Here is a 65,942-nt window from a genome sequence, read left to right as displayed (position 1 = left end):
ATTCTGTGCAATACCTTATCTATCCTGCACCTGCTAGGAAATAGAGGAAAGGGCACGGTTTGCAATTGTTCTCTTGCATTCCAAGAGAGACCATCTACAGTATATGGGTGGAAGGCCAATGCAGGTCAGATCTTGAACTCAGTTATGCAGCTGAGTCAATACAGGAAATTGTACCCCCACCCCCACCCCACCCCTCGAAAGCAGCCTTGATGCTGAACAAAGTTTTAAAAGCTTTCTATTTTAGGTATACCTGCCAGGCAGCGAAACTTAAACTCGACAAGCTTTCAGTTCGACGATTCAATTTAGCCATTAAAAAAAAAAAATCTAATGGAATGCTTTGGTTTTCTCCTAAAATGCCAAAAACCAGTTTCGTTCCAGTCAGCTTGTTTGAGTTTTCATTAAAAAAAAAAAATGAGCGGACACACAGGCTTTACACAAACAAACAAACAGAAACTGAGACATTTTTTTTAAAAAAGATGCACATGCTTTAACAAAGACAAGCTACATTTAGCTGGAGAAAAAGAATGAAATGAAGGGAACATGCTGGGGGTGTGAAAAATTACTGGATTGATTTCCCAGCAATTAGGGAATAATTTTCCAAAAAATGTTTTATTAAAAGGGGGACATCAATATAATTTTACCTGTATTTGGAAGCCATCAATTAATAAGCAGCAGTCTGATACGGAAGTGACTTTATTGTCCAGTCCAGTGGCATGGTTACTAAATTTCCGTATTGATCCTCAATATTTGTCCTGTTCAGAACCAGTCCCTGCAGTTGCACCCTTCAGCGGAGAGCAGGATTGAGCCCCGGGAGCTAACATGCCTACCCCGAGGGTGCTTCCAGGTGTATGTTATTATGGAATTGGTTCTTCTACTGCAGCGGTCTCCAACTTCCAAAAGACTGCGATCTACTGCCGCTATAAATAAGCTGGCAGTGATCTACCCATTGGATTGACCAGAGTTGCTGAGCTTTTGGGGGAAATAATGACCAAAGTTGTTGAGCTTTTCTTAGGGGGGGGGGAGACCACAGTGCTTGAGCTGTTTTCTTTTTTGTGTGTGTTGATCAATGCAGATCACGGGGTCAAACAGGATCAACCAGGGACAGCCTGTGATCGACCGGTTGGGCAGGCCTGTTCTACTGCATGTAACCACTGACCCTTATAATACAAAGCCCTATGTGGTTCAAGACTCCCAGACCTCAAGGGCTGCTCCTCGTCCTCTGAGCCTCCCCGGACCCTGGTGTCATCATCCAATAGCAACCTCCATGCTCCGTCTCCATAAGAAGTCCAGAAGGTGGCACTGACAAAATTGGCCTTTTCTGTGGTGGCCTCCTAATGAATGAAATGCTCTTCCCAGGGAAGTTTGCTGGGCACTGCCTTTCCCACCCCCTGCCAGGTAAAGACATATTTATTTCCCCAGGGATTTGGGCAAGCAGCCTGGTTTTGGGTGCCTGTTCTGGTTCTCATTCCTTGTGTTGGGCAGGGATAGATGTCTTATGTTTTTAGATGTGGGTTTTTTGCTGAGGGGTCGGGGATGAACGCTTTTGTATATGTGCTTTGTTTCAATGGATATCGTATTGGATACTGTAGTCTTGCATTTTCGACATTGGCATCAAAATTCCAGCGCATATCGCCCCCCCTACTTTTAATCCATATTTACTCTTTCCTAGAGTAAGTCTCTTGAAACCTGCCTTGCACTAACATTATATCACATTGACCGATTCACATCTAAGGCTGCAGTCAAAACCACCACCACCCCTCCATTTACATGACAGCAAGCCCCATTGAATTCAATCAGACATATTTAGGGTTGTGCTGTAAGCCGCACAATCTCGCCATGAATGGATGCCGAGTTCCCAAACTCGGTTCTGCTTACATGCCATTCCCAGATTTCAGAAAGTCTCAAACCTTCCAACTTTCTAGGGGGAAACACACAGGGAGGGAGGGAGATAAAGGTCACATTGTAGCCTTTGTATATGTTTAGGCTATCTTCCCAGGTTGATGAGCCCCAGCTGCCCCTCACTTCCCTCTACAGTACAGTATGTGCAGAAAGCGCCTTCCCGGCGCTGAACCCACAATTGGTCTTGTCCATTCAGTCAGTTGGAGCCTGTTTTGGGATGGAGGGGAAGTTCCTAACTCACAGAGGGTTTGAGCGGCTACTCTCACCTGGTTTAGCCAGCCAGCTGAAGCCCCATTTCAGGCAAGTTGCATGTAGTTCCAGACCTAGCTATCAAAACTTTTGATACGCGTGGTTAAATAAGGCAGGCTCCATTAGTTAAAACATCTAACAGCCAGAGATTAAAGGCTACGGAGTGCTGTGATATCTCTGGGGTCCCACCCAAGGCCCTGGCACTTATGGGTAACCAGAGTAACTAGAAATCTAGTAGCCCAATGAGTCCACTGGGTCTAGACACAAACCTGTCTGAAGCAAGCCACTGTCAGCACCATTTACTGAGCTGTGGACTCTCCTTAAACATGCTTGACTGTGCAGATAAAGGCAAGAACATGGGGCGAGATTCATTAGCCTGGAAGCCCAACAGACCTGAGTGCAGAAAATATTTGAACCAGCTGTCATACTTCCTCAAGGAACGCAACAACCAGGGACATGCAGACATTCAATAAAGAGTAATAAATGTCTCCAGCTAATGAACAGACTCTCCTTTTGGGAAATATCTTGGTCCCCAGCCCTTTTGTTAGTCATTGGAACATAGGAAGCTTATTATTGAAGAACAGTCTAGATTGGCATTGACTACAATGACTGACACCAGTTCTCCAGAGTTCCAGGAATGGGACATTCTCTGTCCTTCCTGGAGATACCAGAGACTGAACCAACTCTTCTGTAACTCTCAGCTGAAACTCTTGTCTGCACTCACCCTGACCCCACCCACCGTCCCATCTTACTGGCCAGTATAACCTATAAGCCTAGTATCATTTCCTCTGGCAAGCAGTGGGACTCCAAGGTCTCAGGCACAGTCCTTCCCAACCTGGAAGTGGAGGTGCCGGCCACTGAATCAGGATCCTGTGCGTCCAAGTCTTCCACCCCTGAGCTAAACCTTTTCCCCTCATCCAAGCTTCTAGTTTCCTTCACATCGTGCAGCACAATGATAATTCTTCTTCTCTTCTTTGGCGATCACTCGTAGTCTTCCGCAAACATGGTTTTAACAGTGAATCTGTAAGTGACCATGGAGGCCAATTCTGGATCCACACCTTTCCACAGTGGGGACGTAGGTTTCCGGGCAGGAGCCGATCATGGTGAGGGTTTGCCAAGCATGCCTTCCTCTTAATGCGTGCCTCCCTTTTGTCTTGAGTTTGATAATAATAATATTATAATAATTTATTATTTATACCCCGCCCATCTGGCTGGGTTTCCCCAGCCACTCTGGGCGGCTTCCCACAGAAAAATGACACAGAATTGACCTGTGCCTCCATGGACAGCTGTGAGTCCAAAATGACTCCGAGGCTGTACACCTGGTCCTTCAGGGTCACAGTTACCCCATTCAAGACCAGGGAGTCCTCCACACCTGCCTGCCTCCTGTCCCCCACAAACAGTACTTCTGTCTTGTCAGGATTAATTCTCAATCTGTTAGCTGCCATCCATCCTCCAACCGCCTCCAGACACTCACACATGTCAAAACCCATGGCACCTTTGGTAAAGGCTGTTCTCCAATTGGAGCGCTCGCAGGCCAGTGTTTCCCAATTGTTGGTGTTTATACTACATTTTAAAAAAAGATTTGCCTTGAGAGAGTCTTTGAACCTCTTTTGTTGACCACCAGCAAGCTTTCCATTTTTAAGTTTGGAATAGAGCAGTTGCTTTGGAAGATGATAATCAGGCATCCGTACAACATGACCAGTCCAACAAAGTTGATGTTGAAGAAACATTGCTTAGAGACACTGGTGATCTTTGCTTTTTCCAGACAATGATAATATCCTTCACGTTGTAGGGGTCAGGCCTTGGGAGCATGCATGCACCATAATTTTCTGCTTCATGCAAGGCGCAAGGCATATGCCATGCTTCCAGATAGGGGTTTAATTTGTACCCATCCCATCGAAAGGGTGTTTTTTTAAAAAAATTCTTAGATTTCCCCTGGAAAGAGTAAATATGTTACTCTCTTACTTTGTGAGATATCTTCGGAAGAAGAAAAGGTGGCAGTTCGAATCCCCACGATGCGGTGAGCTCCCGTTGCTCGGTCCCTGCTCCTGCCAACCTAGCAGTTCGAAAGTACGTCAAAGTGCAAGTAGATAAATAGGTACCGCTACAGCGGGAAGGTAAACGGTGTTTCCGTGTGCTGCTATGGTTCGCCAGAAGCGGCTTAGTCATGCTGGCCACATGACCCGGAAGCTGTACGCCGGCTCCCTTGGCCAATAAAGCAAGATGAGCGCCGCAACCCCAGAGTCGTCTGCGACTGGGCCTAATGGTCAGGGGTCCCTTTAAACCCTATGCAAATCCAGAGTGGAGTCCCTAAGACAGTTGGATGGCATCTTGTATGTCTCCTTCAGGCAACTCCTACAGCCAAGCTGGTGCCAAAAGTATTGCTCTGTTTTCCTTTGGATGCCATCAGCAAGGCTGAGAGGGGAGGTCTTACCGTCTGGGTAGGCCTGGACCTCCAGACTCCCTGCCCAGGCTTGTGCTCTGGGGAGGTCACTTCAGTGCTGCTAATGCAGCAGTTTGACTTCGCCTCTGGAAGAACATTGTTTTTCAATACAGAACCATACCTGCCAAGTTGCTGTCAGAGAAATAAGGGACTGGGCGGAAGTAGCAGACCATAAGTAGCGCTGCCGCCATCTTGGAACTGGGCGGAGCATGCTCAGAAGTGACTTTTGATGCTGCTTTGCCCAGTTCCAAAATGGCCACCGCGCCAGAAGTCGCACTGCAGCCATTTTGGAACTGGGCAGAGCAGCATCAAAAGTCGCTTCTGAGCATGCGCCGCCCAGTTCCAAAATGGCCGCCACGCCAGAATAAACCGGAGAAAAACAAAAAAAATCCATTTTTTCAGCTAGGAACAGCTGGAAAAACGGGGATTTCCCGGGGAATATGGGAGACTTGGCAGCTATGTACAGAACATGCATATCTACACACATATAGTGAAATCTTCAATGAATGAGACCATCTGCTTAACGAACAAGACAAATTTTTGTGTTTCCAATTTTATATCGTGCTATATCAGCACTGAGTGACCCTAGGCAAGCCATTCTCTCTCTCTCTCTCTCTTTCTCTCTCTCTCTCTCTCTCTCTCTCTCTCTCTCTCTCTCTCTCTCTCTCTCTCATACGGACATTATATAATCTGTAATACGGACATAATAATATTTGCCTCGCTTTATGTGTACTGCTAAATAAACTAGCTTTAGAAGTTAGGAGAAGCACAACATAGTATTTACCATCAATATTACGAGCTTGTATAGCATAGTGCAGGCACCCTCAAACTTCGGCCCTCCAGGTGTTTTGGACTACAATTCCCATCTTCCCCGACCACTGGTCCTGTTGACTAGGGATCATGGGAGTTGTAGGCCAAAACATCTGGAGGGCCGCAGTTTGGGGGTGCCTGGCATAGTGCCTAAAACTTAGCACAGTGACAATTTGCACACTGCTAAGAAGAATTGTACCGCAAGAAGTGTAGGAGGTGGGGCTGCCGCAATCGAGTGTCATGATGAAGGATGTGTTTCAGGTTCAGAAAGTCATGCCCCCCCCTCCACTCTGAAATTCTGTGTAGGTGAAAACCACGAGCACAAGCTGCTTTTCCCTAAGTTGTGATGAAAGCAATGGAAAATGAAGTGAAAGTCTCAGAGACACCCAGACAAGCTCTAACTCTGAGTCACCTATTCTAGGTGGTTTCTTCTGTGTCATGTGCCGTAACTGGAATAGAGAGGAAGGATAACTCATGTTTGAATACCCAGGTCAGTGGTGTGGTGTGTGGCAGACACACCCTCAGGAGCTACAGCTTTCATTTGTACGGCTAGAGTAATTTATACGTATGCCCTGGTTTCACCTCCTTTCAGCTTGTACATTTCTCGCATTCCAAGAGGAAACTGCGTGATTAACAAGATCTTAATTTTCTTTTCTTTTTTTCTTTTTTCCCAAATAATATTTATTCATTTTAAAACAATACAAAATGCAAAAAATCTATTTTCTATGCAGAACATTAGAAAGCTTTGACAGCAAAGCTATACCAGCCTTAAAATGCTAGTATCGTAGCATAGATATCTATAAAAACAGAAAAATGATTTTTTTTAAAAAAAAAACCCATCTTTTAAAATCAGTTTTACACCATATATTTCAATTCAAACATTAATCATAATCATCAGCATTTAGGATTCCCTCAATTCTTATGCTCCCCCCCAATGGTTTTCATTATCAAACTTTTTTCTACTGCACCATATATTTTCTCTATTTTCTTAAAATAATCCATTTTTACCTTAGTTTTTATTACAAGCGTTATTCAAATCCTGCCAGTTTTTAGTTGTTTACAGTGTCCTCTCAAGTAAATTGTAATTTTATCCATTCCTTATTAAAGTTTCTATCTTCCTGCTTTCTGATTTCCCTGGTCATTTTCGCCATTTTGGCATAGTCCATCATCTTCATCAGCCATTCGTCTCTGGTCAGGACTTTATCTTCTTTCCATCTCTGGGCCAGTAGTATCCACGCTGCTGTCGTTGCATACATAATCATTTCTGCTCCTGAAAAATGAAATGTATTATGTGATAGTACTATCCCGAGGACCCATAGCTAACACAAACTTCACCAATTCCATTCCCCCATCCTTAAAAATTAGCTGTTATTTTCGACAATAGTTTTTATGTCTCCAGCCATCATGTCAGTCATCCTTTGCTGTCCACTGACTGAATTCATCTGAGCATCTTTCATCTTTCATCCATTATTTGAAAAAAAAGAAAGCCAATGCAATTCTGGGCTGCATCAATAGGAGTATAGCATCTAGATCTAGGGAAGTAATAGTACCACTGTATTCTGCTCTGGTCAGACCTCATCTGGAGTACTGTGTCCAGTTCTGGGCACCACAGTTCAAGAAGGATACTGACAAGCTGGAACGTGTCCAGAAGAGGGCAACCAAAATGGTCAAAGGCCTGGAAACGATGCCTTATGAGGAACGGCTTAGGGAGCTGGGTATGTTTAGCCTGGAGAAGAGAAGGTTAAGGGGTGATATGATAGCCATGTTCAAATATATGAAAGGATGTCATATGGAGGAGGGAGAAAGATTGTTTTCTGCTGCTCCAGAGAAGCGGACACGGAGCAATGGATTCAAACTTCAAGAAAGAAGATTCCACCTAAACATTAGGAAGAACTTCCTGACAGTAAGAGCTGTTCGGCAGTGGAATTTGCTACCAAGGAGTGTGGTGGAGTCTCCTTCTTTGGAGGTCTTTAAGCAGAGGCTTGACAGGCATATGTCAAGAATGCTTTGATGGTGTTTCCTGCTCGGCAGGGGGTTGGACTGGATGGCCCTTGTGGTCTCTTCCAACTCTATGATTCTATGATTCATTCTTCCTGTTGCCTCTTATGACGTCTCTGTAAACTGCAACAATTTCCGCCCTCCCTTCCCAGCAGGTGGGCGGGGTTTGCGACACCAGGTGGGCTCACCTACTCTGGTGCCTCCCACCTGCGTAGGATGGCCTTCGTCCCACCCCTCCCAGCTAGGACAATGGTCAGCCGGCTTGGGAGGGTGAAGGCCAAAGGGAAGAAGAAGAAGAAGAAGAAGAAGAAGAAGAAGAAGAAGAAGAAGAAGAAGAAGAAGAAGAAGAAGAAGAAGAGGAGGAGGAGGAGGAGGAGGAGTAGTTTGGATTTGATATCCTGCTTTATCACTACCCGAAGGAGTCTCAAAGCGGCTAACATTCTCCTTTTTCCTTCCTCCTCCACAACAAACAGGGCCGTCTCAAGCCGGTCGGGTGCCGTGGCGCAGAGATCGCTCCGGCGCCCCCGCCCTGGTGGGCAGCCGCAGCGTGTAGCACGGCTTCCGCACCCCGCGCCACCGAGACTACCCCTAGAGCCGGACCTGACAACAAATGCTCAGTGAGGTGAGTGAAGCTGAGAGACTTCGAAGAAGTGTGACTAGCCCAAGGTCACCCAGCAGCTGCATGTGGAGGAGCGGAGACGGGAGACGGGTTCCCCAGATTACGAGTCTACCGCTCTTAACCACTACACCACACTCAGCCTAATCCTCACTTCGTTTCCTCCTTCTGCAGGTTCACCCACCCAAAATGAACAATATTTTCTTGCAGCTTAGTATCTTAGGTCAGCGGGCATTGCTATGGTCGCAAGATGGTTGCTGTATTCAGAGTCGGGAAGGAATTTCCCCTGCGGTGGCAGGTTTTGCCTTCCCTGTAGCATTTCGTCACCACTTGGGCAGTTTTTAGGCCTTGGCAAGGTATCCTTTAGTCTATCTACAAGTTGGAGGGGGAGGCATTTCATGCACCCCCACGCGGCAGCGTTTGCAGGGCCTGTTAAAGGGTTGGTTGTGGGAGTCCCTGGCCCGAGAGCGGCAGCATGTCGGCCAAACTTCTGGCTGAGGTAAGGCAGGAGGAGGGCACGCTGTGTAAGCTTGTGCTTTACAGTCCCTTACCACTGTACCCCACTGCCCTGCACATCCTCAGACCCGGACGGGCTGAGAGGGTTACATGCCAAGGCCTATGCCAAGTTCCCACATTCTGAAGCTTAATAAAGTTGTGGCCAGTTTGAACCCATAATCTGGTCTTTGGTCTCATTCTTGGGGGGGGGGGGAGGGCAGGCTCCACGAGGCAGGATTCAGCGTGTGTTCTTGCAATCAGTTCACTTTACTTGCCACTCTCTATTGCAAAAGTCTTCTCATATATCTTTGTGCTTGCTTCGTAATTCCGCATTTCATCCAGATTTGTGGCACTGAAGTTGCCAAGAGTGCTTTAATGCACCTTAACTGCATGAGCCTAATGTTACGGTGTCCGTCTGGATCCCTTCTGCAAAATAGCGACAGTCTGGAGGTGCTGTGGTTGGTTCAGCGGCAATCCAATCCAAGCAGGTTTGTGAATCCAAGCCCTTGCCTGCACATTGTACCAAGCAGCCTGGTTTTTATGACCAACCTTATTCTTGGGACTGTAATTTGTTCTAATATCCTTTTAAAATTGCGTTTTAAATGGTTGCAGCCTGCCTTGGGGTCCTTATAGTGAAGGGTGGGCAATGAATTGAAACAACAATAATAAATGCCATGGGGGGGGAATCTCCATTCCCCACCCCACCCCGGAGTTGATAAGAAAGGTGACATCCCCTTGGCACACACTCTAGGGCTATGATCTTGGAATTCTCGCCTCTGTCGATGGTGCACTTCCATTTATGGGAGCTTGTGTGAACAAGGATGCAGGTCAACAATGTGGAATGGTGCTATTGTTAAAGATGAGCTTTGGGCCATTTCCCCTCACTTGGGAGCAAGTTACTCTATGCCAGGGGAGACTGCGATCTACTCAGAGTTAAAAACTGGGAGTGATCTACCCCCCTTTTTGGAGGGTTCAGGTCAAAGTTGTTGTGCTTTTTTTTAGGAAGGAGGAAGGCCCATGTTGGGGGGGGTTCATGTAAAAGTTGTTGGAAGGAAAGCCCTGTTTTTGGTGGTTCAGTTCATTTTAGGGGTGCAGGGCAAAGATGTTGAGCTTTTTTAGGGGAGCCAAAGTTTTTTAGCTTCTTTGGGGGGGAGCCACTGATCTACCGGTGATCTACCACAGACGTCCAGTGATCTACCGGTAGATCACGATCTACCTGTTGGACATGCCTGCTCTATGCCATGGGTAGGCAAATTAAGGCCCGGGGGCTGGATCCGGCCCAATCGCCTTCTAAATCCAGCCCACGGACGGTCCGGGAATCAGCGTGTTTTTACATGAGTAGAATGTGTCCTTTTATTTAAAATGCATCTTTGGGTTATTTGTGGGGCATAGGAATTTGTTCATTTCTCCCCCCCCCCCAAAAAAATATAGTCTGCCCCCCCCCCAAGGTCTGAAGGACAGTGGACTGGCCCCCTGCTGAAAAAGTTTGCTGACCCCTGCTCTATGCTTTATGGTGATGGTTAATAATCAGCAGTTTCTACTGTTCAATTTCTGAAGGGGAATGAGGCAGGGAGTCACTTCCCAGCCAAAGGAATGCACATGGCAGAGAGTTAACGCTTTATTGTCAAAGATCATACTGACAGTTGCTTCTCCACACCAATCTAACAGCTAGGCAGCTGGTCCCATCTCCGCACTCTATGGAGCAGTTGAAGCAACAGGAGACACACCCCTTCCACCAGTTTATGTACCTTCTTCTGCCGGGCTGTGTGCATGCAGCCAAAGTCTAGGTAAAAGGTAAAGGTAAAGGACCCCTGGATGGTTAAGTCTAGTCAAAGGCGACTATGGGGTTGTGGCGCTCATCTCGCTTTCAGGCCAAGGGAGCCAGCGTTTCTCCACAGACAGCTTTCCGGGTCATGTGGCCAGCAGGACTAAACCGCTTCTGGCACAACGGAACACCATGACGGAAACCGGAGCGCACGGAAACGGTGTTTGCCTTCCGGCTGCAGCAATACCTATTTGTCTACTTGCAATGGCGTGCTTTCGAACTGCTAGGTTGGCAGGAGCTGGGATAGAGCAACGGGAGCTCACCCTGCTACAGGGATTCGAACTGCCGACCTTCCAATCGGCAAGCCCAAGAGGCTCAGTGGTTTAGACCACAGCACCACCTGTGTCCTGCCTGCGTGGCAACATCCTCTGCTCCTCCCTTTTCACTCCCCTCCTTGTACTGCGAGATAGTGATGGAGAAGAGAGTGGAAACCCCTGGCCATAGCTGCCAAGTTATCCCTTATTTTAAGGGATTTCCCCTTATGCTGAATAGGCTTCCTCGCGAGAAAAGGGAAAACTTGGCAGCTATGCCCCTGGCCCTTCCCGTCCCTGACCTGCCTCTTCCTCCTCTTCTTCCGACCATAGCTGCCAAGTTATCTCTTTTTTAAAGGGATTTCCCCTTATGCTGAATAGGCTTCCTCACGAGAAAAGGGAAAACTTGGCAGCTATGCTTCCGACTCATCCTGCTCCACCCTCCAGCTCTGAAGCTTACCCTGCCTTCGATTCTTGCCTCCTGGCTGGCATGAAGGTGAAGGGACCCCTGACCATTAGGTCCAGTCGTGACCGACTCTGGGGTTGCGCGCTCATCTCGCATTATTGGCCGAGGGAGCCGGCGTATAGCTTCCAGGTCATGTGGCCAGCATGACAAAGCCGCTTCTGGCAAACCAGAGCAGCACATGGAAACGCCATTTACCTTCCCGCTGTAGCGGTTCCTATTTATCTACTTGCATTTTGACGTGCTTTCGAACTGCTAGGTGGGCAGGAGCTGGGACCGAGCAACGGGAGCTCACCCCGTCACAGGGATTCGAACCGCCGACCTTCTGATCAGCAAGCCCTAGGCTCAGTGGTTTAACCACAGCGCCACCTGCCTGGCTGGCATAGGTCCCCACAAACCACTGCCCCCTATCCCGAGTCCGATTCCAGCGTCCTGCCAGTCCCCGACACAGGGGGCCCCCACCACCCTTATTGTTTGCCCTGGTGACTGCCTTTGACGATAGCGCCTAGAAATAACACTGACATCAAAGGATTCCATGCTGGAGATACTAAAATTAAGTAAACTACATGTTTACTTTACATGATGTGGTGCTTTATGTCACTTACCCAAGCATGACCCTTTGAGAGCTAATACGCGCACTGAAAACTTTTCGATATGCCTTGAGGCAACAAATCCAAAATCATGCACATTACTATATGCATTAGCTGTGGGAAAAAAATTCAGGACATATTTTCTCCTATCTGGCCAACCGACCAACTCTTTAAGTTGTACACAATTTTCACAGTTAATTGGTTACATGGGAAATTTCCTTGAATCTTCCTATGGACAATCAAGCCTTTGGTATCATCATTTTTTTTTGTGAGCTTACAATGTATTGTTAGATTTTTCAGGTTTCTAGCACATTCATAAACAAATGTTAGCTTTGCTTTACATAATATTTATGATGATGATTATGCTGCACTGTGCTAGTGACCATTGATGTTTTCTTCCTTTCAGTAAAAGGAGCATTTTCTTTCAAAGAGAGGTTTCATTTTGAAGCTTCCCATCCTTCTTGCACAAAGCCATGCAGCTTTTTTCGCCCTTCCTCCTCGCATAGCTGCCAAGTTTTCCCTTTTCTCGCGAGGAAGCCTATTCAGCATAAGGGAAAATCCCTTTAAAAAGGGGATAACTTGGCAGCTATGCCTCCTCGCCTTCATCCTCACCTCGGATGCTTCAAGTGCCTGAGTCGTGTAAAATGTCGTAATTTCTAATGTGGTTATTGCATTAAAGTGATTTTTTTTTTGGCTGAGAGGAGGGGTGCCAATACAGCTCCTTGCCAAGGGCACAAGGGGTCCTAGTTACGCCTCTATCTTCACACAGGGTCTGTATAGTTAAAGCTATGGTTCTCCCAGTAGTGATGTATGGAAGTGAGAGCTGGACCATAAAGAAAGCTGATCGCCGAAGAATTGGTGGTTTTGAATTATGGTGCTGGAGGAGACACTTGACAGTCCCATGGACTGCAAGAAGATCAAGCCTATCCATTCTGAAGAAAATCAGCCCTGAGTGCTCACTGGAAGGACAGATCCTGAAGCTGAGGCTCCAATACTTTGGCCACCTCATGAGAAGAGAAGACTCCCTGGAAAAGACCCTAATGTTGGGGAAGATTGAGGGCACTAGGAGAAGGAGACAACAGAGGACGAGATGGTTGGACAGTGTTCTCGAAGCTACCAACATGAGTCTGACCAAACTGCGGGAGGGAGTGCAAGTCAGGAGTGCCTGGCGTGCTCTGGTCCATGGGGTCACGAAGAGTCGGACACGACTAAATGACTAAACAACAACAACAATAATAATTTATTATTTATACCCTGCCCATCTGGCTGGGTTTCCCCAGCCACTCTGGGCGGCTTCCAACAGAAAAATAAAACAATACATTAAACATTAAAAGCCTCCCTAATAAACAGGGCTGCCTTCAGATGTCTTCTAAAAATCTGGTAGTTGTTTTTCTCTTTGACATTTGATGAGAGGGCATTCCACAGGTCGGGCACCACTACCGAGAAGGCCCTCTGCCTGGTTCCCTGCAACTTGGCTTCTCGCAACGAGGGAACCGGCAGAAGGCCCTCGGTACTGGACCTCAGTGTCCGGGCTGAACGATGGGGGTGGAGACGCTCCTTCAGGTATATTGGACCGAGGTCATTACCAAGACGAAGGTCTACCAGGCTTGAGTGTTGAGGATGCTGCCTTATGGTAGCGAGTCAAAGGGAACTTATACCCACCAGGAGCAACGCCATATGTGCTGTGTCAGAAAGATTTGGGGCGTCACATGGCAGGACACAATTCCATAGACATCGCTCCCAAGCCCACATTCCCAGCATGCCTGCACTCCTGTCTCAGTGACGGTCTACGCTGGCTTGGTCATCTCCACAGAGTGGAAGGTGGCAGGATCCCCAACGGAGCTGGCTTCAGGCCAGTTGGCAGACCAACTCCGCATAGCAAAGATGCCTGCAGACATGACATGAAGGCTGGCAACATTAACCGCGCCCTGTGGAAATCCCTAGCGGATTATCACAGTGCCTGGAGACAGCAGTGACCAGAGGAGGAATGGCCACTGGGACAAAAGCAGAGACAAGAAACAGCATGGCGCACCTGAATCAGTACAACCAGATGCCCCGCCTGCAGTAAAACATATCTCTCCCATATCGGTTTCTACAGCCACAGCAGGCGCTGTAACTCCCCAGCGGTTTAACGTCGCCTCCAATGGCACACTCTTCCGTTGCCTCTCAAAACAGATGCCAACAGCCAGGGGCGGACTTGGGTCTTTCGCATTTCAGTGGCACCCCGTGCGAGGCCAAAATTTGGCACCCTTGCCAAATTTTGCCACCTTCTGTCCTGCCTGTGCACTACGTCATAGTTGCAACACCCTGTGGCAACCGCCTCTGCCAACAACAGAATATATTTTCTGTTGTTATTATTTTTCAAAATTAGCGATGGTACCTAATATTTCCATATGCCACTTTGAGACTTTGAAATATTGAACAGTTTGGGAATGGATGTCATTTTGGGGAAGCACTGGGATATTCTCACTTTTTTCCTTTGGCAATGTGTAAGCGGCCCACAAGGCGCATTACAGTATTTAAGTGTGGCTTACAGACCCTCAGAAGCTCCCTCGACATGACCCCAAAGTCTTCGGAAGGATTGAGGAGAAGCCGAGCAGGTGTATAGCACTTTCGGTGGCACTTCGGCCTGAGAGCAACACGGAGTTTCCGAATGCCAGAGCAGGTGCGCAGGAGAGTGTCCCCGGGGGACCCCGCGCCCTTCTTTCTGCCCCCCCGGTGACCGGTCGGAGCTCCCTCTCTCCGGGCTCGTGGGGCAGCCGGGAGCAGCTCGTGAGCCCCGGCTGAATCACCTCTTGGCCCGCCTCGCCGCCTCTCCGCGCCCGCTCCGCCTCCGCGCCCTGCTCGCTCTTTGCGCCGCGCGCACCTGGGTGGCGTCTCCGGAGGCGCTCCTGTACCTTTTTCCCCACCCGGCTGACGTCGAGCTGCGTCCGACCGGCCTGCCTGCCTGCCTCCACCGCATATATATCTCTCGGCAGGGATGGAGCAGGGTTGCCGTACGGCGCTCGCAGCTCGCCAGGCGCCCGTCGAGTCCCTCTGAGCCGGAGCCGCCTTTGCGCGCCTGCCTAGACGTCCGCCCCCCGACGACGCGCCCGTGCCCTCCATGCGCGCCACGCTCGCCCTCCTCCGGCTGCTGCTCTGGAGCTTAGGTGAGCGGCAGGGCGGGAAGAGGGGTGGCTGGGTGGGCGGACAATGAGACCCTGGGGTTGGGGTTGGGGGTCGGGGTTAACTTCGGGTGACAGACCCAACAAGACGGTGCGCTTTGGAGAGAGGCACACAGAGAGAGGCGTTTCTGGTACAGCGATGGGAACTTGCTACATTTTCTCTCTCTTCTCACGGCTTGGGTCCAATACCCGACGGCTTCCTGATTCCAGGAGGTTGGACTGGAACAGCACCATTGTTTTGAAACAGGAGGCACCTGAAAGGCTGCAAGGGGGGCGGTTCTCTCCTTTTCCCACGCCCTACACTTTTGATCTGGCCTCGCTAACCCTACTAGATACTTGTTCTTCCCTGTTTCTGTGGCATCTTAATTAAAGCTTCCTTTATTTTTAACTTTATTTTTAAACTGCTGTTCTCTCCAAGGAGCTCGCCCCATGCATCTCTCATGCATTCCTGTGTCCTTCCTTCTGTGCTTCATAGTTCATAGAATTGTAAAGCTGGAAGAAGGTACCAACGAGGGTCATCTAAGTCCAACCTCTCAACACACAACGATCCTCCATCCAATTTGAAACCAGACCAGACCCTGCTTAGCTTTGCAAAAGTGATGGCAGTTTTATTGCTGCACCATTTGGAGGATGACAAGGATGGGCTAACCTGTTGGTCTCCAAATGTTGTTGGACTCCAGCTCCCATCAGGCCCAGCCAGGGTGGTTTGGTGCTCAGGGATGGCAGGGATTGGGGCCTGACAATGTCTGGAAGACTGCAGGTTGCCCACCTCACCCACAGGTGGGACAGTTGGTCCAAAGTCACCCGGTCTACTGACCTTCTTGGCAGAAGGTGCCTTCAGACTGCCGCTGTTTTGTAGACAGAAACTGGAAAACATGCCAGAAATTTAGGTTTCTGTAATTCAGGTGGATTAAGGTGCTCTGTTGCCCTAGTGCTACAATTCCCTTTTTGAAAGGACTTTTAGGAAAGTGATGGGGAGGTACACTAGAAAGTGTGGAATGAACGGACAATTAATGGAAAGACGTGCATATCCCCGCAAGTGAATCTGGGTGAACGCTTATTGTCATATAAGCACCCCATAAACAATTTGGAATGAATGTTCAAAAAAAGACTGGCCATAGTCGTAACCCCTGTGCGAACTTTGTGCAAGCAGATCAGGATGAATGCTGAATTGAACCAGTTGTCTGAAGAAGCTCGGGGGGGGGGGATTTGAACCCAGCTCTTTCCAGTCTGAGTCAGGGGCTAACCATTGCACCTTGAGCTTAGAATTCATATAGCACCTCTTATATCCCTGTCTTGTTCAACAACTCTGCAAGATAGACCAGTATTCCTGTTTCTTGTATTGTAGATGGGGGTGGTTCGAATAACAAAGGGGTTAGAGAATGATGTGGCTTATGGTCTTTATAACATACTTACAACTGAGTAAGTCCCACTATGTTCGGCTGGGCTTCCTTTGAGGAAAGTGCTTATAAGCTTGCAGCCACAATGTACACTTACTAACCCCCTCCCTTCTAGAAAGGTACATTCACTCTCAACTGTAATTTCTGTCTGACCTGGAAGCAGGGGGCAGGCAACTTTGTATATACTCCAGATGTTGTGGACTACAGCTTCCATCAGCCCCAATGACGGGGTCAGGAACGATGGGGTTGCAGTCCAGCAAAATCTGGAGGGTCCCATGTTGGTTATCACTGGAAGGGATAATGAGTAGGTAATATAGGATGAGACCGAATGGGAGTTCCTCCTACAGCAGTTGCCTGCACAGGCGTTTTGGTCCAAACCCACTGTGTTAGTCTAAGATGTGGCTAATGCCAGCAACTGTCACTGCTCTGCGCAGTGGCGGCTTGTTTGTCTTGGTCCTTGAGAATCTTCATCTCAGGATGCACTGGATAGCTCAGTTGCTTAGAGCATGGTGTTGATAGAGCCGAGGTTACAGGTTTGATTCCCCATATGGGACAGCTGCAAAATCCTGCATTGCAGGGGGTGGGACTACAGGATCCTAAGGGTCCCTCCCAACTCTACAATTCTATGATTCTTGGACATTAACACCCAATGTGCTATCCTTAGAATGATCAGAGAAATCTACGGGTTAGATGCAAAGGCAATCATGTTTGTGCTCCATCCCCCAAACCAGATATTCTCAGAAGTAAGTCGTTTTGAATCGAGTAAGTCCTTTTAATAGGAAGTGGGTATCCCTCCAAGTTAAGAGTGCTGAGAGTTGTAGCCATGGACTTGTGCCTATAGCGGAGAATCTGTTTTTCTTAAGCGGCGTACTCGCTGTGATTTTGTCGAACAGAGCATAGCATCCCAGAACTTGGGAGGCATTTTTAAAATACCGGGGAAGCATAAATGCATTCGCTCATTAGAAAAGGCAAGAGCTGTTTCTCGGGTGACTCACCGCTGCATAAGACTACATAAGTAATAGCTGCCTAATGTAACTTTCAGGTAAACACCTCTCTGCTGGTTTTGGCTGACTAGTAAGAATGGCATCCTGATTTGTCTCATTTCTCTGTTGCAGTGTGCCAGCATGCCGCTGGATCAGGGCTAAATGTGACAGAACAAGAGCAAAACATGCCCATCCTGAGGACTCTTAATACACCTGCAGCTGGGGTGTTTTCCTCGGGAGTTGACTATGAAGAGACTGAAGAGGAAGAAGTGGCAATGGCACCTCAATTCCTTGCAGGTGATTCAGCTACAGGTATGTCAAAGTTGAGCTTTTGCCTGGGGAGAGAGCTCTATCGTCCTTGGCTGTGGGCCACGTGGAAACGAGCCTGCTGTCCGGATGTGGTGGGTTTTGTGCAAAAAAGGTTGCCGCCGTGTTCTTCTACAAGGAAATACAGGAGAGAGTTTTCAGTTGGCCAACTTTGATCACAACAGCATGCAAGCTTTGGGGTCCCACAAATGCTCTGCATCTTTCCTTGTTCTTCTTCCTATGATCCAAGCACTTGCAGCTGGGCTCAACTACCGGTATATATCAGCGAGATGTTGGGAGAGGTCCTAGGGACATGGGTGGTGCTGTGGTCTAAACCACTGAGCCTCTTAGGCTTGCTGGTCGGAAGGTCGGCGGTTCAAATCCCCGTTGCTCGGTCCCAGCTCCTGCCCACCTAGCAGTTCAAAATCACATCAAACTGCAAGTAGATAAATAGGTACCCCCGCGGCGGGAAGGTAAATCATGTTTCCATGCACTGCTCTGGTTCCGCCAGAAGCGGCTTAGTCATGCTGGCCACATGACCTGGGAAAACTGTCTGCGGACCAACACCGGCTCCCTCGGCCAGTAAAGCAAGATGAGCGCCACAACCCCAGAGTCATCTGCGACTGGACTTAATGGTCAGGGGTCCCTTTACCTAGGAGAGGTCCTGTGTCTGGAATCTGCACCTTCCCACCCCCTACCCCATTCAAAACAATGATCAAAATAAGAGTGGTCTGGATAGTTGCTGATGTAGTAGTGTGCTGTTCAGAGTTAACAGAAGCAAGTATTAGCCTTGATCACACATACTGGCTTAGCACAGGGGTGGGAAATGTGGGTTCTTGGGCACACAGAGCTGAACCGTACCAAGTCTCCAGCTATTTTTGGACTACAACTCCCATCATCCCTAGCTGGCAGGACCAGCGGTGGTGGATGATGGGAATTATAGTCTTAAAAACAGCTGGAGAGCCAGGTTTGGGAAACCCTGGTCAATACATTTTCATACAATGACCCGGTTCACATTTAACGCTAGACTAGTGTTCCATGCAAACGTGATGGTTGCCTGAAAATTCTGGACTTGACCTGCTTCTGTGTCAATGGGAAAAGTGCAACTCTGGTAAGGAGGAAATACATAATTATATGCAAAAATAGGTTTCCTATTAAAGAACGCCAACCACCAAAATTATTGCTTGGTATCTACAGAACAGCCTTACCACAAGCCAGTGCAATAGCCTTTCCCTTTCCCATGGGTCACAGAACTACAGTTTATAGGACACTCTTGGAGAAAAACTCTTCTAGCTTAAACTGGTATAAAGCCAATGGGTTTTTTTTTTAGCATACTTCTGCTTTAAGATTATTTGTCTTTCCTGTCTGGAACGCATTATTAACCAAAATTTTCAGGACAGGGAGAAATGAATGGATTTCAATTTCTCCCTCCTTTGAAATCAAGTTTTTCATTGTCTGAATAATAACACTCAAATTCCAGTGCTTTTTTTTTCTTTTTAAAAAAAATATGTTTAGGGGTACTCTCATTTTGACTCAAAAGATCGCCATTTTATAGTTCAAATCAGGGAAAATAAAGACAGTAAATGGACAAAAGTACAAAGATTCACAAAACGTTTAGGGGTATGTGTACCCCTACATCCCCACAGAAAAGGTAAAGGTAAAGGGACCCCTGACCATTAGGTCCAGTCGTGACCGACTCTGGGGTTGCGCACTCATCTTGCATTATTGGCTGAGGGAGCCGGCGTATAGCTTCCAGGTCATGTGGCCAGCATGACAAAGCCGCTTCTGGCAAACCAGAGCAGCACATGGAAACACTGTTTACCTTCCCGCTGTAGCGGTTCCTATTTATCTACTTGCATTTTGACGTGCTTTCGAACTGCTAGGTTGGCAGGAGCTGGGACCGAGCAACGGGAGCTCACCCCGTCGCGGGGATTCGAACCCCCGACCTTCTGATCAGCAAGCCCTAGGCTCAGTGGTTTAACCACAGCGCCACCTGGGTCCCCACAGAAAAAAGCACTGTTAAACTCAATAATTCTCCTTTTCACTCGCCAGTTGGCATTGATTTACCTTGTTGTAAGTTAATTACCCTATAACGTAGCAACAATGGGCCTTAGACATATTTTCCCATAAGTCACACAAAGGGAGTATGAGGCTAAGTAGAAACTTGCCCTGCACTACCACAGTCCAGTAGGATTTGCTTCCTTTAATATTACTAAATATTTTAAATATGGGTTTTTCAAACTCTGAACTATGTGAGCATATCTTGGGTTGCAGTTCTTCTGCCACAGCTGCAAGCAAGAGTTATTTGGAATATTATTTAATTAGTGAAACCTGGGTGTCGATCTGATAAGCTTTCCCAGTGCATAGTTGCAATGAAGTTTTGGAACTGGGTTCACTTCCAAAAGGATGGCAGCAGAATGTGTTGCTTTTAAATAGAGCTTTAAATTTCTGGCAAACCCAAAGCATAAGGTATTTATTCTACTATATGGTAGGTGATCTGGGCAGCTTCTGGTTCATACTACTTTTGCATCTGCTTGGCCACAAGTCCAATAAAAATAATAATCTATTTCAAAACACATTTCCTAGCCAAATGCATACTCTTCAAATGTATTTTTATTCTTTTTTGAGCCAAGAACTGGGCTGCAACACTCATGAACTTCAGCAGATAGTAGCTAACAAAATTCCCATCTGTACATTATTATTCTGGGAAGTGCAGATCTGTTTGAACTGGAATTCACCAAGAGTGAATTTTTTTGCAGTGCACTGCCCCCAATATGTTCGCATTCTGCTGCTGAGCCAATGCATTTAAACCAGGCACCCCCAAACTCAGCCCTCCAGATGTTTTGGGACTACAATTCCCACCATCCCTGACCACTGGTCCTGTTAGCTAGGGGTGATGGGACTTGTAGTCCCAAAACATCTGGAGGGCCAAGTTTGGAGATGCCTGATTTAAACCCTTCAGCCTTTGGTTCAGAAGCAGCTTCATTTTTTGGCTCACAATTGACCCTTTAACCCCGAGAGCTGGCTGCGTTGCTTCGTTTGAGTTTCAAGGAAACGTTGGTTTAGGAACAGTATTTTGCCTTCCTAACACTCAGGCCATTTCTAAGACTCTTGAGGTAAGGAGCAATACTCTGTTGGCACTTTTTTGAACTGGACTGTTGTTGGTTCCAGAAAATAAAGGAGCATAGCTACGCTGCAAACTTATAGTGGTTGCACAAGTCTTGGCTGTCTCCAAAGAATCCTGGGAATTGCTGGCTCCATTGTGGAGTCAAGGGACAGGATAACACTATTTAAGCAAGAGACACTTGGAGGGCTGTTGAGAATTTTGCAAGCCATCATAGGAACATCTGAAGCTGCCTTGTACTAAATCAGGCCGTTGGTCCACCTAGCTTAGTTTGTTGAATTCCTTGAAATCCTTTGGCCCCTTCATGGCAGAATAAAGGTACTATAGGAGCCAAACCTCAAGGCCGAAGTCTCTTCGGCCGTCCCCAAAAATATTTGAGGAGGCCAAGCCCAGATAGATAGATTTATTTCAGCTTTAAGCTCATATACACATAAAAATAGACACAACGAGACATACTTGCTTTACAATCAGTAAAAATAAATATAGGGCTAAAAATATAATAATTACAGATAATATAAAATTAGGAAAAACAATATGGTAAAAGCTGGCCAAGCCCAAATTGTGTACATGCACAGCATCACATGGTCAATTATGTGGGGTGGGGCTTACCTCCTCCCCCCCACACTATCTTATTCAAGTTGGCACCCCTGAAAGGTACAGTCAACAAATTAAGTTCTTACTCTGGTATGTGTCCATGAATAGCAGCTTGAGGAGGGTATGGACTACAAATTTCCACACTCTCCAAAGGGAACCATAAAGTGGGCCAACAAGACTCTCAGCAATTTTCAAGTAGTCCAGGTTGGGGGTAAGGAACCACCAAGATAGAACATACGAGGTTGGTGATCATGGAGCCTAGTTGGCAGAAGACTTTTGACAGCCACCCGCAATACGGCTCAAATTGTCATTCATGATGCTAATGGCAACTATGGTTGCCAGACTCAATAGAGGACAGGACTTCTGTGCCTTTAATTGCCCTGCTCTCTTTTGAGTCTGGAAACCTTAAAGAGAAACCAGCAGACCCTTTGCTTGGAAGTTAAACAAAGGGTCTGCTGGTTTCTCTTTAAGGTTTCCAGACTCAAAAAGAGAGCAGGGCAATTAAAGGCACAGAAGTCCTGTCCTCTATTGAGTCTGGCAACCCTAATTGCAACATAGCCGTCATGTGCTGAGCAATGTGTGCAGAAAGGATGCTACGGTGTCAGTTTGTGTGCCTGACAGGGAGTTGCACTCAGTCCTGTTTCTCTGATGAGTGTTTCTGTATGATGTCTTCTAAACAAGTTTGTCATTCATATGGTACGTTTTTAGAGGTACAACCTAGGTGTTTTTTCCCCCCACCTTAGGCTGAGAGAAAATGACTGACCCAACGTACTTCAGAGTTGCTGTTAAGGGGGGGAGGGAGGGGAGAACTATGTACATTGCTTAAGTTTCTTGGAGGAAGAGCATGATTAAAATGCAATAAACACACCTACAACATGAAGTCTAGCAAGTCTTGCCGATCGTGACCTAAAAAAACAGAAAAGGCCATCTTGTTATGTTTTGCGTTCTTAGTACCAGCGGAATGGAAAATTCAGGAGGTGTTTCTGAAACTCATTTGTGTGTTAACTGATGTTTTTGCACATGCATGTATCGGAGGGTTGGATGGGAATGATTTAAGAATGTCTTTCTTTCCATTAATGGCACATGTTCATTAGCGCACCGCAGCACAATTCCACAAGCACGCATTTTTAAACTGGGAGCTGGCTGCGAAATCCTCTTTAAAAATTCCTCCTTGGCTGTTTGCTGAGTCCTTTGAACCCCTCTGAAATGCAAATACCTTTGGGGTTAACCATATTAACACACACTTCATTAGACTTGCTAAGCATAATTAGTCAACACTACTTAATTTGCCCTTGATGCTGAGCAGTAATGTTTATGATAAAAAAATTAGTCAACAACAGTTATTACCAGCTCGGACTTTATTGCATTATGGAATCAAACTCGAAGCTATATTAAAAGGGCTTTTGCACATTGACTTTCTAAAATGTGTGTCACATCAACATAAAAAGCAGAGGCAGAAATCGCTTCAGATCTGTGTCAGCTTCTTTCCTGGTCATATGTTACTTCTGGAGTGTGGGGTATGTATTAGGTCTAAAAATCGAAAAGGAAGCACTTCCCGGACACCAAGGGTTAAATATCTGGATCAAGCCCCTTGGCCTTAGTGTATAAAATCATAACAATCATGGTTTCATAGACTCTGTTCCTTGGGTTTCTGCTGGCACAAAGTTGTTAATCTTCTTTTGTTGCTGTTGCTGCTGCTGCTTTTAAAAAAAAATGAACCTAAAACCTCTTCCACATGAGAATATTTGTAGGGCCGTCTTCAATTTAAAGCAGGATGCATTGCTATCTTGTTAGAATATTGTGCATTATAGGCAAGGTCTCTAGCATGAAGGCCCTTTGTTGATCTCTGGACTTGCAGACAAAGTGGTGTACTAGTTTGAATGGGAAACTGAGGCTGAAATCCCTCCCTCTCTCCCCCTTCCCTCTCACTATGATCTACTCTGCAGTTAAAATACCACCCTGAGCTTATTGAAGCAAGGGCAGATAACTCAACGATGCAAATAAACACCTCTTTTTTTCCCCTTTCCAGTTGCATTTGAACTTAAAAAGCCAGCAAAATCAGAGAGCGGGAAAAAGAACTCAAACAAACCCAAAAGAAAGGGAAACAACAAGGGGAGGAAAAACAAGAAGAAAACTCCATGTGAAGCAGAGTTTAAAAACTTCTGTGTACACGGTGATTGCAAATATTATGAACATCTTCGAAAAGCCACATGCAAGTAAGTTAACCTACTGCCTTTGAGGGCTGTCCTTCTGAATCCTGGACTTTTGCACAGAATTTATTTATTTATTTATTTATTTGTTATTTTTATTATTTATTAGATTTATATACTGCCCACCATCATAAGATCTCAGGGCGGTTCGCAGAATAAAATACAGGATAAAAACAAAAACAGAAGGCATTTATAGGCACACCCCTGAGCACAGAGCTATTAGTTGGGCAGCAAAACAACTAATAGAAAACACAGATCTGTTGATAAATAGTTGACCGTATTTTTTTTTAAAAAAAAAGTGGGTGGGAGAATATTGAGAAAGTTTGAGAACAAAGCTCTTATCAACCCACAATCAACCTGCCAGGCATGAAACAAAATAAGCACGTGTTTAGGGCATCAAGGGAAGGGGGGGTGCAAATACAGAAATTTCCCATTGCTGGTTTTTTTAACATTAATGATCACAAATTGCTCAGCTGAGCATTTGTTTTCTCAGCTGAAGTATATTAAAAATCACAACAAAAAACCATGCCACAAGACAGACTGGGTTAAGCGTAGAAGCAGATGTGTTGTGTTAAGATTAGTTTCGAGGATCCGATCAAAGGCTTTGCAATTAGGGAAAAAAGCAGGAGAAAATAAAGTGGCAGTATACAAAAATAAACATTATTTCCCATCTTACCATAGGTTTTGTTTCATTTCGGAAAAATAAAATGGTATTTCACGGTTTATCATTGTTTTATATTTTAAATTGGATATATATGTGGCCTGGGTTTGCCAGACTCAATAGAGGACAGGACTTCTGTGCCTTTAATTGCCCTGCTCTCTTTTGAGTCTGGAAACCTTAAAGAGAAACCAGCAGACCCTTTGCTTGGAAATTAAACAAAGCGTCTGCTGGTTTCTCTTTAAGGTTTCCAGACTCAAAAGAGAGCAGGGCAATTAAAGGCACAGAAGTCCTGTCCTCTATTGAGTCCGGCAACCCTCATGTGGGGGAACCGAAATCTTTTTAAGTGCTTGGGGCTTCTAAAGGTCTTGATTCAACCTTACCTTCCTGGACAAAGGTGTCGCAGAAACCTGGATATGGGTGCTGCTTCCTGGTCTCTGCATTTATTGGAATGAGCCCAATGCCATTGTTAGAATAACTGTGGTTTTTATACATGTATTTTAAAGGAAGAATAGAAACGGATGGGTTCCTTTCTGAGAAATCTTTTGAGGGCCAAAGGTTGTGGAGGGGAAGCAGGACTAATGGCAAAAATGGGTGGGGCAAAAATTGTACAGAAGTCTGGTTTCTGCTTACGGCAACAGCTGCCTCTCGTATCTTCCATTCAGGCAGGCGAAAGGTATTGCTGGAATTCGAGAGCCGAAGCGAATGCATCTGGGGTGCAAAGTCAGGCTGGTGAGGGGTGTGTCCTTGGGGAAATTCCAAGGGCTGGATAGAGACATCTAGAACAATAATGAGTGGTGTAGTTGCCCAATGGCAGGAGAGGGTTCCCAGGGGCAAAGGTACCCAAACATTGGTGGGCTTTGCTCACTGTCTTGTTCCCCAAATGTTAGCACTTCTGATTAATTCACTGTGTCACCCGCAACTCCTCTTTGCCATGTCAGTTTTAAAGGATTGTGGCATTCGTAAGCTGGATAATGGGCCGCTGAACTTGTAATTTGCTCATGTGTTAAAAGAAAGAATGAAGTACGCTTTTCCTGGAATGTCCCAGCCAAACTAATTGCTGCTTAGACTACAGCTGGCAAACTCCTCACTAGCGCTGTTGGATCTGACAACATTACATGGTGAGATCCTGGTTCTCGGGCACCAGCATCTTACAATGCAGTGCTGAGGAGCTGGAGCGGTCTTATCCGAATGGCTTGCCTTTGTGTAAACTTTGAAGCGAGCGCTCGGAAAACCGTGTGGCTCAATTTTTTGTGTGGTTAATTTTCAGGTGCCACTCGGATTACTTTGGCGAACGTTGCGTCGAGCAGTTCTTGAAGACGCACAGTGCCGATGGCAACGATGTAGAAAGTTCCACATCCACAATACTTGCGTCGACGGCTGGTTTGCTCACCTTTGCTGCCATTGGGATCATTGTAACACTGTTGTAAGTAGTATAATTTCGGTCCTCCGGTTTGTTGAAAAGACATAGTAAATTGGTGGCAGAAGCACACACAATATTTCACCTACGCACACATTCTCCTGTAGTCCTTTTTTGAGTGTGTTATAGGAATGGGGTGTTGGTTTGCACTACAAGTTTGTCCTAAAGTATCCCATATGAATGCAATCCAAGTCAATGGTCTAAGCCAGGCTTCCTTAAACTCGGCCCTCCAGATGTTTTGAGACTACATTTCCCTTCATCCCTGACTACTGGTCCTGCTAGCCAGGGATCATGGGAGTTGTAGGCCAAAAACATCTGGAGGGCCAAGGTTGAGGAAGCAAACAACCTGGTGAACACTCGTGTAAGTTCAACATTTCAGAAACTTTTGGACTGAAATGCAGTCTGCAGACGGTGTCCTTCAGGTCTCCAGGAAGTGCTCAAAGAATACGTCCTCCTAACCTTTAAGATGTAAAGCTCTGGAACAAGCTTAATTTAATAGTGGGTGGGTGTACATGATGGTCACCAAATAGTTGGAGGCAGGTAATGGGTTCAATGTGGGGCGGTGTCATGAGCTAGCATTGCATTTGTAAACCATGGGCCCTTGTGTTTCGGTGATGTCATGAGGGGCGGCCCACACTCCTGTTCCGCAGAATCTGAGGAGGACGGATGGGATTCAGGCAATATCATTCAATCACACCATGCCAGCCAATGCCTGGCTAAGTGTGGCATTCACGTAGGTTTGCTGCATGCATGGAGCAGCGTCCCACTCATGGGGAAAACGGGGTTTAGTGGCAATCACACTGCTGCACTTTGTATCGTTCATAGTAAGAATTCACCTTAGGTGCTGCTTCACCCAGTTTAATCTACAAATAGTAAGGCAGGGCATTCCGGCTCGTTCAAAACCATGAAAATGCACAGCTCAGCACTAATAATTTAGGACAAATCGACAGCTTGTAGCCAGTTTCCATAGAGGGCAGCAAATGATACCATTTGCAGATACTCGTTAATGCTTTTTTACTAGGCAAGCAAAGCATGCACATGGATCTGTCCATGGTATCTGTTGCTGGCAACGATGTTGCAAACTAGCCGAATGTTCTTCAACTAAGAACAGACGTGCAAAGCCAATTCACTCCCTCCCGAAGTCTCGCTTCTATATACTGTACATCAGGCATCCCCCAACTGCGGCCCTCCAGATGTTTTGGCCTACAACTCCCATGATTCCTAGCTAAGAGGACCAGTGGTCAGGGATGATGGGAATTGTAGTCCAAAACATCTGGAGGGCCGACGTCTGGGGATATCTGCTGTACATCATATTCCTCCAAGGGACTCAAGATGGCCGACATGATTCTCTGCCTCCCCATTTTACCTTCACAACAGCCTCCTGAGGGTAAGCTGGGAGCAGCTGGCCAGCCCGCCGGAAGCCGCACCTGTTTTTGGAGGTGCTTTGAAGCGTCAGCCTGGATGGTGGTTAGCTGAGATAAATGGATCAGGGACTCATCATTGACACGAAGTGAAACCTCAGGGGCCCAGTCCACCTTCTGCTGATTCCATGATCGAGGATCCTTGGGGCGCATATAGAACGTGATGTTATCTAGACGGAGGCCATGGATTTGGCCTTCTGCTTCTAGAAGACTCCTTCCTTACCCTATCCCAACGGGGAGGGTTGCACAAACCTCAGTACACCTCCTCTGAAGGGCCCTCTCATTATTTTCCCAACCCTTGCAGCAGATTTGGCCCAAGCATCGGGACGGAGATATAGAACTATGCAGGCAAGAACGAGCCGTCTCAGGAACAGTTTCTTCTCTAGAGCGATTTTGGCCTTAAATGGAAAGCCTGGACTTTGAAGTCATCTTATTTTACTTGTTATTTGTATTATATTTGCTGTTTTTAATTAGGTTTTGTAATTTTGGGTTATGCGGAATGCTTTATCTGAGTGGATGTAGTAATTTCGTTGTTCCCGCAAGGGGACAATGACAATAAAGATATCTCAAATCTTAAAGCAGTAGGACATTTCGCAGGAATTAATGTTTGGCCTCTGTTAGTCCCTTCTCCACCCCTACCCTGAATTCCTTGAAAGGGTTTGTATAAAGTGGTACCTTACTTTACAACCATAATCCATTCCAGAGGTCCGTTCGTAAACCAAAACAGGTTGTAACCCAAGGCATGCTTTCACCAATGGGGCTGCCAGAAAAATTGTTTGTAATCCCCCCCCCCAAAAAAGGGTTGTAATCCAAAAAAAAGTACCACTGTATCCTTAATGAACAGTAAACTGAAAGTACACATTCTGTTTCCTAATGGCCTCCTCAGAATTATACCATGCACGAGGCAAGTTGCTTTGTCTCCAGATATAATAGGCAACACTACGCTTGGATTTCAGATCAGCGGAGTTTGTGAAAGGGGCGTTTTGCATACTTTTGTAGGGCGCTATCTCGGTTTTTGTGACAGATTCCAATGTTGTTACTTTACAGGGTAAGGAAAAGGTGTTCTGTGTGTGATGAAAAGGAAGAACGGAAAAGGCTCCGGCAAGAAAACGGAAGTTCCAGCAATGACGTTTAAAGGTAACTGAAGGTAACTATTGCCTCTCAATATGCTTTCTTCTCCAAAGGTTCTAATTCTAGAAATTCCTAGAAACAAACAAACAAACAAACAAAAATCCCTCTTTGTAGAACTGACTGGGGATAGCATCGCTTTGGGATAATAGTGCCTTTAGGAGAAGAGGAACCACACCCCAAATATAGTACAAATCTGGCTCTTCGTCATATTTGCGAAAGTTGCCTTAGCTTGGTGGTAGAGCAGCTGCCCAGTATGTCCCCTGAACCAGATGAGCCAATGGCTTTCTATATATCCCTATCTTCTGTATCAGAACTTCTATGGTGTAAGTGACTGAGCAACCTCTTGCCACAGCTGTATGTTCACTAGGTGGGTTAAAGGAAAACACTGTATCTTAGCCCATTTCCACCCATACCCTATTAATACCAGCCACCAACTTCACAGGGCGGCTGTTATAAGAATTACAGCAGAGTAAACGGCGTTTCCATGTGCTGCTCTGGTTTGCCAGAAGCGGCTTTGTCATGCTGGCCACATGACCTGGAAGCTATACGCCGGCTCCCTCGGCCAATAATGCGAGATGAGCGCGCAACCCCAGAGTCGGTCACGACTGGACCTAATGGTCAGGGGTCCCTTTACCTTTACCTTATAGTATGCCAAGAAAATTCTGAAATTCTACATTCCCCGAAATTATCACATTTTGTCTGTTTTCAAACTTCGGGCAAGTGCTAAATTGTGCGTGGTGCATTAATTGGCTCTGTAGGTGTGAACCGATGATGCTTCCATTTCGAGCCGTCCTGTTCTCCCTCTTTGGCTGCAATCCTGTTCACATCTACCGGGGAGTAGCCCGCAGTAAACACAGTGGGACTCGCTTCCAAAGCGAAATGTATGAGGTTGCCCTGTTTGGTTTGGGGAAGTGAGTAGAGGCAGACTATTTTCCAGTTCCACTGTCCATCGTTCCAGGGTAGCGTTTCCTTGAAAGTATGGACCCTGCAAGAGATGGGAATGGGGCTCTCCGGTTGCAGGCATTCTCTAGGGAGCCATCAGATACAGAGCTGTTATTGTCAGGTCAATATGAAGGCTCTGTCTAATTACGCAATCTATTCAGGAGCTGTCTTACACTGGCTGGCATTGGACACAGTCTTCTCTTGGCCGGAGATTGATCCTGGGACCTTTTGGCACCCAAAGCATGGGCTCCATCACTGAGCCGCAGCACCCCTCTAAATGTTTCTGGGAACCACAGTGGGGCAAGGTGCTGTTGTGCTCATGTCCAGCTTGCAGGCTTCCTTCGGGCATCTAGTCCGACACTTTGAGAACAGGGTACTGGACTAAATGGGCCCATTAGCCTGATTCCACAGGCCCTTCTTGTGTCCAGATGGCCCACTGAATCCTGCTTTTTAACTCTTTGGAAACACTTTCGGTAGCTCCCAGCTTGGCACGATGATGTTCCCTGTCGAAGCTGTGACCCAGTTCTTGCCTCTTCTAGGAGATGCCTCTGAAAAGGCTATTGCTGAAGCACACGCCCTTCCGTGGAGGCACGTCGGAAAAGGTCAAACTGAGAACCTCAGAGGAGCACGTTGAGAGCCTGAGACCATGTCTGCCCAACATGGAAGATGCCCCAAGGAGGGGCTTTGCACTCCCTTTGCCTCTCCGCAGCTGCCAGAGGATGTCAAGCATGCCGCCACACTTGCAGGAATTAACACCTGTAGTTTCCACAGCTGCTGGAGAGCTGCCCCGCCCTGTTCAGTACTGGAAGACGACCCAAAGATGGTTACCGTGTGTGCATCAATCTGCACTGGAGAACTATCGGCAGGTAGTTTACAGAGACTTCTGTGTGCAAGGGAGAGAATTTAGGAGATGTTCGTGCAAAGGGTTTTCTTCTTCTTCTTCTTCTTTGTGTTGTGACTGACTTCCACACACACACACACCCCTCAAGGTGAAAGGGGGCGAGGGAAACAGAGCAGGCTTTGAAATAAGTCTCACGTTGCTTAAAGAGCTCTGTGACTCCCAGCCTGGGATAAACGGCACAGGGTGTGCCTCCCTTCTCCTACACCTCCACCTGTTGTCACCTTGAGGGCTCCTGCTTGCCACCTGAAAAGGTGGCAGACCAGAAATGTCACTGCTGTCTGCTTTCTGTTCTAGATGTCTTACCGTGGAGGTGCACGAGCTGTTTCCAAGTTTGCTGCTGCTATAGTTCTTTCTTTCTTTCTTTCTTTCTTTCTTTCTTTCTTTCTTTCTTTCTTTCTTTCTTGATAAATGTACGTTTTTAAAGACCAACATCTCATGGCAAAACTCTCATGTAAGAGTTGCTTGTTGCTGCTGTCTTGGGGTTTGTCTAATCCCAGCAGTGGCATAGCATGGGCGAGGCAACAGGGGCACAAAATTTCAAAAGGGAAACAAAATGGAAGTAGTAATCATAAATATAAAATAGTGTGCCCTCCCCATCGCACAGAAGATCTCCTAAGGTTTGTGTGGGCAGACTGAGGAGTGGATTTGGGCAATGGCCAATTGCTAGGGTGCCCTCTGCACGGGCTTTAGAAAGATACCCATTCCTAACCAATCCCCTGTCCCACCCCTGCCATGCTTGACACTCGCAGGGCACCACTGCTGCCACTTGGGTAGGTCACTGAGCTACTGCCCCTTCATTCCAGCCTATTGGCGGGTGGTGCTGAGGATACTTGATTTGCCCTGGGCTCTAGCAATGCATGCTATGCCACTGAATCCCAGTCAGCTGCAGTGTGCCAAAACGAGAGTATCGCTGAACTGTCCCTTTAGCATTCAGAAGCCCAGGGCTGCTGTTTTCGCAACCTGTGCTGTGTAACAACCGAGACGGCTGAGATGTGGAAATAACACTAAAGGCCACCTACTGAAGTTCTCCACAAAGCACAGATTGTTCTGGATTTAAGTAGGCTGGGAAGTGAATTCTAAATCAGCAGTCTGATAGTTCCCGTAATCCTTGGAGAGCTTGCCGCAAGAGAGGTCGTAAAATGAGACTGTTTTGCCAGTCCTGTTGTCTTGCTGCTTCTCCCTTGCAGCCTGGATGAGGCCTGGGGGTCCTGTGGCTCTACCGAGGTTTCTGGAGCTCATCAGCTCTAGCCAACTTGGCCCAAGGTCAGGAATGATGCAAGTTATTTTCCATCAACATCCGGAGGAAAACAGGTTCCCCACCGCTGCCCTAGATCCTTCTCCCACCTCAAGAAAAGAATAAATACTTGTGCCAGTGCAGTAACAGCGTCCCCTTCTCAGTACCCTTTGGAATACGGGGGCAAAGGCATGCTAGGATATGCCCATTTATGGCAAAAGTGAATGATGAGCAATCATATAAGGCAACTTATAATATTTTGATACAACAATTATGGGGGGAATGGATTGCTTTGGCACACAAACTTATCAACACTCACCACCTTCAGTGGAGTTCTTTGTTTTGTTTGTAGAAATGTAAATCTTCCTGCATTGAACAGTGGCATGGCATATCTTAAGCAGTCTAATTGTGTGTAAACTTGCAACCACATGCTATTACTTTATGCTTCCTGTAAAGTTATGTAGGACTTCCTGCAAAGCTGCGTCTTAATTAACTCAAGCTACAGTCCTATATACTATTTCCTGTGAGCCCCACTGAACACTGTGGGATTTGCTTCTACAAGGGACTGTACCCTTAAGTTACTCTGGCTTGTATATAAGATTGTTTTGACTGAAAAGGAGAACTTGAGCGACACAGTTTGATTTTACATTAGTGTAAATATGTATTCGTGCAGAAGTTTTGGTTTTTTTTAATATTGTAAATAATGTGTTCCTGTATTTAATATGTTTGCACAACTTGACATGACCTATTTATTTTATTAAACTTTTTTACATAAATAGAAAATAAGCAAGTTGAGTCATAACAAATTTGCATACTACTTGGCACTAGATTCTGAATGATTACAATTGCCTAAATTACTGGCTGGCACAATAACAATCAGGTAATATGCTCTACAAATCTTCATTGGTTTCATATCGGTTCATTTCTTCATGGTTTTCCCCAGAGAATTTTAGAGACTCTGATTTGGTGAGAGTGTTAGATGCCTAAAGGTCCAGTCGCGGATGACTCTGGGGTTGCGACGCTCATCTCGCTTTACTGGCCGAGGGAGCCGGCGTACAGCTTCCGGGTCATGTGGCCAGCATGACAAAGCTGCTTCTGGCAAACCGGAGCAGTGCACGGAAACGCCATTTACCTTCCCGCCATCTACTTGCACTTTGACGTGCTTTCAAACTGCTAGGTGGGCAGGAGCAGGGACCAAGCAACAGGAGCTCACTCCATCACAGGGATTTGAACCACTGACCTTCCGATCAACAAGCCCTAGGCTCTGTGGTTTAGACCACAGCACCACCCGCGCCCCATGTTAGATGCCTATTGCTCCTCTTGTTCCTTGCCTTCCCCGGTTTCCTGGCGCAAGAGAGGGAACTACCCACACCTTCCATTTAAAGCACATAGCTTCCTCCAAGAATCCTGAGAACTGTGGCTTAAGGGTGCTGGGAATTGTTACTGTGTGGTACCCACAGTTCCCAAGGTCCTTGGGGAGGGGGGGGGAGCCATGCCTCTTAAAGTGGTATGAATGTATGGTGTAGATCTCAGAGTCAATACACCGGATTGAGCTGTACAGATATGCCCTTAATTCAGTGTGCCCGAGGAAGAGTGGAAGCCCTGACGTGGGAGCCATGGAGAGACTTCCCAACTTGTTCAGGCTTTAGCAAACCCTAAAGCTATTGAACAGATGCAGAAATAAACGATAAATTGCAAGAACTCAGGCCAAAAGAAGATGGATTTCAAATAAATCTTCACAAGGTTTTATTGATGTGATGATGTGATATTTGAAGAAGGCAAACACATTTGGTGCACTTTGACCTGTGAATCTTTGCAGACGAAAAATAGTCAAAACAGGGCCTTGTCCTGATTTTTACTGGAATTTACCTATATTTGCCTTCAACATTGGGATTGATTCCCATTTAAACTCTGCATCACATCAATAAAACCTTGTGAAGATTTATTTGAAATCCATCTTCTTTTGGCCTGAGTTCTTGCAATTTATCGTTTATTTCTGGACTTTCCCAAGAACTCCCATTTTTACTGCAATTGAACAGATGCAAGCAAATCACCGCAACGTTTCCGCTTCCTTAAAGATCCCACCAGTTTGCCAATTTCTGTGCAATTAGATTGCCTCTCCTGATCACCAAGCTGATTCCACTCCGGGGGAGGAGCTCTAGGTTTGCGAATCATGTAAATCTGCCTCAAATCAGAATTCACCCGAGAGAGAGGTTCTGATTTCCCACCCCGAAAGAAATGAGTGGGGGGCGGGGTCTGCAGAAGCATTGTTTGTGCCCTTGCAAAGCTCAGGTTCGTTTTGGTGGTGCTTGTGCAAGAGAGAGAACGTCCACTATAAACTCAAGAACACGACTGGCAGCCAGTCTGCCGTTGCAAAGCAATTTAGGGAGGAGGCATTGCACCTAACCCATCTCTCGATTTTGAGTTTTATCGTTGCGGAGCGAAACTTCCCCAGAGCCATTCTTCTGACACTGCTTCTAGTCCCGCCCTGCATCTCATGAGAATGACAGTGTACACCAGCCCTCTCTTGAAAGAGCAAGTAGAACAGGAAAAGCAGAATGTGGGCTGCCTATTATAGTGTGTCAACAGGGTTGTCTCAAGGAAGCCACAAATAGCATCTAGAATTAATGGTTGTCATCCTCCTGCCTGTTTTGGTCATACTGACTTGAGGTCGTCTCCTGTTTATAGAGGGTGGTAGCCTTCATGGGGAAGTCGACCTTCTAAGGTTGCTGCTCTCCATGACTCTCAGTTATTCTAATAGAATGGATTCATACTTGTGGATTGCAGCCTGAATTCTTCATGGCAACCCTCTGAAGATGTATGTTTGCCTTTTCTTAAATTCACCATTGGTTAGATCTTCTGAACTGGTCAACTGACCCACAGTGGTTTGCACCAAAGTTCCCACTGCCATTTTCTTTTTATTAAAGCATCACAGGGGGTGTGTGAGCTTCAAGATGTTGCTGGACTACAACTCCCAACATCCCCAACTGTTAACTATTTCTGCTGAGGCTGATGGGAGTTGTAGTCCGGCAACATCTCAAAGACCACAGGGGTAGAGGGAGCGAGTCACTGGCCGATGTCCAATAAAGCACACAGCAGCTGACGGACCTTGGTCTGAGCCAGCAATGCAGTTTTGATAACCGGGTAGGCATAACCTTTCAAGATCAATTACAGCAACTGCTGCTCCCATGGTGTAAGCCCACCTGCTCTCACCTCTTGCTTGACAGATGCACTATGCAATATACCGGTACATTTTGCTGTATAGTCAACACAAGATCAGCCATCATTCTTGCACCTCTCCAGCCTGTTTGCCTGGTGGTTCGGGTTTTATGACACATATACCGTATTTCCCTTCACCTTATTTTATTTTCTTAAAAAGGTAAAAAAAAAAAACTCCTCTAGGAAGGGGGCAGGAGAAGGTTGTTGGTGACACTTAGGCACTATCCATTCATCATTCAGCCTCCAAGGCTGCCTTTCTGCTGGTCGAAACTAAACCACATTGCAAACTTGCAGAACCAGGTGTGTGTGTTGTTGTTGTTGTTTCCCAGAGTTCATCCTGGGAAGAAAATGGGTTGTTTGCATTGACCTTTATTGCAAGTGGGGGGGGGGGCGGTGTGCTTGCCTCCTAAACCAACCCCACCACTGAACTAGAATTCTGTGTGGTGTGAATTTTACTATTCAGCTGCCCCTAAACCACAGTTTTCTGGAAGGGGGAAATGGTAGCATTCCACATTAATGACATTCTACAGGCAAGAGCCATAGAGAAAGATTGACCAGGGTCCAAGCATAAAGTCAGGTCGATAGGGCTCTTGTAACATGGCATAAAGGTAAAGGTAAAGGGACCCCAGACCATTAGGTCCAGTCGTGACCGACTCTGGGGTTGCGCGCTCATCTCGCATTATTGGCCGAGGGAGCCGGCGTATAGCTTCCAGGTCATGTGGCCAGCATGACAAAGCCACTTCTGGCAAACCAGAGCAGCACATGGAAACACCGTTTACCTTCCCGCTGTAGCGGTTCCTATTTATCTACTTGCATTTTGACGTGCTTTCAAACTGCTAGGTTGGCAGGAGTTGGGACCAAGCAACGGGAGCTCACCCCATCACAGGGATTCGAACCGCCGACCTCCTGATCAGCAAGCCCTAGGCTTTAGACCACAGCGCCACCCGCGTCCCATGGCATATAGACCTACATTTAAAGCACCTTATCTCTCTCCTCCCCCCCCCCCCAAATATACTGGGCATTGCGTTTTAACCCTCACAGAACCACAATTCCCAGGATTCTTCATCATAGCTGTCAACCCTTCCTTTATTTGTGGGAAACTCCCTTATTCCAAGTACAGCTGTCAGCCTTCCTTTTTTTGCTGGAAATTCCCTTATTCCAGTGCTGTTTCCCGCTGCTATCCTGCATTGTTAGATATACCATGGACTGTCCCCGGGACAGGTGGGGCTGCCTGCTGATCCCTTATTTTCAAATCCAAAAGTTGACAGCTATGTTCTTCATTTGGGGGGGGGAGGGTTACTTTAAATGTACAGTGTGTACGCAGCATAAGAAAAAAGCAGTACTATCTCACAGATTGTGAGGTAAAACGGGGGCAGGAAAATATGATTTCCTTGAAGGAAAAAAGTGTGGGATATAAATAATATTGCATTGGGATTTTTCAGCAATGTAAAAATTAGCAGCTTGAAACGCAGCGAGGTTACATACCCCTACACAAACACTGCGTTTCAAATCCCTTTCTTACGTGGCTCCACACACCAGAGAGAGGGCAGTGATGTCTTCACCCAATGCCCATGGCCTCATTTGTTTCCCTGTGCTCCAATGCGCCAAAACTCTGCGGCAAAACTCTTTCTTCAAATATACACCCAGCTTAACCGCAGCTTTTTGTTTTCTAATGAAACCAGTTTGAGGGAAAGTCCATCAAGCAGAGGTATTTCTCAAGAAACTACAGGAAACAGATGGATTGTTGTGGCTAATGCCATGTTGCTTCAAACACCATCGGTGCGAGCACACTGCAGATGAGGTAAACGGAAATGTGCACACAGCCTTATTTTGTGTTTATGAACAGTCCCACCCCAAATTACTTTTGTAATTAATGGGCCTTGGGGTGGGGGGATGTGAATCTTAATACTGTACACACAACCTTACGCACAGGTTTCTCGTTTCATGGTTCATGAAGCCTGTTTCAATTGGTCAGTTAAAAAATGTGGGTCTCGGAAATGTCGTTCTGTCTGAAGCCCATAATTTTGACCGCACAGGTGCAACGTACCACAAGCTCAAATGCTTTCTAGCAATTTTGGGACAACTTTGCTGAAAGGGTAAACTCGATATTATCACTCTATCCTTCTGGGGGGGGGGTTGGAGCATAAAATTGGATTGGGGTCAGAAAAGAGGAGATTCCCTGGTTGGAAATGGGCAATGGTTCTCTACTTCTTTGGCAATCACTCATAGCTGAGTAAGATTGTCGTTCATGAACATGGTCTTAATGGTGAGTCCGTAAGTGACTGTGGAAGCCAGTAATGTTCAAGACCCCGTTGGAAAGAGGGGTGACTACAGGAAGAGAGGCATTGTTTACACGTGCAGCAAAATGAGCTTGTAGCCCATGTTTATTCAGTTTCAACATGAAGCTTTCTTCATCAGCACCCTTAACAATGGCGGACTTTGGGCTCTCAAATTTCATCAGCACCCTGTGCAATGCGAACATTTGGCACCCCTAGCTTCTCGCGCTCCAATCTACACCACTGTTGTGGTTCCCCTAGCGGCACAAAGCCCAGCGTGGCTGAACCGGTTGCCCTACCCTAAAACTGCATCTCCCCTTCTTTCTGAGCTGTTTCAGCAGCCCCAATCCTTTGATAAACCAATGAGCTAGTTAAACTCTTACTAGCAGGTGAGAATGTCTAGGTGAAAACATTCTGCTGTGTCAACAGACTCTAGGCTTTGGGTAGAGCATCTGTGGTCCTCTAGGTGTTGTCGGATGGCAACTCTCACTAGCCCCCAGGCAAAATAACCATTAGTCGGAGGTGATGGATGTTGGAGTCCAGCAACATCTAGATGGACACGTGTCCCCACTCCATCTTGACCATTTTCTACATCCCAGAGGTTGACCAAGGCTTCCAGAAGTCCGCAGGCCAAACCAACAGAAGATTCCACCAGAGAGATCAGGAGTACTGTATATAGTTCTGTTTAATGCGTCTCAAGGCTCCGTGCCCTGCAGTTCCCCACTGATTCATAAACACACTGACACAAGTATTTAGGATTATGGGCTGAAACAGGCCACAACTTTATTGCTTACAGATGTGAGCGGTTTGGTTTAGGCACTGGGTGAAACCAGGCTATACAGTGGTACCTCAGTTTAAGTAGACAATTGGTTCTGGAAGTCTGTACTTAACCTGAAGCATACTTAACCTGAAGCGAACTTTCCCATTGAAAGTAATGGAAAGTGGATTAATCCATTCCAGACGGGTCCGCGGAGTACTCAACCTGAAGCGTACTTAACCCGAAGTATGAGTGTAATTGGTTCTGGAAGTCTGTACTTAACCTGAAGCGTACTTAACCTGAAGCGAACTTTCCCATTGAAAGTAATGGAAAGTGGATTAATCCGTTCCAGGCGGGTCTGTGGAGCACTTAAACGGAAAGTACTCAAACCGAAGTGTACTTAAACTAAGGCAGGCATCCCCAACTTGCGGCCCTCCAGATGTTTTAGCCTACAACTCCCATGATCCCTAGCTAACAGGACGAGTGGTTGGGGAAGATGGGAGTTGTAGTCCAAAACATCTGGAGGGCTGAAGTTTGGGGACGCCTGAACTAAGGTATGACTGTATCTTGACTCCTGCCCATCTGCAGGGAGTCAAACTAAAGGTAAACCACCAGAAGGGGGAGCCCTATGACTTACATCAAATAGGGACACCCCAAGGGGTCCCCGTTGGGGTTGTGGCATGGCCCTAGCCCACGTCCAGGCATCAGACAAGATCCACATACCCGGATCCCTTTAACAGGATACCCTTACTGAGGAGGGGCAGGCGAAGGCTACAACTTCCCCTCCCTCCTTAAACAAAGGCTTACCCAATGTGGTTTAAATTACTTGCGGCCACGCCTCCCGCTGGACGGGTGGGGGTAATGCGGCCAGAGTTGGCAATCCCCTGAGCCGGGTCACTACAGGGACCCAGATGCCTGGCCGCAACGCCGCTCACTGTGAAAGGTGAGCGTTTTTGTTTTTTTTAATGCTTTTTATTGATTTTCTTATATGGTAAAAATTATACATTCCAAATAAGATACAGAAGAAACAAAAGATCACCAAATAAACAAACATATATAAATCCTTAAATTCCTAAAGATGACTTGTATTATTTAAGTACTTTTCTTAATTCTCAATAACTTACCCAATTTCTCCATATGACTTCCAACCTCCTCATTGAGGGTTCATCCTTTTTTTTCTTTTTCATGATCACTGCTTCAATATTCCTTATCTCCATTTCTTTCTTTATCTATCTCATGTATTCTTTATCTAACTTACAGATTGCAGAGTTTAGTCAAAGCATGTCCAGGGTTTTCACTTGTGGACAATGTTTAATTAAATATTCTTTATAAGTTCCCCATTCTTTTTTATACCTTTGAGTTGGCTGTCTCCTAACTGTCTCTGTCATCTTTGCAAATTCAAGATATTCAAACAATTTCTCCTGACATTCCTCTTTTCTTATCAACTCCTATGCAGGGCTGGAGAACCAAACCCTTGATCTATTTCTGGGTGGAAACCTGGAGGTTGCCCAAGTGTGGCCAGACAATTATTCCTGTCATCACTGACCATTGGCCATGCTGGCTGGAACTGATGGGAATTGGTGTCCAGTCATATCTGTAGCAGCACAAGTTCCCCATCACTGTATTGCAAAACCCAGATTCTGTAGCAAGAAAAGACACTCTGCCAGATCTCCATCACCTTCTTCTTCTACCCAAAAATTTATATTTTTGAGAGTAGTGAGAGTTGCTCGTAAGCACCCTCAAATATTTGCAATGAATGCTGGAGCCTTTACAGGTGTTCTAGTGGAACGTTGCAAAGGCCCAGCTTACCAGGTGAGCAATGGGATACTTGTGCATAGGGTTGTGGGGGAAGGGGGGAGGGAATTCAATTCAGTTCTCATTTGATGGTGAATCTATCAAATCCACACATTCTGAAACACAAGAACCGAATCACAGCCATCTTTCAAAATTCACACTTAGCCAAATTTTGTAATGCAGTTCTCCAACAAAACATTTTCAAAAATTCAGGCAATAGGTAAAATTCTGCTTAATCATGATATGTGTGAATGTATGTATGTAAAAAAGTAAAGGTACCCCTGACCGTTAGGTCCAGTTGCAGACAACTCTGGGGTTGTGGCACTCATCAGGCCGAGGGAGCTGGCGTTTGTCCACAGACAGCTTCCAGGTCATGTGGCCAGCATGACTAAGCTGCTTCTGGTGAACCAGAGCAGTGCATGGAAATGCCATTTACCTTCCCGACGGAGTGGTACCTATTTATGGTACCTATTTATCTACTTGCACTTTGACGTGCTTTCGAACTGCTAGGTTGGCAGGAGCTGGGACTGAGCAAAGGAACTCATCCCATCGCAGGGATTTGAACTGCCGACCTTCTGATCAACAAGCCCTAGGCTCAGTGGTTTAACCCACAGCGCCACCTGCATCCCTATGTATGTATGTATGTATGTGTGTGTGTGTGTGTATGAATATGAAGTATATTGGAATAAATTGCAAAAAAGGATACAGTAGTCAACACTGTGGGAGATTGCAATCAAACACAACTAGCAGGCATAGTGAGTGTGCGAAGGAGTAAAAACAATAGAGCTGGGTTCGTAGACTCAGCTAGGTCAACCCACTCTGCTCCAGAGAGAAGAGAAGGGAAGCTTTCCACTTTCCCTCTCTCTCTCCCCCTCTCTTTCTCTCTGTGCCATGTAACTGTCCAAGGAAGGGATGCCTAAGTAAGCTTACAGTACATGTTTGAATCTATATTTCTGTATTTTCTACCCAAGAATATTCTGCCTGTGTTTGCCTTGCTGCTGCTTGGATAAATGCATGAATCCAACCTTTGGAACATTTTGTAAGTAAATAATTTTAAACTGCCTTAACAGTGTGTGGTCTGTTCATTGCAGGAGGGCTAGAAAGAGGGGAGAGCTTGGCAAGCAGACTAAACGGGATATGCAGAAGGTTTAACAGCCTGGATTCCTAACGCTTCACTGTGCTGCTTGACTGTGAGTTTAAACTCTGCTACCAGGGACTCTCTCGCAGGAGAGTGAGTTTTTAGCCCCACTTTTTAATCCAGACAACCAGCCGATTCTTTTGTTATTCACCCCACACATGTGGGTCACAGCAATTCTATTCCCACCCCCCCACCCACCCCAGACACATATAAATTGCATGGAAACTGTGTTTATTAGAGAAATTTGCATTGAATTGCTGAAAAAATTACATGCAGCTATTCTAGAGACTGTTAAACCTAGCTGGTGATAGTTCATCATACAGCATTCTGAATCTGAATAACCTTGTTTTCACAAAAGTCATACCAGAGTGTTTTTTCTTCAGAGGTTAATTTGTCCCATGTTCATGCTTTTTGTGTGTGTTGTGTGTGTGTCTCTCTGTGTGTACATACATGCTTTACTGTGGAACTCGCTGCTCTGTCCTGAGGTCACATTCCCTGCGGCAGGTGAGAGAAGATTTCTCCACTCATAATTTGAGTTCAACTCAGGTCAGTCTGCAAGCAGCAAGAACCTTGGCGAGTACAGCTGTCTTTGAGCCCTGAGTTGGAGGATGCATACTGTACATCTGTGAGATCATAGCTCATAAACTCTTGAGGCAAAGAACTAGAAGAACAAAAATTGTACTGGATTGCATGTGCGATATTTATCGCCTGAGTGAGTTCATTTAGGGACTTAGTATGAGTGAACATCTAGCCCAAATAAACCATGTCCATTTCTTACATAAACTTACATAAACTTTTACGCCGCTTCCTAGTAAGCCCCAAAACCACCTTTTTTGTGTCTGGCCATGTTCCCATGGAGCATTTAAACCTCAGTTCTCCGTCCACTTTATATAAATACCTGCCTGTTTCTATTCGGCCACAGAGCTCTGGTTATTGGACCCCTTCATTGCTTAGCTTAAAAAAAAACCCCAAAACTAGCCTCTTCCTCTGGATAGGATTGCAGCCTTGCGTGCCCATCACATTGCTTTCCACACTCCAGTTCAATATGGTTCTTTGGAATGAATAGTCACCATTCCCTATGGATCCAGAATAAATATTCCCACTTGATTCCTGCCCCACTTTTGGAAACGCGCACTACTCAATAAGCATGAAATTAAAGGTTTGTGTGATGCTTAGAATAATTGTATTAATTTGTAATAGCCTGGTGACAATTTGTTAAAAATTATGGAAAATCAATTTTAAAAATTGGCATAAAAATAATAGAATTGTAGAGTTGGAAGGGAACCAGAGGTTCATCTAGTCCAACCCTCTAAAATGCAGGAAACCTTTTGCCCAACCCACGACCCAGAAATTTGTGAGATTTTTACGTTAGGGGGAAAGCGCTAAGAGTGTGCTCGGGGGTTTCATTCCCATCTCTTTCTCCCCCCCCCCGCCCCCGCAAGTAAATGTGCTTAGCAGGTTCGCAGCATAAAAGTTTTCAGTAAGCAAACCAAGGGTACAATCCTAAGCACTCATACTGTGGAGTAAGGTTGCAGTTCTAGGAGAAAGTCTGCTCGATAGGGCTTACTCCTGAGTAAACATGCAGAGGGTTGCCTTGTAAAAGATCAGTGACCTTACTACGCCTCTGGTTATTGCCCCCTGCATCACAGGAGTCCTGGGCCCGCATCATGCCACCCCGCCAGCCAAAAGGTCGACTACTCTGGGAAATGGGGGGGGGGGCGCCGGAGGGATCTTTGCACCACGGCGCTGGATATGCTTAAGACGGCCCTGCTCAGATAGATCCTGTAGCTGCCATATGTTGATGGACTCAAAATCCCGTCATCCCAGACCACTGGTTAGAACTGATGGGAACTGGAGCCAAACAATTCCTACAGCAGTGGTGGGGAACATGTGGCCCTAATTAGGGCCCCCAGGCCTCTCCATTTGACCCAGGCAGGGGGCCACCCTGGGTGTCACCACTGAGGGGGGTGACAAAATGCCTGGCGGCACTCACCACGGGGCCTACAGCGCGCCCGAGCCACGCGTCTCTCCTGGGAGTGACGCGGTGGCTTGGGCGCCCCAAGGGCAGCTGAGTGGGAGGAGGCAGGCAGGCTCCTCGGAGGCCCTGCAGAGCATCCTGTCCTGGCTCGCCCCGCCCACAGGCGACTGGCCCCGCCCCTGGGCGCAGGGCAGGCACACCGCCCCAGGCGCCCGATCAGCTTGCTCCACCACTAGACCCAAGAAGCCGTTTGGTACAAACCATGCCCGCAGGCCAATCACCTTGATATAACATGGCATCATATGATGTCAGGCATAGGACAATTAAAGGGATCTCTTACGCTTACTAGTGCTAAACGTATTGCTCTGCTTTCCTTTGGACCACATCAGCGAGGCCAAGAGGTAGGTCTTGGTAGCCCAGGACCTCCATACACACCGCCCAGGCTTGCACCCTGGGAATGTGCAGCAAAACCCATGTGGAAATACAGCAGTTACGAGTTATGGGTCTCTGAAGCCGCAGCAGTCTCCATGATTCTGTAAAGTTTTCACTTCACCCCTGCAGGTGCAACTCCAGGCAGCCCTGTTTAGGGAAGCTTTTAATGTTTAATAGATCATTGTATTTTAATATTCTGTTGAAAGCCGCCCAGAGTGGCTGGGGAAACCCAGCCAGATGGGCGGGGTATAAATAATAAATTATTATTATTGTTATTATTATTGTCTCTTGAGACAGACAGATGCTAACAGCTCTTATGGAATGGGAAGAAGCTTTATCTTTAATCTCAGGACCGTGGTGCTTTGCACTAAGTTCCAAAATAAAAGATCCCTCTTCCTGCTCTTTCAAGAAGGTACCAACCTTCTTGATGCATCTTTCCTTTCTCTCCTCCTCCTCCTGCTAGTGTGTGTGTGTGTGTGTGTGTGTGTGTGTGTGTGTGTGTGTGTGTGTGTGTTCGTTCTCAGGATTCTTTGTATTGAGAAAAAAAGTTGCGTACGGCACATTTTCCCATCAAAGGATCATGGGCACTGTAGTTTGCTAAGGGTACTGGGAATTGCAGCTCTGTGAGGGGTAAGCAACAGTTCCCAAAATTCTTGGGGAGGGGGGTTCCTTTAAAGGTTTGGTGCTTACACAGGCTGGAATTTTACAATCCTGTTGTTCCATTGTAGGAAGCTAGCTCTTTGTGTGAGTAATTTTTTGCCCCAACCTCCAGCCAAAAGGACGTCCAGAGTGTTTTACAGAAGATTAGTAGAAGCAATGGTGAACACAACAGTCTTTTCTTCCCACCCCATTTCCCCAAAATGTGTGAGCAGCTCCAAAAACAAACAGTGGGAGAGTGTGCCCTGGTCACAGAGTAATTGGCAATGCATACATACGCTAGGTCTCTCCAATCAAACCTGCTACCATCTTCTTCCCTCTCCCTCTCCTCCATCATTGCTGCGATCCTTCAACTCGTGGGAAATGATAATATAAGAGAATTTAATAGAAAATATGGATATTTTGAGGATATAAGATTGGGAGAGTATGGAAAATAGAATGGGGAATATGATAAGAAAACTGCTTAAATGAGTTTTAAAATGAAAATCAGAAAAGGGGGAGGTAGGGGAAGCCTACAAAACAATGTTTAGGGAAAAAAAGGAAAGGTATAATTATTATTATTTTTTTTAAAAAAAATCTTTCTTTTTGGGTTTTTCTTTTCCTTTTTCTTTATTAATATTTTTTATTATATCTTGTTTCTTCTTTTTCTTTTTTGTGATTTTGGTAAAGATTGGATAGATAGTTGGGTGGACACCCGCCTGTATCTCTTCCTGTTATCCTAGAGCCACTCGGTGGCGGGGGGGGGGGATTCTGGGGAGAGGGAGGGAGGGGTAGGGGGATAAACCCAATTATAAAATGTACCACCTTTGACTGCTCACTTTTTGGGGGATTCTCTCGTGGCAGGAGAGATCCCATGGAGGGAGGGTAAGAAAAAGGGGGATAATATGTCATCTATGGGTATGTATTTTCTTATTATGCAAAATTAATAAAAATTATTATTAAAAAAAATTTTTTTTTGAAGTTTTAGTCCTTAAATGCAGCATCATCTCATGTTTCTTCAGTTTCACTTCCTTTCCGGCGGGCAAGGGAACAAGGTTATCCAGTTCCTCCTGTATTGGGATCTTCATCTGTTTTGATGATAGCTGCCAACTTTGTGGCATCAGGAAATTTCATTAACACACTCATGGCTTTGATGCCAAGGCTATTAATTAAAATATTTATAAGTCGGGTCCCATAATGAATTCCTGAGGAACCTGCCCAGTAACTTCTCTCTCTCTCTCTCTCTCCTCTCTCTCTCTCTCTCTCCTCTCTCTCTCTCTCTCTCTCTCTCTCTCTCCTCTCTCTCTCTCTCTCTCTCTCTCCTCTCTCTCTCTCCTCTCTCTCTCTCTCTCTCATATTAATCCTTCACTTAAAACAAAAAAAAAACCCCTGTCATCTTCTCCAAAATACTGAACTCCAAATAGAAAAAAATTAAGCAGTGTTTGCCAGCCTGCAAGATGGGCTCATCCAAGATTGGCTCCTGCTCTGATCATCGTCTGGTGATCAGAGGATTCGGTCCGGCTGGAATCCACTTCCCCCATTCCTTCCCTTCTGGTGAGAACATCGGGGTTGCCTGCCTCTCCTTCTTCCCACCCCACCCTGCATCCCCTAACAGCCCCAGATCGCTCCAGTTGGCCACCTGGAATGCCCAGTGCCCAGATCCCCTCAAATGAGCCCAATTCAGTTTGGGATTTGAACCAACCTGGTGCACAGCCCTCCTTCTCAGCAGGTACAGTTGTTCAATGCCTTGCCTTAAGACTGTGGTCCCCTCATCCCAGCGCTGGTGCATGCCCAGAAGTGGAGCTCACGATGCTCTATCAATGGCATCAGTAGCAGCCATCGAGCAATGACAAGCTACTCCGTGCTCCGTGCCTGTCGTTCAGCAGGTAAACACCGCACAAGGGCACCAGTGAGGGCAACAACCTCAGCCATGGTGAGAACACGGGACAGGGCCTTCTCGGTGGTGGCTGCTCCCAGACTCTGGAACTCCCTCCCTAGAGAAGCCAGACTGGCTCCCTCCTTGCTGTCTTTCTGCGGGCAGCTGAAGACCTTGTTGCAACAGGCTTCCGGTAACTGACTGCTTTTAGCGAAAGGGCTGGTTCCATGCTTTGCTTTTTTAAAAAATTGTCATTATTTGTATGTTTTAAACAGTTTTTATATATGTATATAGTTTTAATCCTATGACAGTGTTGTTGCTTTTCCATGATTGTTTTTTCTTTGTTTTTAGCAATTTTAATCTGTAAACTGTCTTGAGCTCTGTCAGGGCAAAAGGTGGGGTAATCATAACATAATCATAATCATCATAATCATGTAATTCTCAATTCCATTTCAGCAGCAAATAATAATAATAATAATAATAATTTATTTATACTCCGCCCATCTGGCTGGGTTTTCCCAGCCACTCTGGGCGGCTTACAACAGAAAAATGAAATAAAATAATCTATTAACCATTAAAAGCCTCCCTAAACAGGGCTGCCTTCAGATGTCTTCTAAAAATCTGGTAGCTGTTTTTTTCTTTGACATCTGATGGGAGGGCGTTCCACAGGGCGGGTGCCACCACCGAGAAGGCCCTCTGCCTGGTTCCCTGCAACTTGGCTTCTCGCAACGAGGGAACCGCCAGAAGGCCCTCGGTACTGGACCTCAGTGTCCGGGCAGAACGATGGGGGTGGAGATGCTCCTTCAGCAAGGACAATTTGGTGACACAGTCCTGTACTTTCCTATCCCCCCCACGCCCCCCTGACGAGCAGGTTTGAGCCAGACATGCCACATCAGTCTTGCACATATTGAATGCTGCTTTAACCACAGAGAGGCGCATCAGAATGTATGTCATGACAAGTGAATTCTACGGAGGTAGTTTTGTTAATTTGATGCAGGAAAAACAAGCATGAGTCTTATGGCACATCCAAGCCAACTGCTGTCTTCGCAGAGTGCTCTGCACTGCCGTCTGGTGGCTAAAAAGTAACATCTATCTGCTCCACTTCCAGGTGTCTGAAGTACAACTTCTACCAGGGACGCGGGTGGCGCTGTGGTCTAAACCACTGAGCCTCTTGGGCTTGCCGATCTGAAGGTTGGTGGTTCGAATCCCCACAATGGGATCCGATCCCATTGCTCTGTCCCGGCTTCTGCCAACCTAGCAGTCCAAAAGGATGGCAGTGCAAGTAGATAAATAGGTACCACTGTGGCAGAAAGGTAAACAGTGTTTCCATGTGCTCTGGTTTCCATCACTGTGCTCTGTTGCACCAGAAGCAGTTTAGTTGTGCTGGCCACATGACCCGGAAAGCTGTCTGTGGACAAACACCGGCTCCCTCGGCCTGAAAGTGAGAAGTGCGCCACACCCCATAGTCGCCTTTGACTGGACTTAACGATCCAGGGGTCCTTTATTTACTTTTTTTACCTTACTACCCGGAGTACTTTGGGGTCAACATCCACTTTGAATTGGGCCAAGAACATAACTGACAGCCTATAAACCTAGGACGCAATTCAGGCTTAACTTCTCTAGGGTACCAGCCTCGTATAACTCTACATGTTTAGATCTAATTTGTGCATGAAGCAATGAAGCCATACAGTAAGCTGTGCTGTCAGGCTTAACCTATGTCATCACTTCCCACCTTGAGAGGAAATGGATCCCCAAGCCTTTGTTACCTCTCTCTCTCCATGTAAACTTTGGTATATAAGGAGCTCTGAGCATGGCTTTTACCAGCCTCTTTTGTTTCAGGCCAGAATAGGGTCTGAAATGAGCATTCACACACACACACACACACACACACACACACACACACACACACACACCAATAGTTTAGGAACTTTTGCTTTTGGCACTAAGCAACATGTTGACTGCCTGTGCATCATTTCTGACTGCTGTATGAAAAAGCACATGAATCTAACCTTTGAAGACTTTTGTAAGTAAATCATTTTATGACCAACCAAACATGTGGTCTATCTCTATGCTAGAGAAGTGGGATAGCTTGGGAAAAGCTTTTGGAACTCAATGAAATGGCACCTTTTTAGGTTTTATAGCCTATATTTCCACGCAGTTTTTTGCTGCATGTTTTTCACATCCCTTCAAAATGCATTGCTTTTTGTACCTCAAAAATGTTTGTCATCATTTTCTTCTAAGACAGAGTTCAGAAGACTACTTGATTAGTTTGTGAAAAGTCTATCTACCTGCCAGACAGACAGGTCCTCTCCTTGTGGTATCATTCTGTCTAAATCTTTATTAGAAACATCTAATAAAGATCATCAAAGATCAGTATCACCAGTATCAGACAGCTGTGAAGCATAAACATAGCCCGCCATATAATTATTTTTAAAATCCAAATACAGCTCAGCAATTAGGTCTTGCATTTGACCAAATAACTCACGATCGTTTAAAAGAAAAACAGGAGCTGCATGAAACCCAACATCTAAGATATCCAGATGCTGGGAGTTATAATTTATCTGGAGGAATTTGTTTATTTACCTATTTAAAACCTCCCACAGCAGCTGAAAGGTCAGTGCAAACACCACAGTCCCTGCCCTTAGGCTAACAGACTGAAAGTACACAAAAGGAAAATGGTTTGGGAGGGAGAAGGAAATAAGCAAACACAGATACACGTTCTGCTCTGCCTAGCCTTGACCTCGCACCAGGGTCCTCGGACACACAGGTCAAGGAAGAAAAGGCAAGGCCCCCTGGGACATTTTGCCGCTCGAGGCAAAATAGACAATGTCACCTCTCCCTCTGCCTGAATCTCTCCGCCCCTCGCCCCCCCCCTAAAGGTGTGGAGTAAATGGCGACCAGAGAGGTGGTGGGCAGGCAGGAGACTGCATCAGCTATGACAGAGAACCGCCCACTCCTCGGAGGCTGGATCTGTCCCCTGAGGCAGCTGCCTCACCTCATAGGCAGCCTAGCCCTGACTGAGGATCCTCTGGGTTGATACTGGATGAAGATCCCCTGGAACTGTCAAAGGAAAAGGTGAAGCCACCCCTCCCATCAGACTATGGAGTGTGTGACTTTATACAGGGGTCCCCAAACTAAGGCCCGGGGGCCAGATGCGGCCCAATTGCCTTCTAAATCCGGCTCCCGGACGGTCTAGGAATCAGCATGTTTTTACATGAGTAGAATGTGTCCTTTTATTTAAAATGCATCTCTGGGTTATTTGTGGGCCATAGGAATTTGTTCATTCCCCCCCCAAAAAATATATATATAGTTTGCCCCCCCACAAGGTCTGAGGGACAGTAGACCGGCCCCCTGCTGAAAAAGTTTGCTGACCCCCTGCTTATATATGTCATAGGGAGATAAAATGTGAGGGAAGCTTCTCCTCCTTCTCATACCGCAGCACAAAGGCATGTGGATTTTTTTCGCCCTTCCTCCTTGCCTTGCCCTCACTCTGGATGCTTGGGCCACTTAAAATGTAGTAATTTCTAATGTGGATATTGAGGCAAAGTGATTTTTTTTCTTTCCTAGGAGAGGGACGCTGATACAGCTGCTTGCCAAGGGCACAAGCGACCCAAGGTACAATAATATTTGGGGGGGGACCACAAAGAAAGAAACATCTCATATCACCTCCATCACTGCCACTCAGCTCCCTGAAGTTCTTCAGGATGGGGCAGGTGACGGGGGGGGGGGGCTGGAACTTGTGAATGTGCAGCAATGCCTGCAGAAGAATCTGGGTTTGGCAAGTGTGCCAACAGAGTTGGTTCTGTTCCCCATTTGGGGCCAAATCCCCGGAAAAGTGCTTGTGCGTCCTCAAAGCAAGGATTCAGGTTGCTAGGGTGGATGTTAAAGAAATACAGATGTAGTCCAAAACACCTGGAAGGCCCCAAAAGGCTGGCATGCAGCATGGTGGCATGACTGAGTCAGGCATCCCCAAACTTTGGCCCTCCAGATGTTTTGGACTACAATTCCCATCATCCCTGACCACTGGTCCTGTTAGCTAGGGATCATGGGAGTTGTAGGCCAAAACAGCTGGAGGGCTGCAGTTTGGGGATAGAATCATAGAATCATAGAGTTGGAAGAGACCACAAGGGCCATCCAGTCCAACCCCCTGCCAAGGAGGAAACACCATCAAAGCATTCTTGACATATGCCTGTCAAGCCTCTGCTTAAAGACCTCCAAAGAAGGAGACTCCACCACACTCCTTGGTAGCAAGTTCCACTGCCGAACAGCTCTTACTGTCAGGAAGTTCTTCCTAATGTTTAGGTGGAATCTTTTTTCTTGAAGTTTGAATCCATTGCTCCGTGTCTGCTTCTCTGGAGCAGCAGAAAACAATCTTTCTCCCTCCTCCATATGACATCCTTTCATATATTTGAACATGGCTATCATATCACCCCTTAACCTTCTCTTCTCCAGGCTAAACATACCCAGCTCCCTAAGCCGCTCCTCATAAGGCATTGTTTCCAGGCCTTTGACCATTTTGGTTGCCCTCTTCTGGACACGTTCCAGCTTGTCAGTATCCTTCTTGAACTGTGGTGCCCAGAACTGGACACAGTACTCCAGATGAGGTCTGACCAGAGCAGAATACAGTGGTACTATTACTTCCCTAGATCTAGATGCTATACTCCTATTGATGCAGCCCAGAATTGCATTGGCTTTTTTAGCTGCTGCATCACACTGCTGACTCATGTCAAGTTTGTGGTCTACCAAGACTCCTAGATCCTTTTCACATGTACTGCTCTCAAGCCAGGTGTCACCCATCCTGTATTTGTGCCTTTCATTTTTTTTGCCCAAGTGTAGTACCTTACATTTCTCCCCTTACATTTCAGTCAGGGATGCCTGACTGAAATGGTCTTCAGTTGGTTTTTGGAATTGTGCTTCCTATTTTGCTTCCCCCCCCCCTCTATCTATCTCTCTCTCTCTATATATATATATATCTCCACAAGAAGACAAGTGCAGATAATATTTCACAGGTCTCTGTCAACCTGCAGTTAAAGGATACAGTTGCTTCTCCTTACTAGCAAAAATGCACAGAGGCATTAACACACTCCAAAGGAGTGAATCATTATAGAGAACAAAAGAAGGTAACTCCTTTTAGGCATTGTTGTTACCTAGGATATGAACACACGCCCAACCATTAACCCTTTATCAAAGAAAATAGGATATAGTCAGCACTACAGACGTTTAACTCGGGAAGAATCTCACTCGGCCACCTGTAACTGGAACAAGGTTAAAGTGCTTTCTTTACTCAACCAACAGGATGCTTAGCATCTGATAAAGGAGCTGAAGAGAAAAGCAGCAATGCAACGCTCCTCTCTAAGCAAAAACAGGCCTTACAAAGGAAACACGGATTCTCTCTACAGGTAGGTAGCCGTGTTGGTCTGCCGTAGTCAAAACAAAATAAAAAAAATTCATTCCAGTAGCACCTTAGAGACCAACTCCTTAACTGCACAATCTTATGGATGTATATTCAGAATTAAGTCCCACTGAGTTTCACAGAGTTTATTCCCAGTAAATAGTTTATAGGATTACAACTGTAATCCTGTTTTCCCTCATTGCTATTGCAACGGTTCCAGGTGTAAGTTAAGCAAACAAAAGAAGGGACATCCTTGCCTAGTATAAATGTGTTATTCAACATTAGGTTCCCAGACTACAACTTCCAACGTTCCCAGAGGAACTATCATTTAGCATGCGTAGAATCTGTGGCTTTGTATATATCAGATTAACCCATCAAACAGGATGAGAGTCGAATCCAAAATTATTTAATGTATACGTCAGACAATTCTAGTTAACACAATCATCAGCCTTTTGAAATGTAGTTATATTGTGTATTGCTTTAGCATTGATGCTGTTCAAGTTTTTACTGAATGAGTGAGTGTTGTATTAAACTATTGTTGTGTTATTTAACTGCTGGAAATGTAAAATCACAGAAGGGACATTTTTCCATATGTGGTGGGATTGCAAAATCATAAATAAATATTGGGAAATGATTTATAATGAAATGAAGAAGATGTTTAAAATAACCTTTGTTTTAAAAAAACCAGAAGCTTTCCTATTAGGTATTATAGGAGTGGCTCTACCAAAATCACAAAGGAATTTATTTATGTATGCAACTACGAATGCACGGACTTTATTAGCACAATATTGGAAAAGAAGAAGGTGTCCCAGCTAAAGAAGATTGGCAAGTTAAACTAATGGAATATGCTGAAATGGCAAAACTGAAAATGAAATTAGGAGGAAGAGACGACAACAAATTTAAGGAAGAATGGAAGGTGTTTATTGCATGTATACAGAAGCATTGTACAGAGGTTAATACATTAGCAGGGTTTTAGAATTACTTGTAATTTTGTTATGAATGGATAATAAGTAATTTAAATGAGATTTTAAACTGAGCAATGGACATGCAGTACATTGATAAATAATGGAACCAAGGAAGGGACTAGGAAGTCAATTTGTTTTGTTTTGTTTTGTTTTTGTATTGTTTTTATTGTTTGTTGTCTTTGGAAAATCAATAAATTGTTAATAAAAAAACCTGTTGTTGTGTTATTTACACCCCTCACCAGGTGGGGCGGTAGATCGCAACTGCCCCCCCTCCTGTGCCCCCCCCCTTGTCTCATTTGCCCCCTGCTTTATCTAGTCTGTCTGAAGGCCACAACACTCAGCCAGTGACAGAACACAAAGAACCTTCCTGGGAGGCTTTTAACCAGAGGTTAGATGTCCCCCCTGTCAGGGATGCTTTCGTTGTGATTCCTACACAGCGAATTGGACTAGAGGACCCTCGTGGTCCCTTCCAGCTCTACAATTCTGGGATTCTATGACTGTTGCTTTTTTCAGCCCATTGATGCCTTGCAATGCAATTTTATTATGGAAACAGGGCGTATAATTAACTGTGATTAACAATGCAGGAGGTTGCTGGGTGCCGGCATATAGACAAAAACACACACCTATATAGACAAATGTCTTTTACACGTGAAGGTTACATAAAGCAGCCATCTTCCCAAAGGAATTGGCTAATAATAGACAAGCCTCCCACTCTGCCAGGAGTGCCAACTTGAATGAAATATTCAATAACTGATCACAAGACACAGAGCGCGCACACCATTTGAATAGCAGTAGACATCAACTTTGGCAGAGGATGGGCGCCTCAAATATTTCATTGGAGCGGACAAATGGACATCAGCCCCTAGGAGTTGGCTCCCATGCCCTCTGCCCCCTGCCAACCAGAGATCAGCTCACCTAGGGGACTGAAGATGACTGTGATGCTATAAAGTGATGCTATAAAGGAATTAAGCTATTTCGGTGGTGGAAGTCATGGGCGTACCCAGCGAGGGGCGGGGGGCAGCTGCCCCCCCCAAAGCAAAAAAAATTTTTAATGGTTATAAAGTGATGAAACGAAACAAAATTAGGTAGGGTGGTGGCGAATAATCAGTATGTAGAGCCACCTAGCGACTGGTAGAGGAATCTATGTCAGCCAGCCATTGGGATTCAAGGGAGGGAGAGGTCTCTAGCGGGCTCTAGCAGAGAGAAGAGGGAATCTTCTAGAGGGGTCTAGTGAGTTCCGCGTCACTAAACTGAGTCGCCCGTCGCTAAACTGAGCTGCCCGCTATTAGTTTACCTTCTTATTTACATTTAGAAGACATGGAGGCTGCCTAAATGGATATAAGAAACTGGTTCCAAAAAGGTAAGTTAAGTCATTTCTGTAGAAAATTAAATTTTAAAGGGTAAAGACCTGGCTCAGAAGTACAATGGGAGAGGACAGACTTGACTGGGTTGTGTTTGATAAGCGTCCATCGGAAATTCTTCAAGGAAAATCAGGACTGGATTGAAACGAAAGTTTTGAACAAATTTTCTTCAAACCCAAGAAAAATGATAATAGTATAAGACATGTAACTAGAATAAAAATTATTATTTTTTCAAGCAAATAATTGTAATAACTACCGTAATAAAGCACTGCTATAATTATATATAATTTTCTTAAAATTTTGGTTTCATTCGCCTTTTCCGTGCTGAACGACCATGGCTTGCCCCCCACCCCACCCTAGTTTTGATCCTGGGTATGCCCCTGGTGGGAGTTCTTTCTCCTTAAAGAGGAAGAGCCTTAATGTCAGGGTCTGGGCAGAGGAGGAATGGGGGAGACTGACTACCAAGCCTGACCCCTTCAGGGAGAAGGAAGAGGAAGGCAGTTTAGATTTACAACAGGGATTTGAGGGAGGTCGCAGCTCAGAGGCAGATGAGGGGAGAAGTCGGGAAATAATGAGAGAGGAGGAAGCAGAAAAGGGGCGACAGCTTACAGACACAGTGTCTTTAGAAAGCAAGACCTACCCCTCTCCCAGAACCCGGCAAGCCTTGAAAGTAGGAGAGCAAAGAGCTAAAAGACAGAAGGCACGTAGCAGTACCCATAGAGGAGAATGACGAGTGAGGAAGTGGGAGAGTCAGGGAGTGGAGATTCATGTGGTACAGCGCCATTATCCAAGAGGCTGGGTGCTATAGCCTCTCTCTGTGAAGATTGAATTAAAAAAGGAAGGTAAGAAACTTTTCCTTGTCTTTATACTTTTCTGGGCAACCAGGCAGGAGCTGCTGGCAGAATCCTGACATTTAGCCTGAGCGGCAATTGACCAGTGAGATAATTCATTGAACAATCCACCTCAGTGTTTTCTTTTTCTTGGTGGATCAACAAAGCATCTCTTCTACAACAGAGACATATTTATCATTTAGGCTTCACAGGCTAGAAGCTTTTGAGAACTTCTACCCGGACTTCAATAATTTCCACTATCCTAGCCAACCTAGGTCTGTCATTTAAGCTAGTCCCTCGAGTGAAAGAGAGCTGGCTGCCTACGTTTCAGGTTAAGTACGGACTTCCGGAACCAATTACACTCACTCGGGTTAAGTACGCTTCAGGTTGAGTACTCTGCGGACCCGTCTGGAACAAATTAATCCACTTTCCATTACTTTCAATGGGAAAGTTTGCTTCAGGTTAAGTACAGACTTCCGGAACCAATTGTGTTTGTAAACCGAGGTACCACTGTATATCATCCAAAACCGGTTTGAAGTCCATACCGTGGTATAAGTTTCATAAGTTTTGACCCGGCAATATATCGCGAATCATGGTGTGTGTGTGTGTGTGTGTGTGTGTGTGTGTGTGTGTGTGTGTACTATGGAAAAATCACAGTGAGGGGGAAACTGTGAAGCCAGGCAGCGCCTCTACATAGCTCCATCCTTATTTCAGACATCGTGAGATATCGTTCTATCGCAATGATTAGCTGGTGCTGTATCACGGTGTTGAAAACCAGGTATCGCCCAGCCCTAGTCTGGAAGTACTTTAAGCCTTGCAAGTGATTTTCCACCACCTGCTTTGTTTGCATATTTATATGGAGTTTCCTCTGCTTCCTGGATTCTCATTCCTGGTTTCCTCCCGCATACAGTCTCATTAAGTTCAACAACACTACTTACTCCCAAGTAGGCATGTATAGGTTTCCGCCTTAATCATTTTGATCTCATCTTCATCACTCAAGCTCAGGACAGACCTTTTCTTCTGAAGAAATGATGGCTTTATTTTCCTGTGTGAGTACATAGCTACATGTTTGGTTGCCAACGCCACTCACATTCCTCATTCCAGCTTGATTCATGTCTTATATTTGTTCTTTCTCCAGGTAAATCATATAATCACCCTTTCCCTTCTTTCAATATTACATTGGGTGCTGCTTCCATTACAACATTTTGAACAGGCTGTTCTTGCGAACACTCCCTTTGTTCTCGCATTCCTCTAATAAGCAGCCTAAAAAAAGCTTGTCGAGGTGTTCTGTTGTAACAGTTGCATTTAGTGCTTGGAGCCAACAAAAGGATTATTTAAGGAAAGCAAATATCTAACTTCTGTTCATTCTGAATGTACACATCCAAGGTTATTTTAGATACGTCATTGCTAGGTAATCAGAATCAACATTTAATTCTCAACATTTTCCCCTCTAAAATTGAGCTACGCCTTGGAGAACACCAGCAAATAAAGAGGTCTGCAAAAGTGGATATCCTTCAAAATAAGCCCCCCCCCATATGGGACAAAACCACCCAGAAATTAGTTGCTGAAAAGTGTGCATGCATATACAACCCCACCATTCTTCCTCAACAATTCACTTTGAACAATTCCGAGCTGGGAATTTGGGCATAGCAATGGGTGAAACTGTCAATTTTGATTGATTTTCCAATGTTGCCCAATTTTACACATTTTTGCAAAGCATATTTTCCTTTGGCAAATTGCATTTTCATTTTATTTCTTCACCGATATATGCATTTTGTACGCTCTCTAGCTCGGTGTGTGCATTTTTGCACACATCGGGTGGCTGGAGAACAGCATTGCAGGATGGGTCGGAAGTATGAATTTCAAAGGGTGCCCATGTGGTGTGGGAACTCAGTGCCGGATTTATGTATTTGCTAAACAAGCTATAGCTTAGGGCCCCACTCTCTTGGGGCCCCTGAAAAAATTATGAGTCTTTGTAAATTGTGTTTCTAAAGGAACATTTGTTATTGCCAAATGCCAATGTGTTTGCATTATTAAGTTTTGTTATGAATAAAAAATCATTTTAAGATAGAGCTTAATAATTATTTCACTATTAATAGACTCTCTTGGGGGCCCCGAAAAAATTATGAGTCTTTGTAAATTGTGTTTCTAAAGGAACATTTGCTATTGCCAAATGCCAATGTGTTTGCATTATTAAGTTTGTTATGAATAAAAAAATCATATTAAGTTAGAGCTTAATAATTTCACTATTAATAGACTTCTTCTTAATTGTATTTCACTATTAATAGACTTCTTCTTAATTGTATTTCAGTTCAACAATTACTTTGATAAAATACATTTTTTGTTATGTGCAAATGGCTTTAGATACCTATTGGGTCCATAAATTAAAGGTAAAGGACCCCTTACAGTTAAGTCCAGTCGCAGACGACTCTGGGGTTGCGGCGCCCATCTTGCTTTACAGGCCGAGGGAGCCGGCGTTTGTCCGCAGACAGTTTTTCCGGGTCATGTGGCCAGCATGACTAAGCCACTTCTGGCACAACGGAACACCGAAACCAGAGCAGTGCACGGAAACGCTGTTTACCTTCCCGCCGCAGCGGTACCTATTTATCTACTTGCACTTTGACGTGCTTTTGAACTGCTAGGTTGGCAGGAGCTGGGACAGAGCAACGGGAGCTCACCCCGTTGCGGGGATTCGAACCACCAACCTTCTGATCAGCAAGCCCAAGAGGCTCAGTGGTTTAGACCACAGCACCACCCGCGTACATATAGCGTATATTCAACACAAAAAAACAGTGACAATTAGTTGTTGACAAAGGACAGCTGGACATATAAAGGGCCCCATTACCTTCAGTAGCCTAGGACCTCATCAAACCTAAATCCGGCCCTGTGTGGTGTCATGTAACAGCAGTTCCCCAAAACTTTCTCATCCCTCCCAGCGTTGAAGCCTGGGCATTGCTGCTGCGCCTCATTGACAGCTGCGAAAGGAAAGGGCAGCAAACAGTCGACACCCATAAGCCCACCTCTGCCTCCCCCTCGTTCACCTTTGCAAACCACCCAGAACAAACTTCCCACCCTCAGTGACTCATGCTATCGCCTCCCATGGACTCAAATGACCCTTTGCCAACCTCTTCATACATCCAAGAGGGTCACACACCCTCTTCCGCCCTGCCCTCCAAGCGCTTCTCCACTTGCTACTGAACTGTCAATTTCCTTCTGGGTAGAGTGTATAGACACACAGCTTTAGGGCTAAATTTAGATGTGATGTTTAATGCCTCTTTGTACTTATCCTGCTTGGTTTTTGGTTTGTTTTTTAATGCAAATAGCAGCCACAGGGAAAGGTGGGCTGATAATTACTAGGATCACAGCAGGCAGGGGTGGGATTTTAACACTTTCCACTGCTGCCCAAAGTGGTTCCCTTTGAAGTCCTTCTTTGTGATGTCATAAGAAGAGACCTGCGGGGATCAGACCAAAGGCTTACCTAGAACAACCCGAAACCCACAAGCAGGGCAATCCCACTGTTCTTCCATAGCGACTAGTGTTCGCTTGTCCTGAATGGGGTGACTGTGCCCCTGAAGGACCGGGCGCAGGTTAATTCTGTGTCCAGGGCAGCTGTTTATCAGCTCCATCTGGTACGCAGGCTGAGACCCTACCTGCCCGCAGACTGTCTCTTCAGAGTGGTGCATGCTCTGGTTATCTCCCACTTGGACTACTGCAATGTGCTCTACGTGGGGCTACCTTTGAAGGTGACCCGGAAACTACAACTAATCCAGAATGTGGCAGCTAGACTGGTGACTGGGAGTGGCCGCTGAGACCATATAACCAATGGCATAGGAAGAGAAGTGTGTGGGGAGCGCACTGTCCTCGGCAGCGCGATCCCGGTGGGGTGCCGTCATGACTGCCCCACCCCCACCCCGCCTGCTCTGCCCCGCCCCCCAGTGCCAGAGCATGAAGCTCCACCATTGCATATAACACCAGTCCAGAAAGATCTACATTGGCTCCCAGTACATTACCGAGCACAATTCAAAGTGTTGGTGATGACCTTTGAAGCCCTAAATGGCCTCGGCCCAGTATACCTGAAGGAGCGTCTCCACCCCCATCGCTCAGCCCGGACACTGAGGTCCAGCTCCAAGGGCCTCCTGGCGGTTCCCTCACTGTGAGAAGTGAGGCTACAGGGAACCAGGCAGAGGGGCCTTCTCAGTAGTGGCGCTCGCCCTGTGGAACGCCCTCCCACCAGATGTCAAGGAAATAAACAACTATCTGACTTTTAGAAGACACCTGAAGGCAGCCCTGTTTAGGGAAGTTTTTAATGTTTGATGTTGAATCAAATACAGTGGTACCTCGGTTTAAGAACAGTCCGGTTTAAGAACGATTTGGTTTACAAACTCCGCAAAACCAGAAATAGTGTCCTGCTTTGAGAACTTTATCTCAGTCTAAGGACGGAATCCGAATGATGGAAGGGCACTGGCGGCGGGGAGCCTCATTAGAGAAAGCGCGCCTTGGTTTAAGAACGGTTTTGGTTTAAGAACAGACTTCTGGAACGGATTAAGTTCGTAAACCGAGGTACCACTGTATTCTGTTGGGAGCCGCGTTGTTGTTGTTGTTGTTGTTGTTGTTGTTGTTGTTGTTGTTGTTGTTGTTGTTATATAAAATACATAATGACTAGGGTGCTTGGGGTGTTAGGGGAGGGGCAGTGCCTTTGGTCGCGGACACATTGTGCTCCTTGTTGTTGTTGTTGTTGTTGTTTAATCGTTTAGTCGTGTATGACTCTTCGTGACCCCATGGACCAGAGCACGCCAGGCACTCCTGTCTTCCACTGCCTCCCGCAGTTTGGTCAAACTCATGTTCGTAGCTTCGCAAACACTGTCCAACCATCTCGTCCTCTGTCGTCCCCTTCTCCTAGTGCCCTCCATCTTTCCCAACATCAGGGTCTTTTCCAAGGATTCTTCTCTTCTCATGAGGTGGCCAAAGTATTGGAGCCTCAGCTTCACGATCTGTCCTTCCAGGGAGCACTCAGGGCTGATTTCCTTAAGAATGGATAGGTTTGATCTTCTTGCAGTCCATGGGATTCTCAAGAGTCTCCTCCAGCACCATAATTCAAAAGCATCAATTCTTCGGCGATCAGCCTTCTTTATGGTCCAGCTCTCACTTCCATACATCACTACTGGGAAAACCATAGCTTTAACTATACAGACCTTTGTAGGCAAGGTGATGTCTCTGCTTTTTAAGATGCTGTCTAGGTTTGTCATTGCTTTTCTCCCAAGAAGCAGGCGTCTTTTAATTTCGTGACTGCTGTCACCATCTGCAGTGATCAAGGAGCCCAAGAAAGTAAAATCTCTCACTGCCTCCATTTCTTCCCCTTCCATTTGCCAGGAGGTGATGGGACCAGTGGCCATGATCTTGGTTTTTTTGATGTTGAGCTTCAGACCATATTTTGCGCTCTCCTCTTTCACCCTCATTAAAAGGTTCTTTAATTCCTCCTCGCTTTCTGCCATCAAGGTTGTGTCATCTGCATATTGTGCTCCTTATGGAGTAGTTTTTCCATCTTTCGTCCCCACCCTGCATTCAACTTTCACCTGTAGCTCCTAGAAGTTGTCAACATGCGACATCGGCCACACCCTGGGTACGTCTTCAACTGGCCGGCTAAACTAGGTGAGGGTAGCTGATGGGGTTCAAGCCCTTCTATGAGTTAAATACTTTTCCTGCATTTGAAGACAGGCTCCTGCAGATTGAAGGAGGAGAACAATAGTGGGTCCAGCATTCCTAGTATCCACAATTAGCTATAGGTCAGGTCCATTTAAATCAATGGGACTTACTTCTGAGTAGGCATTTGACACACTTTAAATAGTTGGGATCTTCACTTCTAGAGATGTATGAAGCACAGTAGATTTAAATTTTAAAACCATAAAGGCAATTACTGAAAATCTGAAAAGGTGGAAATCCTGAAAGATTCTCACAATAAATATCCACCCCTTTCTGGTGCATATTATTAGAGGCTTGCCTTTAACCAATCCTGAGTAGTAGTTTCATTAATTGAATATATTGCTTCATTACTTTCTTTGGGGGGGGGGAAGCAACACTGAATAGTTTATAACAAATGATGGCTAGTAATGTCACCAAAACCCCAAATCAGAAGTCAAATCTACTATGTTCATGATTCTCAAACGTATTTACAAACCAATTAACTTTGGTATTTTACAAATGCTCCTTTTTGAGGGGTGGAGAAAGGGGGCTATTTGGGATTCCAACAGGATTTTGGCACAGCCCTTGGCCCTGTGGCGTGGCTCTATTGTCTTCTCTTCGGTGGAGTGCTCTGTGACGCAGGCAGTGACATGGCGGGTGACGTATTAATTCACATTTTTATCCTCCCTTCTTGCCTGACCTGCTCACACCTCTGACGTTCCCTTTCCTGCAGTATGGGCCCCCTGCTGCCCGTTGAAGCACTGTCTGTTAGAAGGTCAACGAACAGCTGTACACGAACAGCAAAACTTTTTGCCACATGGTAAGAAGGTGGTGGACCGCTGCCACTCTTTGGTTAGCAGTTGGCCACTGTGAGAACAGGATGCTAGACTAGATGGGCCATTGGCCTGATCCAGCAGGCTCTTATTTTATCGTAGTGGTGGTACCTTTCTTCCTCTCCAATCTTCCGTAGTCCAATTCCCCACCTTCCCATCAAACCCCCGGCCCTGTAAATACAGGGAAAGGTCTCATCCAGGCTTCTGTTTGTCCCTCCACTTTCCCCCAGGGAAACCCAATCTTAGCCTACCACCAGTGGCGTAGCATGGGGGGTAAGGGGGTGGTTGCTCCAGGTGCAAAATTGTTAGGGGTGGGAAAACTCAACACCCGGTACTGCCTCAATACAGTGGTACCTCGGTTTGAGTACACAATTGGTTCCAGAAGTCTGCACTTAACCTGATGCGTACTTAACCTGAAGCGAACTTTCCCATTGAAAGTAATGGAAAGTGGATTAATCCATTCCAGACGGTCCGCGGAGTACTTAAACTGAAGCGTACTTAACCTGAAGCGAACTTTCCCATTGAAAGTAATGGAAAGTGGATTAATCCGTTCCAGACGGGCCCGCGGAGTACTTAAACTGAAAGTACTCAAACCGAGGTGTACTTAAAGCTGCTTGCTTCCGTCCCTGGTCTCCACTGAAAATGGCTTCTGCATGCGAACCTCTCCACACAATGGGATGACCCTTCTTTTCTTATCTCTGTGACTGTGATCTCCTGGGTGATGGGGACGCTGTTAGGCAGTTGAATGTGCAGGCATACTCCATCTGTTTCCTGCCCTCCCCTCCTTCTCTGTGGCCTCAGGAGCCGGCAACCCACGCTATGCCACTGTTTGCCACTGAGTCAGAGCAAATGTCAATCGGGTCACAATTCACATTTCAGTATGGTTCTCAGGGTCTGGGTGTGTTGCTGTTGATTCCTTCTTTTTCAACTGCATGGAGCAGCCAATCTCACAGCGGCACTTTTGTCCTGGACTCTATAACACCCTTTTAGCCTTTGCTAACCCGGATCCAGCCAGATGTTTTGGCCTCAGCCAACACTTGCTGAATAAACAGTGAAACGGATTATCAAGAAGACACCCCCAGTCATATTGCAAAGAGCTTGCATCAGTAAACTGAAGAAACTTAATTAGATAGCATTGACAGGTGAAACTAAGATCGCATTGTTTGTTGTTGGCATCTGTCTGTCTCGAGAGACAATGGAGTGTATCTCCCGGGGTGAAGTCAAACTGATGCATTAGCAGCACCGAAGTAACCTCCCCGGGGCCCAAGCTTGGGGAGTGTGCCTGGAGGTCCTGGGCTGCCCTCTCGGCCTCGCTGATTTGGTCCAAAGGAAAGCAGAGCAATATGTTTGGCACCATCTTGGCTGCAGGAGTTGCTGGAAGGAGGCATACAAGGCGCCATCCAACCGTCTTAGGGACTCCACTCCGGAAATGTTTAGGGTTTACTCCTTAGCTTTTTCTTCTCTAGGCAGTGGGTCAGTGGACAAATAATATAAAATGGATTTAAAGCCAGTTCTCAATGCTGTATGACATGGGTAGGCAAACTAAGGCCTGGGGGCTGGATCCGGCCCAATCACCTTCTAATTGCTGGTATGTCCCCCGCAGAGGACATTAAGGTCCACAAATAATAACATACTGGAGATCCCGAGTCACAAGGTGGTTAGACTGGCCTCGACCAGGACCAGGGCCTTCTCAGTACTAGCCCCGACCTGGTGGAACGCTCTCTCTCAGGAGGCTAGGGCCCAGCGGGAGTTGTCATCTTTTCGTAGGGCCTGCAAGTCAGAGCTGTTCCGCTTAGCCTTTGGACTGACTCAGTCTGACTCCGGTGTTACCCTCCCCTAAGGTTTTATCCTACAGATATTTAAATGAGGTTCCACTTGTAGATTCCTAATTTTAAAATTGAATTTTAACATTGTATTTAATCTGTATTTTAATTGAATTGTTTCTTTTATGTTTGCTTTGATATTCTTGTTGTTAGCTGCCCTGAGCCCGGTCTTGACTGGGAAGGGCGGGGTATAAATAAAATTAGTAGTAGTAGTAGTAGTAGTAGTAGTAGTAAATCCAGCCCGTGGACGGTCCAGGAATCAGCGTATTTTTACATGAGTAGAATGTGTCCTTTTATTTTAAATGCGTCTCTGGGTTATTTGTGGGGCACAGGAATTCGTTCATTTTTTTCCTTCAAAATATAGTCCAGCCCCCCACAAGGTCTGAGGGACAGTGGACCAGCCCCCTGCTGAAAAAGTTTGCTGACCCCTGCTATATGACAAGTTTGTGCGAGAGAGTTGCCTGTGATGGGCAGCGATTTTTGTTTTGCATGGAGGGCCTGAAGTGTCCTAGTCACACGGAGATCCCATTCCATGGACCTAAAGATGGAAAAGGCGTAATTCAAGGCAACAAGTGGGACCTGCAACAAAATGTTGCAGCATATCCTCACATACTTTCGTTCAGACAGCTGGTTATGCCCTGCTTCAGGCTACTCCATTGCATTCCTCCACCCTCATTTGTTTATTTTCTAACTGACAGTCAACATTCCCTGAGAACTAAGCATGCCTGGTCTTCCTTAGGCTGTGTTTGGGGGGATGTTCCCTTCAGTTCTATTTAAATTGTACTTCTGCTAATGTTGGGGTTCACCTAAATGATAAAGGTAAAGGGGCCCCTGACCATCAGGTCCAGTCGTGTCCGACTCTGGGGTTGCGGCGCTCATCTCGCTCTATAGGCCGAGGGAGCCGGCGTTTGTCCACAGACAGCTTCCGGGTCATGTAGCCAGCATGACAAAGCTGCTTCTGGCGAACCAGAGCAGTGCATGGAAACGACGTTTACCTTCCTTCCCACTGTAGCGGTACCTATTTATCTACTTGCATTTTGACGTGCTTTTGAACTGCTAGGTTGGCAGGAGCTGGGACCGAGCAACGGGAGCTCACCCCATTGCAGGGATTCGAACCGCCGACCTTCTGATCAGCAAGCCCTAGACTCTGTGGTTTAACCCACAGCGCCACCTGGGTCCCTTGCTGATACCTACCTCTTATTTATCAATAGGCTCATTTTGATTCAATTTCTGTTGACACAGATTCCTCCATTCTTTCCATTTTTCCCCCTTTTGCTCCTCTGCTTTCTCCAGGAAAGCCCACATACTTCCAGAGTTTGCTTTTAGACGGATCTCCTTTGTGAACCATCATAGGGAGCAAGTTCAGGTGTGAAGTCACATTATTGCATCATCTTTATTTCCGTCTTTCACAGGTGCTAAACCATCAAACATCTTTTTCCCCAAGGCTGCTTCTGATTTCTGAATTATACCTATACCATCCAAACACCAGATCTGCTTGATAGGGCCTTTCTAGAAATCATTCTAAAAATCTGCTTGCATTCGTGCTCACCAGAGAAAAGAGGATGGGAGAAAGGCTTTACACGATGTGGGATTTTGTTGTCAGCTCAGCAGGACTTCTCGGAACTGTGTCTTTGCCCATAGTATAATTGAGCAAGCAGTGCCAAAGGGAGTAGCTTCTGGGAATTGAAGAAAGTTTTGCAGTCTGGGAACAGTGGTGAGGGAAGGTGTGCTAACCAACCAGAAACGTTTAGCTCTCGGTCTTAATCCTTTGGGTGGTAGTGAATGTGAAGCAGCAGGGAGGGAAATCCTCCTCACTGAGATCTAGCCACATGAAATTTAAACCTCTGTAAGATTTCCCTCACCAGATGAAAGGGGATGTTCACCCTCTGTTTCACTAGAATGTCATTTCCTTGAAAATGACATTGCCAAAACACTGAAAAGACTCTCTTTGAAATTCTAAGTTTTTAGGCTGTTGTTATTGCATTGCTGACTTTCTTTAAATTGCTCTAGTTGTTCTTAATTACTGATCTTATTGTTCCTTTGCTGTTTTTGCATTCCTATTAGCCACTCATTCTGAAAACCTCTGGGTTGAAGAACAGAATAACAATATTTAGGATAGTTTTAGAGCTTATCATGTGTGTCTAACCCAGAATCCCTTCCAGAGAGCCAGCATTTTCCTGATAATTGTCTCCCCATAAAATGTCCTTCATGCTCATGAAATATCTAATACCTAAGGTCCGCCTTGTTACCTCTTGCACTAATTACAGTTATTACCTGGCTAGACAAACGAGTCACAGGCTTATAATTCCATCGCGAAACAGAGACATCTCTGGGGATCCTTGCCGTTTCATTGTATGCAAATCTTTCACCTCTAGAACCAAACCTGAGTCAGGACTTTGGGGAACATGCCTCTATTGCAAAGACCAGGGGTGGAGAACTTTTTTTTTCCAATCCAAGGCCCACATTACCTCATGGACAACTTTCCAAGGGCTGCGGCAGAAGGAAAAGGGGGTGGAGCAAAGGGTGCATCTCAACATAGTTGGATGCACTGCAGCCTTGCAAATGTCAGGCATGCATATTCTCCCCCCCTCCATGCATGCAAGAGGCGTTATCATGGTTCACGGCAGGGCCGGCTCTAGGTGTAGGCTGGGTGGTGCGGCGCACCAGGGCGCCGGCCCGGCAGGGGGGACGCCGTGTTGCGCCCTGCGCCCGCCCACCAGCCACGCCAAGAAACGGGCTAATGCTGCCAATTTCTTCAAAAGTCCAATACAAAACAAGCAGCACGCAAGGGCACAAGATTCAATCAAGTTTCAATCAAGTATTATTAATCCAAAAAGAAAACAATAAGAGAACCATATACAAGTGCTGACACAGAAGCCAAAATCAAACGTTAAACAGATAGCATGTACAGCAAAGTGGCAGCAGGTCGAACGAGGTGTCAATGGTAGACAGGCTGCCGGCGTTTTTCGCCTGTTTCGCCCATATGACGGGCTTCTTCAGTAGTTTCTCCTGAAGTTTCTCCTGCTGCCACTTTGCTGACCGCTATATAGCTTCAAAGACCATAAAGACTGGTTTGCCTTTTGGTATTTATTTGTACATGCTATCTGTTTAACGTTTGATTTTGGCTTCTGTGTCAGCACTTGTATATGGTTCTCTTATTGTTTTCTTTTCGGATTAATAATACTTGATTGAAACTTGATTGAATCTGGTGCCCTTGCGTGCTGCTTGTTTTGTATTGGACGCCAAGAAACGGGGCAGAGCGGGGCCGCCAGAGCGATCTCGGCACCACGGCGCCAGGGCGCGCGGCACGCTTGAGGCGGCCCTGGTTCAAGGACACAGTTCAGCCAGACCAAAGCACTCAAGGAGGGCATGGAGCAGGGCTGGCGAAGGCTGTGTCTTTGTGGCATACAGTGGTTACAGGCGCTTCAGGGCGTCTCAGGGCAGTTCACAGAAAAGACCAGCATATAAACCACAAAATATATAATCAAAACCACAACCCAATAACATCCCCCTAAAAAAAAAGCCACATTTTTAAAGGGTATAGGGTATAGGATGTCAATAAGGTCAACCAAAGGCCTGGTTAAAAAGGAACGTTTTTGCCTGGCGCCTAAAGGTGCATAACGAAGGCGCCAGGTGAACTTCCCTGGGGAGAACCTTCCACAGACGGGGAGCCACTGCAGAGAAGGCCCCGTTCTCGTGTTGCCACCTTCTGGTCCTCTCGAGGAGGAGGCACACGAAGGAGGACCTCGGAAGATGATATTAGGGTCCGGGTAGGTTCATATGGAAAGAGGCGGTCTTTGAGGTATTGTGGTCCTGAGCTGTTTAA

General features: G+C 46.0%; 1 protein-coding gene across 1 annotated transcript; it reads left to right on the top strand.

The window, feature by feature from the left end:
* The first annotated feature begins 14,624 nt into the window (after positions 1-14,624).
* On the top strand, positions 14,625-31,904 carry AREG (amphiregulin). Its single transcript, XM_035137100.2, has 6 exons — positions 14,625-14,788; positions 17,319-17,498; positions 23,240-23,426; positions 25,349-25,504; positions 27,967-28,066; positions 29,532-31,904. The coding sequence occupies exons 1-5, from the start codon at positions 14,743-14,745 to the stop codon at positions 28,052-28,054; spliced, it is 657 nt and encodes a 218-aa protein (XP_034992991.1). The 5' UTR covers positions 14,625-14,742; the 3' UTR covers positions 28,055-28,066; positions 29,532-31,904.
* The last annotated feature ends 34,038 nt before the right edge of the window (positions 31,905-65,942 follow it).

The sequence above is a fragment of the Zootoca vivipara genome, chromosome 13 (assembly GCF_963506605.1).
Source record: "Zootoca vivipara chromosome 13, rZooViv1.1, whole genome shotgun sequence".
Lineage (NCBI taxonomy): Eukaryota > Metazoa > Chordata > Lepidosauria > Squamata > Lacertidae > Zootoca > Zootoca vivipara.
The sequence above is the reverse complement of the archived record's forward strand: the minus strand, read 5'-3'. Positions and strand labels throughout refer to the sequence as shown.

Excerpts from the sequence above, each read along its gene's own strand:
- AREG (XM_035137100.2), top strand. The coding sequence starts at position 14,743 with ATGCGCGCCACGCTCGCCCTCCTCCGGCTGCTGCTCTGGAGCTTAG. Across the intron at positions 14,789-17,318 it reads GCTGCTGCTCTGGAGCTTAG|TGTGCCAGCATGCCGCTGGA; the intron begins GTGAGCGGCAGG and ends TCTCTGTTGCAG. Across the intron at positions 23,427-25,348 it reads CTTCGAAAAGCCACATGCAA|GTGCCACTCGGATTACTTTG; the intron begins GTAAGTTAACCT and ends GTTAATTTTCAG.